Below are 56,346 nucleotides of genomic sequence, written 5' to 3'. Positions count from 1 at the left end.
CCAAACTAAGAAAGTATGTAACTCCCTATAGTGGAGTTAATAAACTTCTTTAGCTACAATATTAGTAATCCACATTTGGAACAAAGGACGAACCAGAGAATTCTTTCCCAAATAATCCACTATTATTTAATAAGTCAATATGACAGATTGACTCAACAAATTATCAATTTCCCTTCCCAAGTTTGCCAACTGCAGTTTCAACAATTAAAGATCCCAGCTAAGCAGACTTGCTGGTTAGCATTCCAATATTAACTAGCTATCTTAGAAAAAGTACCTACCAAGTTCTCATTCACGAGAGAAGCTAACCCATTCCAATAGGACCTTATGAAAATAGTGAGGAAATTGATTCAATTTCCAATTCATTCACCTGGCCTCCCAAACAAACATAGAAACAACTAACCCATATACCCAGTATTTATACTCTCCAATTCTCTAACCTACTCACCAAATTTCAGTATCTAATCATTCTATAATCCAAAATTTGATTCAATTTTGAAAGAGATTAGAGGAGAAGAGCTAAACCTGTGGTCTGAGCTTTAATGGTGCGGGGAGTGGCGTCTGGCGACGGTCCGACAACGAGTGATGATGGGCTTGATGCCTTGAAGCCTTGAACAATAAGATGATTAGAATTTAGAAGTATAGTAGAAGACTCGAGTCTCGGGGAGTCAAGAACAGTTGAAGAACTAAAGAAGTTTGAGAGAGAGAGAGTGAGAGACTCACTCCAGCCCGTGCTCTTAAACAATTTTTTTTATAAAAGGTTGGGTTTTTTTTTTGGGATTCAATTTCACCTGGGCTCCAGCCCAGTCAAGCCTAGGCTGGATCCGCCCATGTTCATACATAGAATATATAACAAGGTAAAAATGAACAAGTTGGCGTAACCAGTTTTTGAGTGTTGTGTGACAGGCTGACATACATCATATATAGATCGTGATGATAATTCCTCTAATCAAATGAATAATACACTAAACATGGTGAAGTATGTACTATAATATCTATGTTATCAGAAAATCTTATGTAGGGAGGTACCCTTGGCTAATAAATTGCTCCGCCCCAAAAGTGCATAGGGTGGAAGTATATCCTCATTTCGTCCTTAATAGTCATCCATTGAGGGAGATAGCTGATGGTGTTGACAAGACAGTTGGCTCTTACCAATGACTCCATTGTAAGTGTATGGCTGCTAGTGCCCATTTCATTAATAGAGGATGGAACATGCATAAGAGAGTGCTTGCTTTTTGTGTGACACCAAATCATGAAGGTGTGACTATTGGTCAAATTTTCGAGTCTTGTCTCCTGAATTGGTTAACTGACAATGTTCTATGCATTTCTGTTGAGAATGCATTGGCAAAAAAAATTGTCATCGACTATGTGAGGGATAAATTGTGTAGTTGGGAGACTACACCGATTCTTGGAGGTAGGTTTATGCATGTGAAATGTTTAGCTCACATCATAAACATCATTATGAGATCTGGATTGAAGACCTTGGAGAAGTCTGTTGTTCCAATAAGGAATGCTGTGAGGTATGTAAGGGGTTTTAGTGCAAGAAATGATGAGTTTGGAAAGTGTGACGAGAAGTAGAAAGTTGAATGCAACAAGGTATGCGTCTTGGATGTTCCAACAAGGTGGAATTCCACCTATCTTATGTTGGATAGGGCTTGGGGTTATAGAAAAGTTTTTGCCAGATTGTATTATGATGATATAAGGTTTAAGAACTATTTTGATGAGGATGAACCTAAGGATGAAGATGAGGCACGTATATCGAGTGAGTGTGATGTGGCTATTTCTAGGAAGAAGGTGAAGAGAATTGGACCGCCCACGGCTGAAGATTGGGACAATGCAACTGTTTTTGTAAAGTTTCTAATAGTGTTTTATGAAGCCACTGTGCATATCAGTGCCTCACTAAAACCAACAACTCATAAGACCTTCCAAGATATTGTTACTGTTGAAACTGAGCTTGAAGACCTTTGTTCCTTTGGTGTAGGGGCTGATTTAAGTGAGGCAGACAAAGTTTTATATGAGATGACCACAAAAATGAAGACTAAGTACAACAAGTATTTTGGTAAGTTGGACAACATGAATGCAATTTTTCTTGTTGCTATGGTCTTGGATCCTAGGTACATGTTGAAGTACTTAGAAAAAGTATGTAAAACACAACTGAATTTTGCCTTTTTGGGAGATCAAAAAGAAATCTGATGAAGTGAAGCAACTTATTGTTGAATTATGTGACTTGTATGGTGAGTCCAATAGTGGTACATCAAGGAGATAAAGAGGAGCGTAAGTAGTAGAGTTGAAACAACAACTAAACCCATTAGTGAGAGAAAAGCTGCTATGGAAGAAAATTGGGATAGAGAACTTGAACAAAATAAGAAAGTTGTTGTGGGATATGAAGTGGATAGATATTTTTGGACCCTATTGAGAAAGTTATTAAAAAGCTTGGTGAAGAGGTGGATTGATCGATTTTGGACTGGTGGAAGGTGAATATGAATAAATATTCAAACTGGCAATCACTTGCAATAGATGTACTTGCAGTACAAGTGTCTACAGTTGCAAGTGAGTCAACTTTCAGTACCGGAAAAATGGTGATAGATCCGTACAGATCATCCCTACTGTCTAAAACAGTTGAAAACCTATTTGCCTTCAAAATTGGTTGAAATCTAATGCAATCATGGAGCTGCAATACGTTCCAAAACCAGGGTAAATGGAGACATATGAAGTCCTTGAATCTGGAATAAATTTGATTTTTTTTCTTAACATTTTAAAGTTTACATTTTTTTGTTTAATGCCTTGAAGCTAATATGTATCACCATTCTTCATTTCTTCTCATCTGGTCTATTTTATCTCTGTTTTTTGTGTGCGTATAACATATAAAAGAGGCCCTTAACAAGAGTGCTAATGAGGAGGATTCTAAACCTTTGTAAAAGTATGAACTGAAGATGTTATAAAATTTATTAGCATTGTTCTTTATTTTAAAGTTTTGTGTTGTCATTGATCAATTCTAGTTAGGTAATATGTATTGTAATTATTAATTAGTTAGATATTGTACTTGTACAACATATGGAGCCACATGTGTTTTTGAAATACAATTGTTATTTGTCAGATAATGATAATTTTGTGCAGAATGATAATTTTCTATGCAATGAGTGACTTGATGGCTACATTATTGGAGGGTTTGAAGAGTAGATTGGAGCACTTAATTGCAAGCTTATTTTTATGTTATCTATTGGAACTTGGTTACTTTGTTGGTTTGTAATTTGCGACTATGCTCTTTTGAGTTTGTTGACTTCTTCCATTAGTTCCATGCTTCAATTTTACAATTTGGATTGGATCACTTGATTGGAACCTTATATTAATGTTATATGTTGCAACTTCGTTACTTTGGTGGTTTGTAACTTTGTAATTTGAAACTGTGCTTTCTTTCATGCTTTAGTTTGACTATTGGATCAAATCGCTGCAATTTTCTTGTACTGTCTCAAAATCTGGCTAGTTAAAGCAAGTCTACTTTTGTATCAATTTGATCTGCTCGATCGATTTTTCGGTACAATTATAATACATGCATTAACGTAAAAGGTCTCTAATCAGTTCATATAAGTATTATTTTCTCATAAATACTGGAAGATTGAATTTAGTTTTCTGTGACCTAGTCACTTAGAGATAAAAACTGAAGGCAAAATTGCTGAAATGCACCCTAAATTTGGCTCAAATTGTCAATTTACACCCCGAACTTATAAATGCGAAAATTTGTCTCCTCAATTTGGAAAAAACTGCCGATTTGCACACCCACCGTCAAATTTAACGTTTTCCATCCAATTTGTGGTCACATGTCATTCACATGATGGGTATTTTTATCATTTAATCTTTAATTTCTTTTAATAATAAAAATGCACAAGGAAAAAAAAGATGATGCACGGTTTGGAGACCAATCGTCAATTTCAAAAGAAAGAAAAGAGGAGACCTCATCGTCTTCTTCAGTAGGAGAACCCTAGACCTATTAAGAAATATATTCTTACCCTCCAACATTGATTGAAGCTTCAAACAAAGACCCGAAAATGGATGTGGTGATCCTGAGGGACTCTGGAGATCCCCCACTATATGGTTGGTTATAAATTATCTATTTTGTTGATATGAGTTGTGTTCTAGATTATAAATTTGATATATATGTTTTTTTGAAAAAAAACAAAGAATATCATGGAGTGAATGAGTGAGGAAATATAATTGTACACAAATTGAAAATTCTTGTGCATTTTTATTATTAAAAGAAATTAAAGATTAAATGACAAAAATACCCATCATGTGAATGACATGTGACCACAAATTGGATGTAAAACGTTAAATTTGACGGTGGGTGTGCAAATCGGCAGTTTTTTCTAAGTTGAGGAGGCAAATTTTAGCATTTACAAGTTCGGGGTGTAAATTGACAATTTGAGCCAAATTCAGGGTGTATTTCGGCAATTTAGCCAAAACTGAAAGATATATTGAATTTAGTTTTCTGTGACCTAGTCACTTAGCAAAAAATTATATATATATATATAGTATTTTTTTATGTCAGAATAAAGACTTATGTACGTTCCCAACTTCAATGCATTCATGAATTTAAGTCATTTGTAGAACTAGAAATCGACTATAATGGAGCTAACTTAAAGAAGCTATTAATTTGACCCGTGCAATACACGGAAACATCAATCTTAAAATCGAGATCACGTCAAAGTCAAATTATCAAAGAGTGTGGCTTGCAAAAGAAAGTAGTGAATAACATAATAAAATTGGTAAGTCTCAGTATACTGTATACATGTTGAAGTATTTGACCCCAAACCAGTACATAATAAAATGTATACATGTTGAGCATCACGGTCGGAGCCGGGGAGTGTTTCCTGAAGGCCTTCCCACGACGTACAGGTGCGTTAGTCCGGATCCATGATCGATCGAAAGCTTTGGGATCCACATGCAGGCTAGGTTTCAGTCAACAATTACAAATATATATTGAAAAGCTTAATTTTAACCTAGCTAGCTAGACTTGTTGCTTGCTCTGGTCGTATGGAAAAGAAAAAATGCAATACGTACGTTGGTGAGTACGTATATCCCTAGGATGGCCATGCATGCAAGCTTCAGGGCTAGGAAGGTCATGTTGGCTTGATCGATTGAAAGTGGCCGGCTCTCCCCTGAAATCAATACGAAATTATACGGAACACGCAATTTTGTTGTTTTTACTCCAAATTATTAACTGATAATGCATCCCCAATCAACTTTCAGGTTAGTGAAACCAACGTACGTGCATGTCATAGCAAATTGGCACTATGCAACAGGGCGGATACTGAAAACTACCCCCGAGGCCACTGATACCGTTTGTATTGTTCACAGCTCCATTACAATCTACTTCAAGACAAGTAGACGACTAGACCTCAGTTCCCTACATCACCGCGGCATTTGATGCCATAGCACGCACGGCTCTACCAAAAGAGTTGAACATCGTCTGGCATCAATACTCTTTCCCCGTGTTGTAAATTCCTTTTGTCTCCATAATCACCAAGCTAAGAAGGCTTCTAGCTTGTCTCTCACTGCTATCGTGTTACAGTGAAAAAGAATTAAAGATGGCTGTGTAAATTCAGCACAACTCCATTCGTAGAAGAACAAATATATCATACATAGAGCCAATTAGGGTGAACGGTTCAGGACGGTTCAGAATTCTACTCAAACCAATACCGAACTGATTTTATATTTCGGTATTGGTTCCATACTTCATTTTTCAACCTCGATACCGAACTGATGAAACGATATTGTTCAGTATAATTCAGTACTTTTTCGGTATCAAAATGACAAATCCCAAAAATTGTATATTCACCTGCTGCACTTGCATATACATCATTGAAATTGCAATTCTAGCTTCTAACTTAACATATCACAGTAAATAAATTTTCATACTTGCATAAGTCCCTGCACATATCACAAGAATCATTAGTTCACTATACTACTATGTTCAATCTTGAACTGAATTGGCAACACAACACACACCTAGATCTAACCCCCAAAACAAGTTGGGTGGAGAGACTCCGAGAGATTAAGATGGAGAGGGCCTGCGTCGATTGAGACTTGAGATACAAAGGGTCTGCGTCGATTGATGGAGGCGAAGTAAAGACAACGATGGAGGTGAAATGAAGGCGGTGATGGAGGGAAAAGAGTCAGAACTCAGAAGACGCGAAAGACAAGTCTAACCATTTTCTAACGGTAACAAGTATACACCATTTAATTTCCAACCGTAACCATTTTCCAAAGTCACCAACGGTAACCAATAACCAATCAAGTCCAAAATCTGATAACCAGACTCACCATTTTTCATTGGTACTATAAAGCCAACGATTCCAAGAGACAAGATTCATAGATTCATAGTTTCATAGATCCAACAAGTTATATTAGATTTTCTCTCTTTCATCCCATGTCTTAAATTGTCAAACCGCGTGCAACGACAATTCACATATCTAGATCAGGCTTACTAAGACCATATTGTTTACAACTTCATCTGTGGCAAGTTCAAAACATGTTCATCCAAGTCAACTCAAGTTTCAAAGCTGTGTGGATTATAATGAGGCCAAACTTCTTCGTAACGGTCGAGAAATCTTGTCAGACTCCAGTGCAGGCCGTCATGAATGGTGCCATGGTAGTCTAGAGATTAGAGAATAGAGATCATGGATCCATACTGCACACAAGTGCATCACGAGGTGCCAGCTGATTCCTGTGCTTGCCATCAAGTGATGCCCATGAGTGATTGCAACTTACACCGGATCAGGTAATATTCAGCGGTCGGAATGAGGATAGTTAAGGGTAAAGTCTAAAGAAAAATCCTGCAACCTGCAATCATGGAGAACAATCAATACAGCATACATCATCAGCATACATGAAAAACTTGACAAAACATATATGTTAACGTAGTGATAATACTTGATGTGATACGCTGTATTCCTTATAGATGAGATACGCCGTATTCCTTGTCCCTTTCCTGTCACAAGCGGGACACGTCGTCAAAGTAGAGACCACGGTGGCGTGGTCTTCAACTCTCTGACGCTCAAGTTAGGCTGATGGTAATTTATGCAGAGTAACAGTAGAGGATGTAGTGTACTTACCTTATGAGGTCAAGGGTTTGACCTTTTATTGTTGAGTTGAGGTAGATCATTTACTTATCTTCCGGTGTGGGACGAGGTCCGATTACCGTGTTCTCTGGAGTCATCTTTGAGATGCGCATGAGGGTGCGTCCGTAGTCAGTTTGGGCTGCGGGGAGGCCCATTGCATAGTTAGTGCGCCTGACTCACTGTTAGTATTGAGAGACTGGGCTATTTATTAGCCTTAATGCGCTGATAGTTGTGCTGATTATGACGGGCATAAGCCTATGCCAACAAGTCCCCCCAAGTTCCCAGTGTATGGAGGTAATTTCTTGACTGGGGAGTTAATATTTAAGCATTTCGCCATAATTAGCGGTGGGTCCCACAGACCCTCTCGGAGTCCCCCCACTCCCCGGTTAAGGAATGCCGAGTTGGTGATGGTGTGTCTGTCGTAGCGTAGTTGATTCTTGCGCGTAGGACGTCTTTTATCGCTATCTTTGAGCGTAGTGCGTCCGTCATAGCGTAGTTGATTCTTACACGTAGGACGTCGTTTATCGCTATCTTTGAGCGTAGTGCGTCCGTCATAGCGTAGTTGATTCTTACGCGTAGGACGTCTTATCGCTATCTTTGAGCGTACTACGTCCGTCATAGCGTAGTTAATTCTTACGCGTAGGACGTCTTATCGCTATCTTTGAGCGGAGTGCGTCCGTCGTAGCGTAGTTGATTCTTACGCGTAGGACGTCTTTTATCGCTATCTTTGAGCGGAGTGCGTCCGTCGTAGCGTAGTTGATTCTTACGTGTAAGACGTCTTTTATCGCTATCTTTAAGCGGAGTGCGTCCGTCGTAGCGTAGTTGATTCTTACGTGTAGGACGTCTTATCGCTATCTTTGAGCGTAGTGCGTCCGTCCTAGCGTAGTTGATTCTTACGCGTAGGATGTCTTTTATCGCTATCTTTGAGCGGAGTGCCTTCGTCGTAGCGTAGTTGATTCTTACGCGTAGGACGTCTTATCACTATCTTTGAGCGTAGTGCGTCCGTCATAGCGTAGTTGATTCTTACGCGTAGGACGTCTTTTATCGCTATCTTTGAGCGTAGTGCGTCCGTCATAGCGTAGTTGATTCTTACGCGTAGGACGTCTTATCGCTATCTTTGAGCGTAGCGCGTCCGTCATAGCGTAGTTGATTCTTACGCGTAGGCCGTCTTATCGCTATCTTTGAGCGTAGTGCGTCCGTCATAGCGTAGTTGATTCTTACGCGTAGGGCATCTTTTATCGCTATTTTTGAGAGTAGTGCTGTGGGCTGAGAGCAGCGCAATTCGCGCTGTGGGTAGCACGTGTCGTGCATGCATTTGACGGACGTGCCGTGGACGATTCAATTTCGTGGGAGGTGACGTTATCCGATGGGACAGTTAATGCATGCAGTTAATGCGTGTGTAACCGAAACAATTTCTCGGTAACTCATGCCACGTGGCGAGATCCAGAGCGATGTCTCTTGGGTCGACGGCTAAGATGTGAGTAACGGTTTTCTGTATCTGACGGTTAAGGAGTGCTTTTGAGAAATTGACGGGCGAGATGAGGACTGAGGTTTACTATAAAAGGGTGAAAGGGGTAGGAGGGCTGTCATTATCGACAGTTCCAAGTTTTCGAATTCGAAAAAATTCTCTCGTTCCCTCCTTTGCTCTCGTCTCTTTTTCTTCAAGCTTTGGACGGAAGCTTATCAGAATCTTTGTGTAAATCGGCTTTTTGAGGTATGTTTCTGATCGGAATCTCCTATATGCGTCTTGTGGTTTTGGTTGTTTGATGGTGGCTTTGTGGTTATAGGGTAAATCAGTGGTTTTGGGTTTGGGTTTTTTCCGTCAATATTGGTAGGTTTTGGGTCTGTTTGATCTTTGGATGGGTGTTTTCCAGCTAGGTGGGGTGTTTGTGCGGGCGGTGTTGATGAGTTTTGGCCGCTAGCTGGGTTTGATGTTCTTTGTGTTCTTCGTGTTCGTCATGTTCTTCAAACTTTTTCTTGCGAGGTTCGTAGGATAGATCCAATTAACTTTCTGACTTCTAGTTTTAGGTTGTTCGTCTTTGACTTCGGTGTTGCTTACTGCGGCGTAATGCCTAAGATAAATATATTAACTGACAACGATTCCGCGCCTGCAGATGGAGTTGGTTCGCGTCGTCATCCTCTGTATCGTGGACAAGTGAATTGGAGGCCAACTATTTGAACTTGGTGCGGCGAAGCGGTGGAAACGACTCGAGCTGTGAAGATCGTGCTACTGTCTTTGCAAGGGTGCTAGCGAATTGGGAAACAAGTGAATCGTCAGGCACCATTGAGTCAAGACATGAGGAGGTTGGAGAAAGTGAGGTAGATCTCGCAACGGGCCAAGATCAAGGCGTACGTGAGCATATTGCGAGTGCCTCGGGGACTAGTCCTTCGGGCCCAACACTGAGTTCAGCGCCTGTAAGGCGTTGGCTAGACGGCGGAGTGCAGACGTTAGAGGTAGAGGAACCGCATGGAGTTGACTCCGCCACGGTGGATGGCTACGTGGAGGAGTTCAAGTTGCCTGCCACGATCGTTGCTTAAGCAATTGGGCTTGATGAGTTTGGCTCGATGCTGCCCGATGGGTACGCGCTGGTTAGTCCTTCCGTACTACGGCTTGGGTTAGAGTTGGCGTTGGATCCGCGCCTGCAGTGTCTTGTGGAAGAGTTCGGCTTGGCCTTTGGTCAGGTCAGCTACAACATGTGGCGAGTCCTTCTCGGCCTCTGCTCGCTCTTCCACCTCTCGGGGTGTTGGTTTCCTACTGCGGCAGAGGTACTCCATTTCTTCAAGATAGATTATAACAAGCGGAATAGTAACAGAGGGACTGCACGGTTCGTTAGGCGAGATGAGCGTAGTGAGTTCCAAGTCTTGGAGAACTGGCCCTCCTCGGAAGCTAAATGGAGGAAAAATAGCTTCGTAGTAGAGAGGAGATGGTAATACGGGCGTATTAGCGGGGTAGAGTATCTCCCAGAGAAGCGTATTCCCTCGTGGTTTCAAGCCATTAACTGTAGGTCTTTATGTTTTACTAAATTTTTTCGCTACGGAATAACTGCTTGCTGACGCTCTTTTTTTTTTGTTGCGCAGCAGGAAGGAGGTTGGTGCTGTCGGAGCAGGAAGTCGATCGCGTGAATCGTGTGACATACCTTTGGAGGTGTCAAGGTGAGGACCTAGTCCATGATTTGAAGGTATTGACGAACCCTTATCTTTTGTTCGACCAAGGACTACTCCGTCGCCATCGTAAGTAAAAGCGCTACGCTCTCAGTTTCTATTTTCTTTGTTTATGGCGTACTGATCTGTTGCTTCGTGTACAGGTACGACGCTCTCTGTGAATAGGAACTTCGAGAAGTCGGAGCGTATCTGCTACGCGAGGTTTCTGCAGCAAGAAGATCCCGACGTAACGCCGGACACTGAAGGGCTAGCTGTAACAATGTTGTGATGCGTGATGTCTAAGAAAGTGAATGCATCCGCAAAACGGGTCGAGGATTCCCCGTAGGTCGTGGATCTGTCTGTTCCCTCTCATGCGAGCCTGCCAAACGAGCAAGGGTTGCCGTGTCAGAGCGATGCGGAAGGAGTAGGCCGCATCGATGCCGATCCGCAGTTGGCTAATCCGGCGGAGTCCCAAGAGGCCGGGAGAATGAAGAAGGTGCAGAGGGCGGGCACCTCTTCAAGGAAAGAGAAGTCCTCTGCTGCTCCCGAAGACGTGGAGGATATTATGGTAGAAGCTCCGCCGCCTAAAAGACAGAGGACTACGCAGATGGCGCCTATCATTTTTACAGACTCTCGGGTCTACGAGGATCTGTCAGCGCTGGACCGTAGTCCCTTGAGCCAACTGGGAGCTCCGGAATTAGAGAAGCTGGTCTTGCTCAGTCAGCGTGCCGAGCTTGGAGGACTGCGGCAGCCTGTAGGGTCAGGTCTTGAACTGCGAATCCCGCTTGGTCTTGCTACAACGAGGGCATCAACGATGGTTTTTAACTTGCTCGACGCAGAGCGGGATGCCCTTGAAGCGCAGCGCCATCTTGCTGAAGTGATTAAGTGGGATAGCAATCACGCGACAAGGGTCTTACTTCTGGAAAACGACTTGGCCAATGCTAAGGCCAAGTTAGAGAATGCGGCAAACCTCCAGGAGGATCTTCGGCAAGATTTTGCATGTCGGGAGGTGGCCGAGTCGCTGGCGCAGCAGATGGCATCGAAGAGAGATGCAGTGCAGTCTGCCCTTGTCGAGGCCGAGAGGCTTGTTAGACGGGTGAAGGAGGAAGCAGAGATAGAAAAGGCCCGCGTAGCGGAGGAAGCTGCAGCCAACGCAGTGGCTGTTTTCAAATCATCCGCGGAAATGACCGAGTACCTGGAAGGGTACTACGTCACGGCCGTGGGTGATGTGATAGCGCAGTTCCAGGAGTTGGAAATGCTGGATCCCGCGGACTATGAGGTTCGGCTGGCGGAGAGGGGCTTGGAAGCACCGCCAATGCCGCATGAGGTGACCCCGCCCTTCTCACAGCCTTCTGCTGCTGCGGAGGTCGAAGTGCAGAGGGAAGATGGTAAAAAAATTTCTGACTCTTCTGCTTCTGGTTTATCTTGTGATAATGACAGGTCTAATTCTAATCCGGAGACCCCTTCTCCTACTCCTCCTTCTCAGAGCATCAGGATGCACAACCACCGCAAGGCGAATCGGGGCAAGCGGCGGAGCTAGAGGCTGCGGATACCAGTGATGCAACCTGAGGCATGCCAGCGTATCAAGATGCGAGGGAGGAGTATGATGGGGTGTATAAAGACTTAGCGTAGCTGAAGAGTATCCCTCGTCCCCATAGTGCTTTATCATATGTTTTTCATTTCCTTGTATTTTTTGCATTTTCCCTTTTGTAATGGCCTTTGTGCCGAACTCGCTATCTTTAATGAATAGAAGTCGTTTTTTGGTCCAAGTGATTTCGTTTATGTTATTGTCGTAGCAACGTTATGTGATTGTTGTTGTATACTTTTGGCTACATGCTTAGTACTATCTTTAATTGCCGTAGTATGCTAGTGTACTGGCGTAGTAAAGATCAATGGTTTGAAAAATTCCTCATTTCATTGATAGCCTGGCCGTAGCCGTTTTGTACAAAGATAGCTTTGACAGTGTGCCATAAGTACTTAAAACAGTCCAAGTCCCTGTGTTGCGCTACGCGCGGACCTCTACTTGTAGTAGTACTTAAGCTGTTCCATGTTCCGAGGGTGGGCTAGTCTCTCTCCGTACTTGTCCTCTAGGCAGTACGTGTTTGGTGCCACGACTTCGACGACTTTGTATGGTCCGTCCCATCTCGGGCGTAACCCAGTAACCTTTGTTTGGACCTTTTTTAGGACCCAGTCGCCGAGTTGAAGTGTCCTGCTCTTTACTCTGGAGTTATAGAAACGTGCCACGTGCTGTTTGTTTTGAATGTTGTGACAGTGTGCTGCGATGCATTTCTCTTTCAAGAGATGTTTATCAAGTTGTTATTTTCCGAATTGGTCTCGGGGTCAAACAACGAAACCTGTTGTGTTGGCTGGATTACTTCGATGGGAAGGACTGCTTCCGTACCGTACATTAGGCAGAAACGAGTCTCGCCCGTGGCTTCTATTGGTGTGGTACGGAATGCCCATAGTACTTCATCGAGTTTCTCGGGCCAAAGCCCTTTGGCTTCATCCAGTTTTTTCCTAAGGAGGCCCTTGATCAACTTGTTGGCGGCTTCCACTTGCCCGTTAGTTTTGGGGTGCGTCACGGATGTGAATTTGAGCTTAGTCCCTGTTGCTCTACACCATGTGATGAGGTGGTCGTTATTGAATTGTGTGCCGTTATCTGTGATGACAGACTCTCGCGTACCGAGGCAGTAGAAGATGTTGCGTTGCAAAAAGTTTTGGACCGTCTCGGTTGTGATGGTAGTCAGGGGCGCAGCCTCGATCCATTTGGAGTGATAATCGATGCACACAATGACCCACTTGAATTGGCATTTCCCGACGGGAAGCGGGCCTATCAGATCCATTGCCCAGAGGCAGTTGATCCACGGGCTGACTATGTAGGATAGCGGTTCGGAGGGTTGGCCTGGTATGGGTCCGTGAATTTGACATTTATGGCAAGATCTGGCGAGGTCTTGTGCGTCGGTGGCTAGTGTGGGCCAATAATATCCCGTTCGCAGTGTTTTACCAGCTAGTACGCGGTTGTCGTAGTGGTTGCCAGAATCGCCATTGTGGATTTCATGCAAGATTTGCCTGCCTTCTTTGGCTGTAACGCATCTCAGACCGGCGCTCAACAGACCTTGGCGGTAGAGCGTGCTGTTCCGCAAATAGTATCTCACCGCGCGTCTCTTTAGTTGCCTTGCCGCATCCTTGTCTTCGGGTAGCTTGCCGTTACGCTTGAATGCTATGATTTCATCCATCCATGAGGCTTGGTCGCGCTCTATCTGGCATATCTGCTGTAAAGTCTGGGAGATGGAGGGATGGTGGAGAATTTCTACCCTATCTTTATGGCATTGGTGTGGTTGCGCCGTGGCGAGTCTTGCTAAGGAGTCCGCCCTTGCGTTACTGGCCCTCGGTATTTGAGTGATGTGGTAGAATTCAAATCGTTTCAACAACGTTGTGGCGTATGCCAGGTAAGCTGCTAATTGCTCATCTTTGGCAGTGAAGGACCCGGTGATTTGATTGACTACGAGCTGAGAGTCGCTAAATATGTTGATACTAGTGGCACCAGTGCTGAGGGCCAACTGTAGTCCTGCAATCAATGCCTCATACTCCGCTACATTGTTGGAGGCAACAAACTTGAATTTGAGAGCATACTCGAGGTCGAGTCCCCCCGGTCCGCTCAAGATGATTCCTGCTCCGCTAGATTAGGCGCAGCTGGAACCGTCTATATGTAAGTTCCACGGAGAAACTAAGGTGGGGGTTAGGTCATCGTTTGGGACTTCTTCCGCCGTATCACGGGGAATCATTTCTGCAATAAAATCAGCTACAGCTTATCCCTTTATGGCGAGTCGTGGCTTGTATTCGATGTCGAATTCTTTCAGTTCAATAGCCCACTTGCTGAGTCGCCCGGAGTGTTCTAGATTCTGTAGTACTTGTTTGAGAAGCTGGTTTGTAAGTACGTGGATGCTGTGAGCTTGGAAGTAGTGGTGCAGTCGTCTAGCTGCTACGATGAGCGCAGAGGCTAACTGTTCTAATGTTGGATATCTTGTTTCTGGACCGTTCATAGCCCTGCCTACGTAGAAGACTGGCAATTCTTTAGTTCCATCGCGGCGAACTAAGGCACTGCTGACCGTGGTTGTAGATACTGCGAGGTAGAGGTACAGAGGTTCTCCTGGCTGTGGGGTCGACATTAATAGTACTGCAGCGAGGTAGTCTTTTAATCCCTGAAAGGCTTCTTGGCAATCGGGTCCATTCGATCAGTTTGCTCTTAGAGCGCCTTAACAATTTGAAGAATGGCTCACACTTGTCGGTCAGTCTCGAGATGAATCGAGATAATGCCACGAGTCTGCCTTTAAGGGCTTCTACATCCTTCTTAAGTACCGGCTGCGCCATATCCAGGATGGCTTGTATTTTTTCCGGGTTTGCCTCTATGCCACGTTGACTGACGATGTAGCCCAGGAACTTGTTGTTACGCCGAAAAAACATTTTTCCGGGTTCAATCGCATCTTGTATTTTTTGAGCACATTGAAGATGGTTCAGAGATTGGCTACCTTGTCTTCGGCCTTTATACTGTTGGCCAACATGTCATCGACGTATACCTCAATTTTCCGACCGATGTGATGGTCAAACATTTGTGTGACGCAACGCACATACGTAGCACCTACATTCTTTAACCCGAAGGGCATGACGTTATAACAGTACAAGTGTCTGTCAGTAACGAAGGTCGTAGCTTCCTGATCTACCGGGTTCATGCGTATCTGATTGTACCCGGAGTAGGCGTTCATCATGCTTAACAACTAATGACCTGTCGTTGCATCGATTAGCTGGTCGATTCTAGGTAGGGGGAAACTGTCTTCGGGGCATGCCTTATTTACGTTCTTGTAATCCACACACATTCGCCATTTGCCATTGGTTTTACAGACCATGACACAGTTTAAAATGCACTCAGGGTACTGGACTTCCCGGACGAACTTCATGCCTTTCAATTTGTCAACCTCGTGGTGTATTGCCATGCTTTTTTCGTCGTCGAAGCTTCAACGCTTTTGTTTAATTAGGTGTGCGGAAGGTTTGAAGTGCAGCTCATGAATGATGATGTCGGGCGAAATGCCGGGCATGTCCTCGTAGGACCATGCAAAGACTTCCATGTTGTCACTCAAGAAGCTTATTAAGTCCCTCTCAACTGTGGGACTAAGAGTTGTGCCGAATTTGATCTTGCGCTTCGGGTGGTGCGGGAACAGTGTGATGCTTTTCAAGGAAGATTCGGGATTCGCTGGTGTTTTGGCTTCGTATGGCGTAGCCTTTTGCTTGTTCTTACTTTTCGATGTTTCGCCGTCTCGTGCGTCGACAACCTTGTCGGTGAAATTCTTTGCGGCATGTACTGCCAAGATTTCGTGTCGGTTGCGCGTGCGTCTAATCGTGCGTGTTTGGCAATCTTTTTCTACGGATTGTGAACCCCGGACCTGTCCTGTTCCGTGCGGAGTTGGGAATTTGATGAGCATCATGTATCCAATGATGAAAGTTCACATCCTGTTGAGTGTAGGCTGACCGATGATCCCGTTGTAGGAACTGTAAGCGTCAACTACGATGAACTCAGCTTCGACGGAAACTGTGCATGGTGTGGTCCCAATGCGTACCGTCATATAGTCCGAGTCTAGAGGTTAGGTTACGTCGCCAGAGAAGCTGATCAACGGTTCGTGGTCCTGCAATAATTCTTGCCACTACGCTCCATCTTCTCGTAGCATCCCTTGAATAAGACGTTGACTGCGGATCCTGTATCGATCATCATCTTCCCCACATCCAACTGTCCACCCAAGACTGCATCAATAAAGAAGGCGTTGTCATTGGGTAAGGAGATGCCAATTTCCTCCTCCTCAGTGAAGGTGATCTGCTTCCAACCTTCCTTCTGTCTCTTGGCCTTTCCTCCTGTGATAGCGTACACTTGCCTTGGGTGGTTACTGCGGCCGAAGCACTTTTTTGCTCGATTTGACATGTTTGTCATTGGGGCTCCTCCCTCTATAACGTTGATGCGGCGCAGGTTCTCTACTACTGCAACCACGTTCTTCTGTGCCCTTTGCTGCGCCGGGCAAACCCCTGTGTCGCCATTAGCTCTTAGTGTGCGGAGTGTTCGGCAATCGTTCGTGTTGTGGCTTCCATTTTCATGAAACTTGTACCACTTACCGGTTTGTGCTTCGGTTTGGGGGCGTAGTGGTCTTGCTGGTTTCCTCAACATCCCCTAATGTTTCTCAAAAACGTCCTCTAGGGTTTCTTCCCTAGGCGGTGTGTGATCACTACGGCGTCCCATCGCCTTAACCTAGTGAGGATCTCTATTGTCACGACGCTCGCCGCCGAGTCTCCAGTTTTTATCCCGGCCTCTGTGACGATCGTGGTTGCGTACGTCACGGTGATTGGCCTGATGCCACTTTCTTTTCCTTCCTTTGCTATGGTCTTCTGTGTCAGGGAAGAGCTCGCGCTGGAAGGGGATGGCGTTTGTGGGTACGTATGTTTGCGGCGCAGTGGTTTTGTCTGACGGTACCGGGGTTCGTTTTTCCCCGTATGTGACGTATTCTGCCTGAGCATACCGTACTGCCTCAGTCATGATGTCATCATATGTGGCGCCGCGCATTCGAGGGTCCATGTTGATATGGAACAGGAAGTTCTCTGACCGCAGTCCCTCCTTCAATGCAGCCAAGGCGAGCGTTTTGTTCAGGTTTCGACATTTGGATGCTGTCGTCTGCTATCGCATGACAAAGGTGCCTAACATCTCCCTGCTTTCTTGCTTTACTTGGAATAGACTGTCAGTTGTGTGTGCGGCCCAGGCCATGAGAATAAACCGATTTCGAAATGCCGTTGTTAACTGTGCAAAAGAATCCATGGATTCGCCGGTTATTCGAAGAACAAATTCATAGCATCTTCGTCAAGCGTCTCGCTAAACAGGTGGCAGAGTGTGGCGTCATCGAATTCTCTATTGGCAGTAACTTTTTTTAAGTTATCGATGTGCCGGAATGGGTCGCCTTCGCCTGTGTACGGCGTAATTTTTGGGCTCTTGGATTGAGAGGGGCGCAGTATTCATTATTCGCGTGGTGAAGGGGCCTGGCCTGGCTGCGAACATTGGTTGTTGCCGCTGATTGGTGTCCCGCTACTCTATTGCAGTTAGTCGTTGCAATATCAGAGGTAGTGTGGGATCCGTGCTGTGAGCAGTCGTGAGGTGGGGTCTAGAGCGGGAGGTGACGCTCGTGCTCCCTTCCTCACGGTTGCGAATACGCCGTGGTGATAGTGGCCGCTTCTTGGCGAGTTCGGAGGGAGTCAAGCTGATGCTCAAGTGAACTTGTTCCCGTCCTTTCGTTTGCGCGCTGCCTTCGCGTTGTGATTCGCCGTGTTGATGACTGCGTTCAGCCCGCTCGAGCTGCATGATAGGAGCACAAAGTGTGACGTTCTTAATGTCTATATGCCCTATTCTTATGCTTTGTTACTTCTTATTTAGTTGTTTTAGGTTCATATTTGTCATATGTATGTTCTAAGTAGAGCTATTCCGAAACTTAGATGAATTGATGATGAAATTGTGCTAAGTGTTAGAAATCCTCATTGAGCTAGGATTCCTTACTCGACTATGATTCTACTTTCCTATTTTCATTCTTTCCTATTCTTTAATCGACGATTTCTTTTCAGGAAAGACAAATCATATTTGGAAAGGAAGAAGAGTTGCCGAGATGCATTCCTAGTTGAACAAGGAAATCATATCCGAGTTGAAGAAGGAGAAGAGGAGGCCGGCCTAGCTACTCCTAGTTGGACCAAGATTGTTGCCGTGCAGCCCTTAAGTGATCTCCCTATTGGATTTGGTTTCCTACATCAAGTTGGATATGGAGTACATAAATCAAATCCATAACAAAGAGGATTTCAGTTTCCCAATTGGTTTCTATCTCCTTATGGGACGGCAAGAAGGCTTCCTAAACCCCTATATATAGAGGCTCGGCCTCTCCATTCAGAGGATCATCAGCCCTACACACAAACACAAGCCATAGCTCTGCCAAATTCATCCTTCACCGTCCCAAGAAATCCTAAAACCGATTCCATCATTCCCCACCAATCAATAGCCTTCAAACACGCTTGTGAAGAAGGTTTCATCCATAGAAGTCTCAGCTACACTTGTGGATTGCTTGATTTATAAAGTGTAACCATGATTCACTCTTGTTTAAATTCGGTTTTGGTTTTGTTCTTGTTCTTGGATGAAGCTTGCGATTTGTGTAGTGTAATCTTGTTTCAATTTTGTCTATGAAATAGCTACTTGATTCAATTTGTATAAAGGATTCGAAAATTATATTTTAGTTTTATGAAATTTCTGTTTTGGTTTCTGCCGTGTATTGTTCTTGAACAATTTCGATTTCTAAGTGTTATGACTATGCTTGTAGCATGATATTTAGGTTGTTGGATTAAAGACTTATGCTAAGAACATGTTTATTCTTTCCTATGTGATTTTCGAATTGCATGGTTGTTCGTTAAGTAGGTGACATACTTGATGAATTCAATGTGCATGGCTTTGGAATTACATGATGAAGATGAACATGTTAGATTTTGATTAAGGCTGCTTGGTATTGATCGAATGTGTTAAGTGTCTATGTGTTTAGGTTACTGCTTAGAACCCTAAATGCATGATCCATCCTTGGTTGTTCAATATATAGTCTCGGCATGATTCTAAAAGAAGTCATGAAACTTGTTTCAATTCCCTTTATGTGAGTTGTTTTGGTGATTGTTTATGTGTTGGTTGGTTGATCACATGTATATATTAGTTTAGGTTTTATTTACTGTTTTTATGACTCAATCCGAAATCTATATCAAACCTTAAAACATTTATGAATTCGTGTTAATTGATGTGATCCTAAGCCCTGGATGGATCCCCGGTTTGTGAACGATACCCTCTTGCTTTATACTACTTACGATGCTTACAGGGTTAAATATTGATGTCGAGTAATCGAGCAATCATACTGCATGCGCATCCTGTCGAGCTCCGCTTGCAGAGCTGCTGCCTTCTCACGCTCACGTGCTTCGCGCTGCAGGCACTCGGCTAGGTCTTTGGCGGTGCTTTCGATTCTTGCGGTGGTCGCCGGATCCGGAGTCGCGTTAGTGCTGACGACCGTTCCAGGTGTAGGGGTGAGGATGATAGGGTCGTTGGCGGAAGGTAGGGGATGGTTGAGGCTAAGGTCTGTGATGTCTTCGATATGACTGTTTGCCGGAGTGGAGGGGGAGAGATTGATGGTACTCATGTCGAACTGTAGTTGCTTTACTAAGTGCTGCATGTGATTTTTGGTAACTTTTTGTCGCGGTTTCCCACAGACGGCGCCAATGTTAACGTAGTGATAATACTTGATGTGATACGCTGTATTCCTTGTAGATGAGATACGCCGTACTCCTTGTCTCTTTCCTATCACAAGCGGCACACGTCGTCAAAGTAGAGACCACGGTGGCGTGGTCTTCAACTCTCCGACGCTCAAGTTAGGCTGATGGTAATTTATGCAGAGTAACAGTAGAGGATGTAGTGTACTTACCTTATGAGGTCAAGGGTTTGACCTTTTATTGTTGAGTTGAGGTAGATCATTTACTTATCTTCCGGTGTGGGACGAGGTCCGATTAACGTGTTCTTTGGAGTCTTCTTTGAGATGCGCGTGAGGGCGCGTCCGTAGTCAGTTTGGGTCGTGAGGAGGCCCATTGCATAGCTAGTGCGCCTGACTCACTGTTAGTATTGAGAGACTGGGCTATTTATTAGCTTTAATGCGCTGATAGTTGTGCTGATTATGGCGGGCATAAGTCTATGCCAACAATATATGATAATTAAATCAATATGGGCGATTTCAAGTACTCCCATTAACTTCTAATAAGTTGCTCTTGAATCTCCTTAAACTTCAATGCAAGAAGGATTTTACTGTTTAGCTAATATATCAAAACTTACTTGGGAGTCGTCTTACTGCAGTCCATCACAACATATTAGTGATTATCAGACTAATTTATGAACCATAATAGTGGTATCCAGATTATTACAAAAACACTAACATAGATTACCATGGCCATAAACCTCAACCATAACAGTAAGATATAAAGCATCACAAGTTTTGGATAGTGGGAAGGGAGAGCGAGAGGTATATGAGATTGAGACTGAATAAATCGGAAGACAGTTGGTCACTGCATTTCTAAATCAATTAGTAAAGGTTAGTAAAGCTTTTTAAAATAATTTAGAGAAAATTAGAGTTAAACACAATAAAAAAGCACCACTTGAAATTTAACCCCACACTTATTTTCTCTTTCATTCTATACCAAAAATCCTTTATTATTATTAATTTTTTTTGTACAAGTCTAATTTACCATTTTAACATATAAAAAGCTATATTAAATAATTTTTCAAATCTTAGGTTTTCACGTCAATTTTGAATGTGAAGCACATCAATTTCATCCATAATTATTTCATTGTATTTAATTTTCATATTGCTAACATCAATGTGTGTGTATGTTGCAACTTCTTATTCTTCTTCTATCAATTCCATTTTGCAAAATTTTACACAATTCTTATTTTTTCAAGGAATATGAGCTAGCTAGCTAAGTCATATGAAGATTATATGAGAAACTCATATAATGTACTAAAAGATCTTGATTCATGAGTAAGTGTTTCTTATCGTGAGGTACATATCTTGTTCTTGTTTAATTATATTTTTTTTACTTCATGTTAGATATATTGTCACATTAATCTATTGTAAGAGGTATTATACAATTTTCTAGACAAAAATCATATGTATATATGATCATGCTTATCAACCCTTTCCACACCGAAAATAGCCGCAATACCCTCCTGCATGAGCATATGAACATTCTTGCTAAAATAAATAGCACTCTTCTCAAGATTAACTTGTTGACCCGAAGCACCCTCATACTCATGCAGAAGCTTCTGAACCTCCTCCACTTCAGATCAACCATCACGAAAAAACACGAATGAATCATCAGCAAAGAAGAGGTGTGTGATGCTTGGGGCCCGCAGACAAACTTTCACCCCCAAAAGCTTCCCATCCCTCTCAGTCTGAAGGATGCATCTCGATAGAACCTCTGAACACAAAAGAAAAAGGTAGGGAGAGATCGAGTCTCCTTGCCTTATCCCTCTTTTGGGAATCACATTACCTCTCGGCTCCCCATTAATAATGAAAGAGTACGAAACTGAAGTCACACAATTCATAATCCATTGAACCCATTGTCCATGAAACCCAATCTGAGCATCACTTCCTCCAAAAAACCCCATTTTAAGGGATGCATTCCCTTAAGAGCCCTCCAAATATCATCTTTCTCAAACGGACGGAGCAACCAAGCATTGTCGCTATCAGAAATACCCCTCTCCAATCCCTCTAAAATATTACCATGATACCCCCACACTAGCCGAGGAGAACAATGATCGAAAATAATTAAGCACAATACCACAAATACCCTCCTCTGAAGTACACCACTCCCCAGTCGAATTAAAAAGCCAAAAAATAGGAGTCTTTTTCTTTCTGTTTTTCACTCTTTGATGGAAGAACTTGGAATTGACATCCCCATCTTTTAACCAGAAGATTTTGGCACGCTGTCTCCAAACGGCTTGCTCCTTCTGTAACATCTCATGCAAGCTTGCTTGAAGAGCAACTCTCTCTCCTGAACACGGCACCAAAAGAGACCCAGCATAAAAAATAGCTAGTTGACTTTGAATTTTCTCAATCTCTCTCTTCAAGCTCCCAAGAGCCGTGCCACTCCAAGACTCCAAAGCAACCCTTGTCACCTCTAGCTTTTTTGCTAAACTTTCACTGGGGTCCACCACACTCACAGACTCCCACGCAACTTGGACCACCTCTCTACACTCTTCCTCCATTAACCAGCATTCTTCAAATCTAAAGCGTTTTTTCTTTCTTTTCTTCCTATTTTTTTTTCTTCCTAACCTCGAGAATAATAGGGAGATGATTAGAGGCATTCGGGTCCAAATGTCGAACTCTAGATGCAGGGAACATATCCTTCCAACTCTGAGAACAAGTAAACCTGTTTAGTCGGACTTTGACCAACACCCCTCCCTTGTTGCCACTCCATGTAAACCGAGACCCAACGAAATTAATATCTTGCAAACCACAAAAGTCCAAGGCAACTTTCATAGCCTCCATCACTCGTAACGACCTAGAAACTCCACCCTCCTTATCAACATTACTACAAATATCATTAAAATCACCACCAATCACCCAAGGAAGATTACCATGCAAACTTAAGGTACGAAGCAGATTTCATGTAATCATACGCTCCTCAGCCTTCGGTCTGCCATACAACCCAGTAAACCGCCATCTATCAGAGTCATCCATAGCTCCCAAAACGACATCAATGTGGTTCTCAGAGAAAGATTGAAGCTCAATCTTAACGTCATCATTCCAAAGCAAACACAAAGACCACGTCTCCTACTCAACCCCTTACCTTTCTTTTTTTTAACAAACTTACAGTCCACATAAAACATATTCGTCCAACCTACCTCCCGTTTAACTCCTTCCAATTCCGTCGTAGAACATCTAGTTTCACTTAAAAATAACACTGGGAAGAGTGAGGGAAACCATCCCTTTAAGCCCAGTAACTGTCCAAGAGATCCCAATCCCCTGGCAGTTCCAGCATAAAACATTCATGACTCGTGATGGGTCGAACTATACCCATCACGAAAGACTGCACTGAGGCAAGTCCATCAGATTCTGGCATTAACAGGGTTAACGCCCCTCCTTAACATAACCTTTCCTCCTCAAACCCCCAAACACAAAACCTTCGTGGTCTTCTGGACTGAAGCTCATTTTATGGGCCGAGGCCCAACCTTGGGCTTATTTCCCTTCTCTTGTTTTTTCTGCCCACTTAAATCCACTTGTTGCTGTACTTTATGAGACACACGGTCAACATTACTGGGACCCAAAGCTAAAGAGTCCAAACCCTCCGGCCCAACATCCACTACACTCTGCTCACCACGGCCCACAACAGCAGGGTCCACCATTCATTCATTATGAGAGGGCAAATTCAAATCAAAGGTCTGAGATGACCCTGCTCCTTGAATCCCGCTCTTTCCAACATGACTCTCCAAACTAAACACATAGGGAAAAATGAGCTCTCTCTCAAAACATGGGAAGCACAAATTTTTTTCCTTAATTGGCACCGAAACCCCTAGATTCTCAGCCTCAACAATTAATGCACAATCTGCACTCATTGCCAGATCCCCAATCTTCGCCACCATCCCCTCCATACCCTTAAGTCCCAGATCAAGCAACTTTTGCTCAATAATTTAAATATAGTTGCCACAATACAAATTCATTTGGAAATAAGAACGTAACAATATATAATATAGCAACTTATATATATGTATCGTATTTACCATTCTATACACATACACAACCCACAATATTATATACATATCATAGTTTGATCTTTTTTTTTTTGAAAACGTAAATATGAGTCACCACCAAGGGTAGACTCATTATAGTGAGATTTACTCACCTTATATTCCTGAGCGTAATTACCACGACACCGAGAGCAATTCTCTCACTCGTTTTGTCGGTCACCTAATTACATAATAAAGTGGTTAGAAACGTTACGTAAAACCTCAGATGCCGAATCAGTACAACTGTTTACCGTTAAGCAAATAACGGTTTTTACGTAATACTGTTCATGTACTACTGTACACCGAATCACTATTCATTATGATTACCGTTCACGTAATTACAATTCATATATTTACTATTCAGAGATTACTTTTACATGCCGTCCTACCTGGATAACCTAGCCCCTACAGCCCTCATCTCCTCCCACGGGCCGCCACAGACGGCGACACACGCCACTCCACCACCTCTGGCCAAACTCAACAAAACAACAAACATCCAACATGAAAAGTGAAGAGCATGAGGAGGAGATCACAACCGTACCTTTAGCTCGTCCAAAGCCGGCCGGAAACCGCCGCAATCGCCGCCGCAAGGTCTTAGATCGAGGAGAGGAGATCGGAGTTGAAGCGGCTCGATTCAAGCCTCACCACTGGTGGAATCGTGCCTAGGGGGAGAGGGAAGACTCGTCGACGTGGCCCCGAGCTACTACGTCGCTGGCGATGTCGAGTTTGACGGAGCCGACGCTGTGCTTCATCGGGCACGACTGGAGCTCCGCCCGGGGTGAGTCACGCTCGGGGTGAATCAGTATAACTGTTTACTGTTCAGCAAATAACGGTTTTTATGTAATATTGTTCACCGAATCACTGTTCATTATGATTACGGTTCACGTAATTACTATTCACCGATTTACTATTCAGAAATTACTTTTACAAGTTACCGTTCAGAAATTTCTTTTACAATTTACTACTCATAAACTACTTTTACAATATACTGCTCAGAAATTACTTTTACAAAATTACTCTATAGAAATTATTGTAATCGCCGCCGCAAGTTCTTAGATCAAGGAGAGGAGATCGGAGTTGAAGCGACTCGATTCAAGCCTCACCACTGGTGGAATCGTGTTTAGGGGGAGAGGGAAGACTCGTTGACGTGGTCCCGAGCTCCTGCGACGCCTATACTTCATCGAGCGCGACTGGATCTCCGCCCGGGGTGTCGCCGTCACCACCGGTCGACGCGTCGTGGCCATGTGGTTCCAATGACACCGGCGGTGTCATGCACGGTGGCCGGTGGAGGGAGATCGCCGAAGAGAGGACATGCGACGAGAGAGAGAATTGGGGGAGAAGAGAGAGGCTGCGGGGTGAGAGAGAGGGAGTTTCCTGTTTTAGAAACTAGGGTTCCCAAAAAAAAACTCCTTTTATACATTTTCCAAAATCGGAAACCAACTTTCGTCGATAATAACTTCCACATACGAACTCGTATCGAATAGCTCTTCAACTTCTGTGAAGGAAATATTCAGAAATAAGCGATGGAATAAAAGTCGACTCTCGAGTCGCAGAAAACGTAACATTTTTAAATTTATATTTCCGAAGTCGGTTTCATTTCGTTTGACATCGACGAGAACACAAAAAACACGTTTTTATTCACATTCCAAGTTAGATAACTTACAAGAATTATACGAAGCGAACCCGAAAAATCAGGGTATTACATTCTACCCCCTTAAAGGAATTTCGTCCCGAAATTCAAGTGCTCTTCTCAACAAACAACTGCGGATATCTTGTCTTCATATTCGACTCTAGCTCCCAAGAGGCATCGCCCTCATCTTGGTGACTCCACAACACTTTAACTAACTTCATCTCTTTCCTACGAAGCTTCTTTGTGGATCTATCCAGAATACGAACCGGCTCAATAACAAAGGTGGCATTGTCCCTCACTTCTATGGAGCTGTGATCAATCACATATGACTCATCTGGTACATACTTCCTTAGTACGGAAATGTGGAAGACGTTGTGAACACCAGACATGCTCAGAGGTAAGGCTAGTCGATAAGCCAAATCTCCTACCTTCTCAAGAATCTCAAAGGGCCCAACATACCTCGGAGCTAACTTTCATTTCTTGCCAAATCTCACAACGCCTTTCATAGGAGAGACTTTTAGGAATACATGATCGCCAATCTCGAACTCGACATGTCTCCTCTTCAAGTCTGCATAGCTCTTCTGTCTACTCTGTGCTGTTCGGATCCTATCTCGAATAATCGAGATCTTCTCTGAGGTTTCCTGAACCACCTCAGACCCATTAGTGCTTCGTCACCAACTTCGGTCCAACAGATTGGTGATCTACATGGTCTACTGTAAAGGGCCTCATAAGGTGCCATGTCGATGTTAGAATGATAACTATTATTGTAGGCAAACTCAATCAGCCTCAGGTGGTCCTCCCAACTTCCTTTAAAATCAAGAATACAAGTTCTCAACATATCCTCAATCACCTGATTCAGCATTTCTGTCTATCCATCAGTTTGAGGGTGAAATGTTGTACTCATATCCAAGGTAGTACCCAAAGCCTTCTGTAAACCACACCTGAACTTCGAAGTGAAACGTACATCTCAGTCAGAAACAATAGAAACATGAGCTCCATGAAGTCTCACTATCTCATCCACATACAGTTTCCCTAGGACATCCACTGAGTACTCCATTGATACTGGAAGAAAGTGTGTTGACTTCGTCAATCGATCAACAATCACTCATATTGTATTGTGACCTTTCTTGGACCTAGATAGTCCTGTCACAAAGTCCATAGAAATTTGTTCCCACTTCCAAAGAGGAATAGTCAATGGCTTCAACATGCCAGCAGGTCGCTGATGTTCTGCCTTCACTTGCTGACAAGTAAGGCACTTTGATACGAATTCTGCCACTTCTTTCTTCATCTCATTCCACCATAATTGCCTACAGAGGTTTTTATACATCTTGGTGCTCCATGGATCCACTATATAACGAGATCAGTGTGTTGCACGAAGGACATCCTCCTTGAGATTAGTACAATCTGGGACACACAATCTTGTCCCAAACCTCAAACCTACATCGGATCCAACTCTCCACTACTCGGATGGACATTCATCAAGCGAATCTACCACGAGATCTGCCAACTTAGCTCGTTAAAATCTATCTTTTGCCTGACCCTGAATGATCCTTGAGAGTAATGTAGGCTGCACTAAGACACTACCAAGAATGACCCTTGGTTCTCTTCCTGATTGTACAAGATCAAACTCAAATGCAGTTTTGAGCAAAATCAATTCTTGAACCATAAGAGAAGCTATCATACCCCTCGGTTTCTTGCTCAAGGCATCGGCAACCATGTTTGCTTTTCCAGGGTGATACTCCAAGGTGAAGTCATAATCCTTAAGGAGTTCCATCCATCTCCTTTGCCTCATATTCAATTCCTTCTGTGAGAACAGATATTTCTCACCATACAAGTAATGCCTCCAAATCTTGAAGGCAAAAACAACTGCAGGGAGCTATAAATCGTGAGTGGGGTAGTTCTTCTCATGGACCTTTAACTATCTAGAGCCATAAGCAACCACACCTCCATGCTGCATCAACACACACCCTAAGCCTTGGTGCCAAGCATCACTATAAATGACATAACCACCCTCATTAGTGGGAATTGTCAACACTGGAGCCGTAGTCAATCTAATCTTTAGTTTGTTAAAGGCCTCCTCACATGTTTATGTCCACACAAACTGAACATCATTGTTGGTCAACTTGGTCAAAGACGATGCAATACTAGAAAACCATTCAATGAACCTCCGGTAGTAACCTGCCAAACCAAGGAAACTACGAATCTCTGTAGGGGTCTTTGAACGACTCCAACTCTTCACTGCCTCTACCTTTGATGGGTCCACTAATACACCGATATTTGAGACTACATGACCATAGAACTTAACTTCTTCCTTCCAAAACTCACACTTCTCAAGCTTGGCATACAATTTGCTTCCTTTAGAGTTTGCAGCACCGTTCTCAGATGTACCACATGCTCCTCTTGGAACTTGGAGTATATCAGGATGTCATCCCCTAACACTACTACAAACTCATCCAAGTACGGGCTAAATATTTGGTTCATCAAACTCATAAAGACAGTAGGTGCATTCGTTAGACCAAAGGGCATCACAACAAACTCATAGTGTCCATACTTGGTCCTGAAAGCCGTCTTTGAGATATCTTCTTCCTTCACCCTGAGTTGATGGTAACCGGATCTCAGATCGATCTTAGAGAATACCATAGCCACTTTAAGCTGATTGAACATGTCATCAATCCTAGGCAAAGAATCTATTCTTGATTGTCACCTTATTCAATTTCCTGTAGTCCACACACAACCGCAGAGAACTATATATCTTTTTTACGAATAACACTGGCGCACCCCAAGGTGAGGCACTAGGTCTAATGAACCCTTGGTTCAAAAGTTCATCTATATGCACCTTCAATTGTTTAAACTCGTTCTGCCCCATCCTATAAGATTCCTTCGACACCGATGTTGTACCGGGTACAACATCTATGCAGAAATAAACAACTCTCCGAGGAGGTAAACCTGGTATCTCCTGAAACACCTCACTATACTTGGATACTACAACAATGTCTGCAATAGTTACTTCCTGATCCACAGTCTCTACATGTGCCAAGACTCCTGCTCTCATGGCATTATCCGACTTGAGGCAACGATAACGAAAAATTGGTTCTCTGAGACTATGGAAAAACACTATCATGTCAAAGCAATCGATCACTGCATGTTGTGGCCTCACTCAACCAATCAATTCCTAAGATCATATCATATCATATTTGTGGTCCGGAATCACTATCAAAGAAGCAGAGAATTCTCTACCTCCGATCACAATAGGACAAGTCTTACAGATTGTCTCCAGTTCGAGAGACACTCCAAGAGGTGAACTGACACATAAAGAGTTTCCAAGAGCTGTAGGAATCAAACCTAACATCTCCACTACCGAACTAGCAATAAAAGTATGCGATGCTCCTGTGTCAAACATTACTCTAGCAAGATAGTTAACAATAGATAAGGTACCTTCCACACCTATGTCTCGCTGACCAACCGTAAACACTCTAGCTTGGCCCGCAGGTAACTGCCTCTGCTGATGTTCTTGTCTACCCTGTTGAGGACGGATGCAATCTCTAGCCATATGTCCCACTTGCCCACACCTAAAACAACCCGCCTTCCTCGGTTTCGGACAAGTTGTAGCACAGTGACCCATCTAGCCGCAAACGAAAGACTTTACTGATGCCAACTGCCTGACAGGTGCGGTCCTAAGAGATGGAGATATCGCCTTAGCTGAATTCTGGTAATAGCTCCTCGGCCTCTTCCAAGATCCACTTTTCGGTCCTACAGACCCACTGCCTGAACTGATTGCCTTGCCTTTTCCTCGAGTATCCATGGTTTCCATATCTCCTCCTCGAGTCTTATTCGCCTATTCCAAATTCAGGGCACTCTCATACATCAGCTCCTTAGTAGACAGACAAAGCGCTGATATGATGGTCTTGTACTCTTGCTTAAGTCCCCATAGTAACTTCTGAGCCAAGGAGGTCGCACCCATGGGCCTAACAAACCGATACAACTGTGCAAAACGGGCCTCATACTCCCTGACGGTCATATCTCCTTGCACCAGATAAGGGAGCTCAAGTTCCAGTTCCTCCTGTATTGTAGATGGAAAGTATTTTTCTTGAAAGAGTGCCACAAAACCCTCCCAAGTCAGAGTGGACACATCCACAATCCGTCTTATACTCTTCCACCAATCCATAAACATCATTCTTTAAGAAGAATGTGGCTTTCATCCTATTCTCAATCTCCAAGCACATCACCATCTCGAAGTAGGTTTCCATACTCTCGATCCAATGATCCGCCACCATATGATTCAGACCCTCATGAAATGATGGCGCTGACAAACTACTAATATCCTTGATCAGCTTCAGCACACGACCATCATCTCTAACGACGGCCTCGGGATCAACCTGCGGTGCCACCTCCTCATAGAGATTCTCCACATTGCGGACCCGGCTTCCACCCCTTACTCGGCCTCTGGCTGTTGCCCGTTCTCGGCCTTGCGCACGGCCCTTCTCTAAATTAATCACCTTGAAATATTTAAACACTTAGTCAATACATGTAAAATTTTGAACCCAATTAAAATAGATCCAACATATAATAGCCAAGATATTTAAAGGCAAGATGAATCATCGAAGTGTTATCACAACACTACTATTTAGAGGACCAAGCTTTAAGGTGTGGCTCCTAACAATCTTGCGTATCCAGTGACATATCAATACAAAAGAGCATGTGATGGGAATCCTCTGCAGTTGCGCCATCGCTCCTGGATGATATTGATAAATCACCAAATACGCAACCTACGCTCTGATACCAACTGTCACAATCCTGAAATTTCGAATGATAAAAATTCGAAATCGAAGCCATGAAAAAATCTAAAACAATCTCAAATGCATTGAAATTATCTTATAGTCACAGTGTAATGAAACTAAGTTCAAGTACGACTCAGTCGATTTGATTATTACAAAACCAGTTTATAATTCAAGTATTATAACAAATGGAAATGTAAAATCCTCTCAAACCAAGCCCTCCGATTCTGCTAATCCGCACCTGCAGAACTATCTCATACACCATCGAATAGGTGCACCGGGATTGTAAACACAAACCCGGTAAGCTTTACAGCTCGTATGAGTAAACCAATAGTATAACGCACCGCATACTAAAGAAAATACGAATGACATTTCAAAATAAATGTACTTGTAAAACATTGGACAGCCCATCTGATTGTCCAATAACATCTGAAAATATAATACTCATGACACATTGGGCAACCCATATGTTTACCCAATCACAATTAAAATACGGGTACTCATGAGACCCAGGTATACATCGGTTACCCCTCATGCAGTTGCCAACAGATAATGGGAACCCATCTGTTACCCAAAATCACACAAAAATATGGGTACTCATGAGACCCATGTAACCCATCTGTTACCCCTCATGCAGTACACCGGTAGACAGACTAGAGCTCCGACCACTGCCAACACATCTCAAGACCAGAAAATATTTTAACAAGACTCAACGTTAAAACCTCGTACAATATAACAATCGACACATGTTTATTGTACTACAATCAAGCAAACTTTGCCCAACAATATAAATATAGTTGCCACAATACAAATTCATTTGGAAATAAGAACGTAACAATATATAATATAGCAACTCACATATATATATATATATATATATATCAATTTACCATTTTATACACATACACAACCCACTATATTATATACATATCATAGTTCGATTTTTTTTTTTTTGAAAACGTAAATGAGTCACCATCAAGGGTAGACTCATCATAGTGAGATTTATTCACCTTATTTTCCTGAGCGTAATTACCACGACACCGAGAGAAATTCCCTCACTCGTTTTGTCGGTCACCTAATTAAATAATAAAGCGGTTAGAAATGTTATGTAAAACCTCAGATGCCGAATCAGTACAATTGCTTACTGTTCAGCAAATAATGGTTTTTACGTAATTACTGTTAATGTAAGATTGTACACTAAATCACTCTTCACATAATTACTATTCACCGAATCACTGCTCATCATAATTACCGTTCACGTATTTACTATTCACCAATTAACTATTTAGAGATTACTTTTACAATTTACCGTTCAGAAATTACCTTTTATAATTTACTGATCAGAAACTACTTTTACAAGTTACTGCTCATAAATTATTTTTATAAATTTACTGTTCAGAAATTATTGTTTACGCGCCGCCGCACGTGGCGGCGCGTGGGGCTCACGCGCTGACCAAACCGGCGCGCGTGACCTCAGATGCAGCCCCAAAAACCCGCAACTCCACTTCCTACGCCGTCGTACCTGGATAACCTAGCCCCTACAGCCCTCACCTTCTCCCACACGGCGACACGCGCCACTCCACCACCTCCGACAAAAACTCAACAAAACAACAAACATCCAACATGAAAAGTGAAGAGCATGAGGAAGAGATCGCAACCGTACCTTCAGCTCTTCCAAAGCCGGCCGGAAACCGCCGCAAGGTCTCGGATCGAGGAGATGAGATCGGAGCTGAAGCGGCTCGATTCAAGCCTCACCAGGAATTGTGCCTAGGGGGAGAGGGAAGACTCATCGACGTGGTCCCGAGCTCCTACGTCGCCGGCGACGTTGAGTTCGACGGAGCCGACGCTGTGCTTCATTGGGCACGACTGGAGCTCTGCCCGGGGTTAGTCCCCGTCACCACCAGTAAGAGGAGAGGCGACGAGAGATAATCGGGGGAGAGGAGAGAGGTTGCGGGATGAGAGAGAGAGAGAGAGAGAGAGAGAGATAGAGTTTCTTGTTTTGGAAACTAGGGTCCCCAAAAAAACCTCCTTTTATACATTTTCCAAAATCGGAATCCAACTTCCGTCGATAATAATTTCCACATACGACATCCGATTAAGGTTACGAACTCATATCGAAGAGCTCTTCAACTTCCGTGAAGGAAATGTTCGGGGATGAGCGATAGAATAAAAGTCGACTCTCGAGTCACAGAAAACGTAACGTTTTTAAATTTAAATTTCCGAAGTCGGTTTCATTTCGTTTGATATCGACGAGAACACGAAAAACACGTTTTTATTCTAATTCCAAGTTTGATAACTTACAAGAATTATACGAAACGAACCCGAAAATTCGGGGTATTACAGCTCCGTCGTAGTTAAATCTTGAATATAAACCACAACCACACCATGGTGGCTTATTGAACAAGCAATTTTTATAACTGTGACCTAGTGACTCATCAAACAGCAATATTGCAATAACAATACCCTTTTGATTCCAAAACTCTTGAAGTTATAAATGTGTGACATACTAAAACAAAGCTTTTCAAACTAATAATTGACAGAACCCAAAAGCACCGACATAGAGTAAAAGTAACCAACAGAAGGAATCAAAAGAAATTGAAGGAGACTTTTAAGTTGATCGAATTCGAACAGCACAGACCTGGACAACTCGAATGCAGAGAAAATTGAGCAAGGGCACTAAAGTCGTCTTTCGTTGGCCAGAAAGAGGTTGAAAGTACTACCTATCCAGGCATAATTTAGGACGTAGCAAAATACCCATTAAATTGGAAGTCCTTCCTCTGAAAGTTAGCAAATGGTGCATTGAGCAACTACATATATCTAATTCTTATTCCATCATCATCGTCCTCACCCAAAGTGTGTACAGTAATGTCCAGCCTTTTGATTTCGTTCAATAAGATTCTCAATACAACATATATCTCTTCACACTGAGGGTGTGAATGATCTTCAGCTTTGAATGCATGCACTTCATTATTTGGTTCTATCCAACTCCAACTAGGGACTTTCCTAACACCCCTTTCCCTCATAAGCTTCTTTACACTAGCTTAGCATCCGACCTTTTAAGATGTCCATACATGTCAGAAAGAAGAATATATGTGCCGTGCTCTTCGGGCTCTAGCACTAGAAGATAGTCTGCTACTTGACTTGCTAATTCAATATTGCCACAAGCCCTGCAGGCAGCCAATAAAGTCTTCCCCACCATTGCGTCCGGTTCAAATGGCATTTCTTCAATCATCGCTTTTACCATATCTAGACGCACAGACGCCCGTAGAGATCTACTGCACAAGCATAATGCTCCATTCGTGGTGCAATTCCATATTTAGAATTCTTGGACTTTAGAATGTTGCATCCTTGTTCAACCAAACCTACAAGCAGTTAACAGAGCCACGATTGTTATGTGATCAAGTATCATCTGGGAAAAGAGGTCTAGGGCAACATATCCCTGCCCATTTTGTGCATGTCCAAAAATGATTGAATTCCAAGTGATAGAGCTGTCTTATGGTCTCATCAAATGATACTTAGCATCATCAATGATGCCGCACTTAGAATACATAGTGATCAAAGAACTGGCTACAAACTCATTGGCTTCAAGCCCGGATTTAATTGTCAAGGCATGAGCCTGCTGACCCAGGTTCAGGGTTCCTAAATCAGAACAAGACCGAAGAATGGCAGAGAAGGCATAATGATCAACGTCCACCTCACTATATCTCATATCCCCAAATAATCTCAAGGCATCCACATTCTACGCATTCTGTGAAAACCCAGTCAAAATGGAGTTCCAAGGAACACGGTCCTTAATACCATGGATTTAAAAATCTCTAGTGCTTCTCCATGGAACTGTTACTTGACTTGAGATACATAGCAACCAACGCATTAGAGATTGGTCCACATTTTTCCAGTCCCCTTTTTATGACCAGCCCGTGAAATGATCTCCATGATTCTTTTGCATCTCTTTGATAGAGCGTTTTGTTAGAACGTCTATAAAATACCCTGAAAAACATCATCGTTAGTATAGAATAAGTAGGGATTGTTTAGTCCGGTGAATCAAAAGGGCCTCAAAACTTATCATGTTATTGGGGGATTTGATTTGGATTCTAAAACTACAACTTAAAATAAATCCTAAATTACTTATATACAATTGATCTACCACTCATCACATAACCAAAACACGAATTCTACTCAAGAAACATGTATGACACGCATAGAACAACATATAGGCAGCAAGTATTTTCGATTCTTTATAAGTCCATTTCAATTCCAATTCTAATAAGAGTCCGAAGCGGTTCATCTAATCGTTAAGACTTCTTAATTATTTAGAATCAACGAAGCGTTCAATCCTAAACATATGCTAAAAAGAGTTCAACATAACGAAGCGTTCTAGTTAAACAACAAAGTAGCACATAAGCACATTAAGTCGAATTGGAGACATGTAAGCACGCATGGCGTCACTCATCTTGATTAAGCATGCAAATTCTTAGAACTATCACAACCGTAAACAAGTATCAATAATTGAAACACGAAGCGCATACTCAATTAAACAACACTTTGGTGAATGAAATCGCAACCCTAGGAGAACCATGTCATTGGCTTCCTCAAGCATTGATTTAAATGTACAAATTCATGGAATAAATCAAAATAAAACCTAAATTAATTTCGAAAATCCTACTTCCCTAATTCATAACACACGGCATACATACATCTTTCATGAGTTTATACAATCAAAACATAAAACCAAATAAGTCTGAATTTATGCTCTTCATATATAAAACTGAAAATAACATCCAAGTAATCATACAATGAATTCGAAAATTTCAGAAAACCAAAAGATAAATTACAAGCCATGGATGAATCACACATTAGAAACCTTGAAGGATGAAACAAGGATGATTTCAATTTGGAAGAGGAGGAAGATGAGCACGGTTTGGTGGTGATGGATGAAGGTTTGTGGCTTGAATTTTCTGGATGTGTTTGGGCATAATTTCGGCTTGTTTGTGAAAGAATGGAGATGATGAATTGTGAGGGAGGCTGTGCCTTTTATAGAGGAAGGAGGAGAGGAGAGGCTACTAGGGTTTTGATGAGCCGGTCCATGTATGCACGGTGTTAGGGTTTCTCATCAATGAATGCATCGAATGGCTGCTCTTGTTTTCCTTGTAGAACAAGCTCTTATCTCCTTATTTTTCTAGGGTTACACAGCTAGATGGGCTGGTCCACGTATGAATTGGATAGCACGGCATTGGACTGCTCTTTCTTCTTGGATATGGGCTGAAAACGTGAGTAGCTTCATCTTCAAGCTCCTTGCTTCACACGGATTCCATGTTTTCCTCTAGCTTCTTTCACAAGCCTTGTCGTGCCTTATCTTCTTCCTATCCCACACGGCATGGAACTCTTATAAATCCTCAAGAGTCTTGCACGGCTGGACTCCTCTTTTTATTCCTTGAATTATCTCTTCAAATCTGAAAATAAAAACCAAAATTAATAAGAAGAGATAATGCATTTCGAAATTCATGTCTTGATCTAGACATTTGTTGTCTTAAAAAGACACATGTAATAGATGAGCTCAACTAGATTAGGAAAGTTTCTAATTTGCAAAAAGGAAACTTACTAGAACAAGTAAGTTACTAGCACAAGAAATGTCATTTAGGAAAGTTTCGTAATAAGAGTTTGAGTTCAAGTAGGACTTTCCAAAATGGTACGTTTCCTAGTCTAACAAGGATTCCTAATGCAAACAAGACTCTCAAGATATCGCCACTGCGACCAAAACGTAGAAAGATGAAGACTCTTAATCCAACTAGGTTTCCTAGTCCTATAAGGATTTCTACTCAAACTAGGACTCTAGACCAATTCTTTGTTTTTAACTCGTTTAAGCATAAATACACATGCACAACCGTCCTAGACTCCTATTGTGACTCAATGAATCGATATTACAACAATAAGGGCTAGCAAAGTACAAATGGAGGTAAAAATATATTAAGAACGTAGCACAAAGTGCTCTTATCAACTACCCCACATTGGCTTTTGCTAGTCCCTTAGCAAAACAAAACAAACCTACACAAAACACTATTTCCCCTAAATGATTGTCTCAGAATCTCAAACCACATAGCTTTCAAGTTAAGCATTTGAATGTAAGCACATAAATTCCAAGTTTCATAAACATGCTTCATAGTATGAATAAGTAAGAAATGAGACAATAGACACATAACATGTTTAGTCAATTCAATCCTCCTCACAAGGCATACTCTCTTCTTTTCACTCAGATTCATGGTTATAATTCACACACAAATATATGCAAGAGAAATGATAATAAAGCATCAAATAGTTTGCATATTTAAACAAATGAAAGCACTTTGTGAATAACAAAAGGAAAACCTCATTTAACAACTAAGTGCACAAATGGACCAAAACCATATGCTCAACTCTTGTGATCATCTCCACAAACCAAGATTTGCTCATTTTAAGAATAATTAGGATCATTTGATACAGTCAATGTTTAGGCTTAGCTAAAGGCATGGAATATCAAAGAATCACAAAGGTAATCCTATAGACTGAGCAGAGTAAACACCATTCTTATGACACCACACCATCAAGGGCCAAATATCACAAGTTCGGTCCAATCATCATTTTAACCACAAAGTGAACATGGACAAAGGTCAAATAAACATTTTTAGACCTTCAATTACAACTCCACTCCAAATCACAAATGGAAGACAACATATTTTCTTTTCTTTTCTTGTATTGCCGAATTCTATACACATTTTTTTTCTTTTTCAATCATTTTTTTTTCGGCATGCTTAAAAGCTCTTTGTTCATACTTTTTTTTTCATGTCTTCCACCCCACACTTATTTCAAACATCATCACATAAGCGTCTCAACAAAAGTTCTGCCAAGTCTATAGGACAAGGTAGAGGTAACTATACTAAGCATGGAGATAATATAGATGATTAACAAAAAGCTCAATGTAGACTCAAATGAGGTTCAACTAAGGGGTCCCAAACATGGCACATATAGAGATACATGGTTGTTTGGCTAAAGTGGTGGTATTCCTAGAAATGATCCATAAATCCCTTTCAAAATCAGAGCATTTTATGACTTAAAAAGTTTCAACAATCACAAAAGATGAGTTATAGTAAATTCTAGAGTCCATTAAAAGCTATGGCACAGTCATTGAATATGCAAAGAATAATGAGGTTCATATAACAACCACGAAATTTCATATTATCACTCAAGAAGAAAGCATATATAGGCTCAAAAACTTACAGGTTGTTATGGACTTAAACTAACCAAACATGTATGTCATATTACATTCAATCAAAATCTCACATGTTCATACCAAATCCACATTATCAATGAAACTTACAATTCAATTCTTATGGAATGCAAAACCATCATCTATGCATTTAGAGACATAATCATCCTAGACTTTAGGGGCATCCTAAGACTCAAAACAACACATTTTTTTTCGATTTTCAAACATTTTTTTCGATTTTGTTTTCTTTTTTCGTTTATATCATGAAATCAAAGCAAAAATCAGCAAACAATGATCATGCAACCCTACCCCACACATAGAAAATTACATTGTCCTCAATGTAAGCTCAATAATTAGAATGTAATTCATAAGTATAGACTAAGATCACACATCAAACACATATACAATTCAACCATAAGAGTGAAGGGTTAAGAAAATGCAATTTCTCGTAGATGACTCCTCCACAGGTACAGTTGAAATGGGTTGCCTCCCATGTAGCGCTTGAGTTTTAAAGTCTCACAGCCTAGACTCTCTCATGCTCATACTTCTTTTGGCGCATCTCTAACACTTGTCTCCTCATACGTGTGCTCCTCGAAAGGTTCATAGTAGGGCTTAAGTTGATGCCCATTCACCTTGAACGTCTGACTTTTTTTGTCACTTTTAATTTCAATAGCACCATGAGCAAACACATTAGTAACAACAAATGGACCAACCCAACGAGAACGTAATTTGCCAGGAAAAAGTTTAAGTCTAGAATGGAATAAAAGAACTTTTTGACCAACTACAAACTCTTTCCCACGAATCATCTTGTCATGATAAGCTCTCGTTTTCTCCTTATAAATCCATGCAGCATCATAGGCGTCATTTCGTATATCCTCAAGCTCATTGAGCTGCAATTTCCTATGAAGACCGGCTGCATCCTTGTCCATATTGAATGTCTTCACCGCCCACCATGCTCTGTGCTCTAACTCCACTGGAAGGTGACATGCCTTCCCATACACCAATCTGAATGGTAACATCCCAATAGGCGTCTTGTACGCAGTCCTATAGGCCCATAATGCATCGTCCAATCGATCACTCTAATCCTTTCTTGTTGGACCTACAGTTTTCTCCAGAATTCCATTGATCTCTCTGTTGGACACTTCTGCCATGCCACTTGTTTGAGGATGATATGGTGTCGAAACCTTGTGGGTTACTCCATACTTCTTGAGCAATGCCTCAATTGTCTAGTTGCAGAGTTGAGAACCTCCATCACTAATCAAAACTCTTGGTACTCCAAACCTGCAAAATATGTTAGTTCTCAAGAAACCTGCAACCACTTTCTAATCATTAGTCCTGGTGGCCTTTGCTTCCACTCACTTCGACACATAATCAACAGCTAACAAGATATAGAAGAAACCTCTAGATGAAGGAAATGGACCCATGAAATCAATGCCCCATACATCAAAAATTTCGACAATTATGATAGGGGATAAAGGCATTTGATCTCTCTTACCAATATTACCTGTCCGTTGACACCTATCACAAGAAACACAAAACAAGTATGCATCCTTGAAAATAGTAGGCCAATAGAAACCACATTCCAACACCTTCAAAGTTGTTCTAAGAGGCCCAAAATGATCTCCACATGCCTCACTATGACAGAAGTTAAGAATCGACCTATGTTCATTCTCTGGGACACATCTCCTAATGACTTGATCACTACATTGTTTCCATAAATACGGTTCATCCCAAATATAGTATCTAGCTATTTTCTTCAATTTAGCATTATTAGCATGCGAAAGTGTACGAGGAAAGTCCTTAGTAACTAAATAATTGACAATATCGGCATACCAAGGCACACTTACCTCCATCCCAAAGAGTTGCTCATCTAGGAAAGTCTCACGTAGTGGCTCTCTTTCCTCATCTCGCACGATCCTACTCAAATGATCAGCCACCACATTCTCACTTCCCTTCTTGTCTCGAATCTCAAGGTCAAACTCTTGAATCAACAGTATCCACCGGATGAATCTGGGCTTAGCATCCTTCTTTGTCATCAAATATCTTAAGGCTGCATGATCAGAATACATAACAACTTTAGAATGCAAAAGATATGATCGAAATTTCTCCAAAGCAAAGATTACAGCCAAAAGTTATTTTTCCGTAGTCGAATAATTCATCTGGGCCTCGTTGAGAGTCCAGGACGCATAGTAGATCACTACGGGCTTCTTTTCTCTTCTTTGGCCCAACACCGCCCCACCTGCAAAATCTGAAGCATCACACATCAATTCAAAGGGCAAGTTCCAATCCGGAGGACAAATGATGGGTGCACTAGTCAACAACTCCTTCAACTTCACAAACGCTTTCTCACATGCATCATCCCATATGAACGGCACATCTTTCTGCAATAGGGTACACATAGGTCTCGTCACCATGGAAAAATCCTTGATGAATCTCCTATAAAATCCTGCATGACCAAGGAAAGAACGAACCTCTCTCACAGTTGTGGGAAAGGGTAAGTGATGCACAATATCAACCTTAACCTTGTCTACCTCAATACCCTTAGCAGATACAATATGTGCTAAAACTATCCCTTGATTAACCATGAAATGGCATTTTTCCCAATTAAGCAAAAGGTTAGTTTCTACACACCTTTTCAAGATTAACTCTAAATTATCTAAACATGCAACAAAGTCTTTTCCATATACACTAAAATCATCCATAAAGACCTCAATGATATTTTCGATAAAGTCAGAGAAAATAGCAAGCATACATCGCTGAAACGTACCTGGTGCGTTGCACAACCCAAATGGCATGCGTCGATAGGCAAAAGTGTCAAATGGACATGTAAATGTCGTCTTCTCCTGATCTTCCGGATGAATGCATATCTGCTTGTAGCCACTATACCCATCTAGAAAACAAAATAACTCGTGCCTGGCTAATCTTTCCAACATCTGGTTCATGAACGGGAAAGGCATGTGATCATTGCGTGTTGTAGCATTCAGCTTCCTATAATCAATGCACATCCTATGACCAGTCACCAATCTCTGGGGTACTAACTCATTTGCCTCATTTTTCACAACAGTCACCCCACTCTTCTTAGGCACAACTTGCACTGGTGATATCCATCGACTGTCCGAGATAGGATAGATCACTCCACAATCAAGCAACTTGATCACCTCATCTTTCACGATTTTCATCATTGGTGGGTGCAATCTCCTCTGAGAATCACGTGTAGGCTTGGCGCCATCCTCTAGTAGTATCCTATGAACACAACTTGTAGGGCTTATTCCCTTGATATCCGCCAAAATCCATCCAATAGCGGTCTTGTTTCTCTTATGCACATCAATCAATCTAGCTTCCTACTGCTCACTCAGCGTTGATGACACAATAACTGGTAGAGTATCATCATTTCCAAGGTACACATATTTCAAATGATCTGGAAGCTGCTTCAAATCAAACTTTGGGGCCTGAACCACAGATGGTAACAATTTGTTAGTGGAAATGAGAATTGACAAGAAAGAGGGATACCTTTTGTATGGTTGAGCTTCAAGCTCATTGACAATCTCGAAAATCTCGGGCTCAAGATCAGCCCACTCCTCTCTTGGGACACAGTCGCCATGCTTGTCAAATCAGGTCCCTTGCTCCATAGCTAATTGCTATGCTTCCAACGTTTCTGACATAACTTGTGCAATAGAATCAATAACATCAATAGAAGAGCACGAGTTAAGATCAGAAACTGGGTATTTCATAGCCTCAAAAACATTGAAGCTGATAACTTCTCCATCGAATTCCATTGATAAACTCCCATTTGATACATCGATACAAGTCCTAGCAGTCCTCATGAACGGTCTCCCCAAAAGCAATGGAGTTGTCTCCAAGGGCGATACCTCCATGTCTAGCACATAAAAATCTGCAGGAAAAATCAAGTGACTGACCTGCACAAGGACATCCTCAACATACCCCTTAGGGTACTTGTTAGATCGATCAGCTAATTGAATTATCACGTTATCATTGTTTAAAGGTCCTAATCCTAGTGATTGATAAACATTATATGGCATAAAATTTATTGAAGCACCTAGATCAAGCATAATATTTTCAAATAACGTGTTACCAATTTTGCATGGGACAGAGAAACTTCTCGGGTCCTTCATATTAGGGGGTAGCTTCCTTTGGATGACAACTGAAACTGTCTCATTCATCATCACTACCTTCTCCTCCTTAGTCTTTCTTCTTGAAGTGCAAAGCTCCTTTAGAAATTTCGCATACTTGGGAATTTGCTTGATGCACTCCAACAATGGAAGGTTAACTTCCACCTTCCTAAAGACTTCTAACACCTCCTCATCTGATTTATCCTTCTTGCTCTTTGCAAATCTATAAGGGAAAGGTACCCATGAAATGGGATTAGTCTTAACTAAATCACTTGAGTTAGCAATCATATCTTTGGGTGCATCATGGGACGGTACCATCTCCTTCTTGGAGGTAGCTGGATCTTTCTCCAAGTCCTTGTTCAAGGAAATTTCGTCACTTTCACTCTCAAGGGCTACATCATGGGTCGTTTGGGCCTTCTTTGCAATACTAGGTCTCTCTTTAAGCTCAAGCCCACTCCTGTCATGATAGCTTGGGCTTGCTCATTTCTTGGGTTGGGTATGACACCACTAGCCAGCTTCCCTTGCTCAGAAAATCGGCCCATGAAGTCCACTACCTGGCCCATATGCGTTTTCAGCTCTGCAATGTCCTTGTTATTTGCTTGTTGACCCACCACCAAAGTTTGAGTAACAGTGTTCAACTGACTTTGCCCAGCAGCTAAAGATTTCAACAATTCATCATAATTAGGAGCAGCAACCACGTTTGGAGGTGGAACATTGAGTAGTGGAACTTGTGGTCTAAACAAACCAGCCGGACAAGGCCCAAACTGCATAGCATTCTGATGTGGCCTTAGTACATTCTCATTGTTGGACCACCAAAAGTTAGGATGATCACGTAGGCCAGGATTATAGGTGTTTGAATATGGGTTGTACCTCTGACCTCCTTGATAACCAAGGGCATTGACTTCCTCATACCCTCCACTAGATGCAACTTGAAGACACTGATCAGTAGGGTGCCCCTTCGTACATATTCCAAAAACTTGAGCTCCACTAGTCTTCATGAAATGGCTCATCATCTTGGACAACTTGTCTACCTTGTCCTCTAGAGTAGAGTTCGAACTGGAGTGAGTCTCATCCACCTGCCGTGTAGCACTTGCAGATATCCCAAACTGTTGGTTATTCATTTGTCTCTTCTCCAAAAGATATTTTGCCATTACGTTGCTCTTGTCCAAGAACGATCTACCAGCAGCTGAATCAAAGAACTCTCTTTCCATTTGTAGAAGGCCTTCATAAAAGTATTGAAGAAAAAAACCTTCCCTTATTCCATGATGCTATAAGAGACCTGAATCTCTCATAGTAGTTGTAAAACGACTCATCTGGCCCTTGCTTTATACCAGTGATCTGCTTCCTTATATGAGTAACTCTTGAAGATGGGAAATATTTGGATAGAAATTCGTTCTCCATGGTAGTCCAAGAAGTGATCCTACCAGCTAGCACCTCAAATAATCATTTATGAGCACGGTCCTCCAATGAGTAAGGAAAAGCTCTCATCTTCACAATCTGAATGTCTGCTCCTCTTGGGCACATAGTCTCGCAGTTAAACTGGAACAGGGTGAGATGTTGATTAGGATCCTCACCAGAAAGACCATGAAACTTGGGCAAATGGTGCAGAAATCCACTCTTCAAAAAAAGTCACTAGTCTTGCCCTCCTCTGGGACAAGATATGCAATGTTAGAGGACTATCTCCCACCAACTGCTCCTTCAACTTGACCATTTTGTTCTCTAACTGATGCCATTACTTCTTCTTGAACTTCAGGTTTTGGATCAGGTAGATTAAAATTCAACTGGGCCAATGGAAATAGGCTTGTCAACAATTCCAACTCCGGATCCTCAAAGAACAAAGGATTAAGCCCACGACAACTTGATGCACTTGGAAATAGCGAAATGGACCCAAACTCTTTCTCTTCGTGAAATGAATCTGATTCACTGGAAATATTATCAAACTGGGATGAAGGCTGAATTCTTTTCAGGCGCGCACTAATCTCTTCGGACCAACCACTAATCTTGGACATTCATTAGCCTGAAAAGAACACATATATTAGTATCTTTACAAGATATGAAATACAAGTATAAGTAAATATAAACTTCAATTTTCACTTTCTTTTTACAAAATTTATTTCCTCTTCTTTCTTTCTTTTACAAAATTTTGTTTCTTTCTCTTTATTTCTACTATGTTTCGTAATGTACAAGTGTAGGAGTATAACTAAGTTTAATTGATATTATTCACACACAATCCTAACTTTTAACGTACGTGGAGCAGAGGAGCTAACTGTGTAATGGACTGAAACAGCCCAAGGTAAGGGTCTTGCTTTATCCGATATACCATAAAAATTAGAATATCATTTCTTTTGAAACTATATACATCTAAGTTATTTTCTAAGTTATAAAGCGAAGTGGACGTGCGGCCTAAGTACGTCGTCTAGACACAAATTCATTCCTTTGTTTCAGAAGGCTGGATAGCTAGAATCAGAGATAGTCACAAGGCAGGACTCATTTGTTGGACACCACGGGGGCCACAACCTCAAAATGATGCTTTCCCAATCGACTCCATCACCGAGATGTATGTCAGTCTATGGGCATCTGAGATCCAATTTTGTAAACCTTGAACCAGGGTAATGAAAATAGCATAGCCCCTTACTCAGCTCGGAATAACTTTGTGTGTTAGACTGGCTCCAAAGTGTTAATAAAAGCCGCCCTCAATCCCAAGTGACTTTTGCAAGGTACAAATGGAGGGTTAAGGCTAATATTATCAAAATGAACTTTACATATTCCGTTCACCTTATAACTTACAATAAACTAAGCATAAATAAACATTTAGCTTCCTAAAAAATAAAATAAAATAAAATAAAAATATAAAAATTCACTATGTGTAACAAGTTTCCTATAGGCATACTAATACAACAATATAACAAATAACAACTTAACATACAAAGAAAAAAATATTTTTTTTTTGTCTGAATTTCGAATTACTGTTCATTTACGGTTACTATTCACAGAAACATATAAACCAATATACACTTATACAATTCGCAATATAACACAATAGTAACACTTCAAAGCATTGAGAATTAATCAATTCCCCGGCAACGGCGCCAAAATGATAGAGCGTTTTGTTAGAACGTCTATAAAATACCCTGAAAAACATCATCGTTAGTATAAAATAAGTAGAGTTCGTTCAGTCGGGAAATCAAAAGGGCCTCAAAACTTATCATGTTATTGGGGGATTTGATTTGGATTCTAAAACTACAACTTAAAATAAATCCTAAATTACTTATATACAATTGATCTACCACTCATCAAATAACCAAAACACGAATTCTACTCAAGAAACATGTATGACACGCATAGAACAACATATAGACAGCAAGTATTTTCGATTCTTTATAAGTCCATTTCAATTCCAATTATAATTAGAGTCTGAAGCGGTTCATCTAATCGTTAAAGACTTCTTAATTATTTAGAATCAACGAAGCGTTCAATCCTAAACATATGCTAAAAAGAGTTCAACATAACGAAGCGTTCGAATTGGAGACATGTAAGTAAGCATGGCGTCACTCATCTTGATTGAGCATGCAAATTCCTAGAACTATCACAACCCTAAACAAGTATCAATAATTGAAACACGAAGCGCGTACTCAATTAAACAACACGTTGGTAAATGAAATCGCAACCCTAGGAGAACCATGGCCTTGGCTTCCCAAGCATTGATTTAGATGTACAAGTTCATGGAATAAATCAAAATAAAACCTAAATTAATTTCGAAAATCCTACTGCCCTAATTCATAACACACGGCATACATACATCTTTCATGAGTTTATACAATCAAAACATAAAACCAAATAAGTCTGAATTTATGCTCTTCATATATAAAACCGAAAATAACATCCAAGTAATCATACAATGAATTCGAAAATTTCTGAAAACCCAAAGATCAATTACAAGCCATGGATGAATCACACATTAGAAACCTTGAAGGATGAAGCAAGGATGATTTCGATTTGGAAGAGGAGGAAGATGAGCACGGTTTGGTGGTGATGGATGAAGATTTGTGGCTTGAATTTTCTAGATGTGTTTGGGCAGAATTTCGGCTTGTTTGTGAAAGAATGGAGATGATGAATTGTGAGGGAGGCCGTGCCTTTTATAGAGGAAGGAGGAGAGGAGAGGCTGCTAGGGTTTTGATGAGCCGGTCCATGTATGCACGGTGTTAGGGGCCGCACTTGTAAGGCCGCAAGCAACCTCGTCCAAGGTCATGAGTCATGCCTATGGCCGGTTGCTTGCATGCTAGTGGCAGTATTGTAATTTATATTTTCTGTAATTTCCTTTATTAAGTTGGCTCATGGTGGGAAGGTTCCATGTTTCCCCCTGCCAAGTCTAGTTTTGCAAAATATGCTATTATAGGGAGGGGTTCCTAGGCGGCGACGGTTGGCCTACGGAACTAGTATAGGTAAGCACATGTACTTGCGCCTCCCTTAACGTCTTACCATCAATAAAGAGAGGAATTATTCAATCATCTGTGCCCCGTGAGATCATTTCTTGTTGCCTACTCGATCATTCACTTGTTCATGAGATTGTCCCTTACAATTATATAAATTGTGTTCTTGCTTGTTGCTAGCCCTATATTAATATCGTGTGGTTTCATTGTCCCTTGCAAGGTATTCATTTGGCTAACTTGCTTCTCATTCAACGATTAGCAAGTGCCGCACGGTCCTACTTGTGCTTTGCAAAGTCGGCCCGTGACAGTTGGTATCAGAGCCGGCTTGGCTCAAGGCTCTTGCGATGACGGGAAGAATGACCAACCAACAACGATTCGATTTTTATGATCAGCAACTCGGTGAACTTGCGGGAGTCCCGGATAGATTGATTGACATTACCTCCATGCTGGACCGTGTCGACCTAGAAAGGTTGGTGACACGGGTGGAGAACCTTGAGGGGTTAAGGGACCGAGTTGCGGCCCTAGAAAATGGTGAAGCTCCCAGGGGAGGAGCAAGAGAAGGTTTTGAAGAGTTGGAAGCACGGGTTACGGCCCTAGAGATGGAAACGCCCAAGAGAAGGGCAAGATATGAGGAATAGCAAGGCGCTGCCTCACTGGAACAATTGGGGGCGATGAGTGATGCCCTCGACACTTTACGTGTGACGATGGACACTATGGCGGATGACGTCCGAGCCACCATCGATGCATTCAAAAACGAGCTGATGGAGATGAACACTAAGCTCAATCTAACCATCCGTGTGATGGACAACCAACCTGTGACGGACTACAGGAAGGTCAAGATACCGGAACCTCAAGCTTATGGAGGGCCAAGAGATGCCAAGGAGCTTGAGAATTTCCTCTTTGATATGGAGCATTATTTCCGAGCCGTAAAAGCTGACTCGGAAGAGGTGAAGTTAAACATGGCAACAATGTATTTGTCAGGGGATGCCAAATTATGGTGGAGAACAAAATACAATGATATTCAGAGGAAGGTTTGCTCCATCGAAACATGGGAAGACCTCAAGAAGGAACTTAAAACTTAATTCCTTCCAGAGAACGTGGATTACATTGCAAGAAGGCAATTGAGGGAGTTGAAACACACCAACAACATTAGAGAGTTTGTGAACAAATTCTCCATGATCATGCTTGATCTCCCAGACATGTCCGAGAAAGATCGGTTGTTCTATTTCCTCGAGGGATTAAAGCCATGGGCTAGAACGGAGCTTCAAAGACAAAGGGTCCAAGATTTGGCCTCCGCTTAAGCGGCAGCTGAAAGATTAACTGACTACACATTCGAAGAAAACTCTGCAAGAAGAAACTCATCTTTTGCGAATGTGAACGTCAATCGAAGCGTGAGACCAGGACAAAGCAAAAGTGGGGGAGGGGAGTCAAGATTTTCAAATTCTGGAGGAACAGATAAAAGATTTAGCAATGTGAGAGACACAGCTTCCTCCAAGCCAGCAGTCTCAACAGGGGTGTTTACTCCACGCCCATTTAACTCTGCTGGCTTCACCCCAAGACCCTTATCATGCTTCTTATGTAGGGGACCTCATAGAGTAAATGAGTGTCCTCACAAGACTGCTTTGTCAGCTCTACAAGCCCAGATTTCAGCAAAGGAGAATGAGGATCGACAAGAGGAGGTAGAAGAACATAGCCACATGGGGGCATTGAAATTCCTGAATGCGGTTGAAAGGCAGCCCTCTGTGACAAAGAAGCTCTTACCCAAGGGCCTAATGTTCGTAGAGGGAAGCATAAATGGGAAGGTCGCCAAGAGTGTGATGATAGACACTGGCGCTACCCACAACTTTATATCGGAAATGGAAGCACGAAGGCTGGGGTTGGAGTACGAGAAAGACATGGGCCATATGAAAGCAGTTAACTCCTCACCCTCACCCACTGTAGGGTTGTCAAAAGGGGTGCGCCTGAAGTTGGGTAATTGGGAAGGAAAGACAGATTTGGTGGTTGTGCAGATGGACGATTTCGACGTTATATTGGGGATGGAATTCATGCTGGAAAACAAAGCCATTCCCATTCCTAATGCTCAAAACCTGTTAGTAATGGGGGAGAGACCCTGTGTTGTGCCGGCCAAGGTGGTGTCACCAAGTGAGCCTCGCCTTCTGTCGGCCCTCCAACTTAAGAAGGGCGTGAAGCGCCAAGAACCGACATATGTTGTCGTCCCCCTGATAAAAGATGGGAGTGGGAATGAGATAGTACCAAAGGAGATCATGGGAATCTTAGAGAGCTACAAAGATGTGATGCCATCGGAGTTACCTAAAGAGTTGCCACCCAGGAGGAATGTAGATCATGAGATCGAGTTACTCCCAGGGGCTAAAGCGCCTGCGAGGGCACCATATAGGATGGCTCCTCCAGAGTTGGCGGAATTGAGGAAGCAGCTTGGGGATCTATTGGAGGCAGGCTTCATTCAGCCTTCTAAGTCACCATTTGGCGCCCCGGTACTATTCCAGAAGAAACATGATGGGACTTTGCGATTGTGTGTAGACTACCGAGCTCTCAACAAGGTCACCGTGAGGAACAAGTACCCTATACCCCTGATTAATGACTTGTTCGACCAACTCAGTGGTGCCAAGTACTTCACAAAGCTAGACCTTCGCTCGGGGTACCATCAAGTCCGCATCGCAAAAGGGGATGAGTACAAGACAGCATGTGTCACCCGATACGGAGCCTTTGAATTTCTGGTAATGCCGTTCGGATTGACTAATGCACCTGTTACCTTCTGCACATTGATGAACCAAGTCCTCAGTGACCTGTTGGATAGATTTGTGGTGGTGTATCTGGACGATATTGTGATTTATAGTTCCACTTTGAAAGAGCATGTGGAACACTTGAGGGTGGTGTTTCAACGGTTGCGAGACAACAAGTTGTATGTGAAGCGAGAAAAGTGCTCCTTCGCGCAAGATACTATAAAGTTCTTGGGTCATATCATAGAGAGGGGAAGAATTAGGATGGATATGGAGAAAGTAAGGGCCATTGAAGAGTGGCAGAGTCCCAAGAATGTGAAGGAATTGCGCTCTTTCCTTGGACTAGCCAATTACTACCGGCGGTTCATTGAGAAGTACTCTGAAAAGACAACTCCCTTAACCGAACTGTTGAAGAAGGGAGTGGTGTGGAATTGGGGCGAAGGCTGCGAGAAGGCCTTCCAAAACTTAAAGCAAGCTGTTATGAAAGATCATGTTCTTACCCTGCCAGATTTAAACAAGCCATTTGAAATGCAGACAGATGCGTCTGACTTCGCTCTAGGCGGGGTCTTATTGCAACAAGGACACCCTGTGGCATACGAGAGCCACAAGCTCTCAACAGTAGAGAGAAGATACACAGCGCATGAGAAAGAGATGTTGGTTGTGATTCATTGTTTGAGAACTTGGCGACACTATCTACTGGGGTCGAAGTTTGTAGTGAAGACCGATAACTCCGCGGTTAGTCACTTCCTAACACACCCAAAGTTGACACCAAAGCAAGCCCGTTGGCAAGAATTTCTCGCAGAGTTCGACTTCCAATTTGAGTACAAAGCGGGCAGCACGAACCAAGTTGCAGATGCCCTCAGTCGCAAGGCCGACCTTGCTGCCCTTCGGATGTTGGCTACTATGTCTGGCAGTGTGGTAGCCACAAATGTTAAGGAAAGGGTCAAGGAGAACTTAGAGAAAGATCATGTGGCTCAAGCTCTGGTCAAGCTAGTGAAAGAAGGGAAAAGCCGTAGATTTTGGATGGAAAATGGTCTATTGATGACCAAAGGAGGGAGGATGTATGTTCCCCGAGCCGATGGATTACAAAGGATGTTAATGAGAGAATGCCATGACACTCTATGGGCAGGCAACCCGGGGTGGCAAAGAACCCACGCACTACTCAAGCAGGGCTATTACTGGCCCCAAATGCGAGATGATGTGATGGAGAACACAAGAACTTGTCTAACATGCCAACAAGACAAAGTGGAGCGACAGAAGACTCCGGGATTGCTGGAACCACTATCAGTACCAAGCCATCCATGGGAGAGTGTCTCCCTGGACTTCATTACCAATTTGCCTAAGGTGGGAGAGTTATCTGGCATCCTAGTGGTGGTGGACAGGTTCTCAAAATATGCAACCTTTGTACCAACTCCAAAACATTGCTCTGCCGAAGACACAGCGGCCCTTTTCTTCAAGCATGTGGTGAAGTACTGGGGAGTACCACACAATGTTGTCAGCGATAGAGACACCAGATTCACAGGGTCATTCTGGGTGGAGTTATTTAAGCTGCTTGGGTCCGAACTCAACATCTCTTCGAGTTACCACCCCCAAACGGATGGACAGACTGAGAGATTTAACTCCATGCTGGAGGAGTATTTGAGGCACTTTGTCCATGCCAATCAGAAGAACTGGGTAGAGCTACTCGATGTGGCACAATTTTGTTTCAATTCAAAGAAGAGCTCCGCCACCAACAAGAGTCCCTTTGAAGTAGTCAATGGCCAACAACCACTCTTACCTCACACAGTGCAGGAGGTGTATAGAGGCAAGAATCCTCGTGCCTTCAACTTCACCAAAGAATGGAAAGCCAATGCCGAGATTGCTCAAGCTTACTTGGAGAAGGCGGCTGGGAGAATGAAGAAGTGGGCAGATCAAGGCCGTAAACCCCGGGAGTTCCAAGAGGGGGACATGGTCCTTGTCAAGTTGCTGCCCGAACAACTCAGATTTCTTCGCTCTAAAGATAGGCGGTTGTTTCGAAAATATGAAGGCCCGCTTCCTGTGATTTCGAAGGTGGGGAAGTGTTCATACAAGATCGACATACCCCCGTGGATGAAAGTTCACCCGGTATTCCATGTTAGCAACCTCAAGCCGCACCTGCCAGACCTTGAAGATCAAGCCCGAAACCATCCTGTTCGTGAGCATGTGGAGATCAGATCAACCAAGCTGAAGGAGGTGGAGGAGATTCTAGCAGAAAGAGTTGTGAGCACATTTAAGAGTCCAGGGCGTAACCAAGCAGTTCAAGAGCGTCCGCGCCAGCAGTACTTGGTGAAGTGGAAGGGGTTTGGAGATGAAGAAGTCAGCTGGGAGAATGTCGAAGCACTAAAGAAGTTCAAGCAGAAGATTGAAGACTTCAAGTCCAAGGCAGTCGTCGAGAGCGCCGACAGCTTTAGTGGGGGAGGATGTTAGGGGCCGCACTTGTAAGGCCGCAAGCAACCTTGTCCAAGGTCATGAGTCATGCCTATGGCCGGTTGCTTGCATGCTAGTGGCAGTATTGTAATTTATATTTTCTGTAATTTCCTTTATTAAGTTGGCTCATGGTGGGAAGGTTCCATGTTTCCCCCTGTCAAGTCTAGTTTTGCAAAATATGCTATTATAGGGAGGGGTTCCTAGGCGGCGACGGTTGGCCTACGGAACTAGTATAGGTAAGCACATGTACTTGCGCCTCCCTTAACGTCTTACCATCAATAAAGAGAGGAATTATTCAATCATCTGTGCCCCGTGAGATCATTTCTTGTTGCCTACTCGATCATTCACTTGTTCATGAGATTGTCCCTTACAATTATATAAATTGTGTTCTTGCTTGTTGCTAGCCCTATATTAATATCGTGTGGTTTCATTGTCCCTTGCAAGGTATTCATTTGGCTAACTTGCTTCTCATTCAACGATTAGCAAGTGCCGCACGGTCCTACTTGTGCTTTGCAAAGTCGGCCCGTGACACACGGCTAGGATACCTCATCAATGAATGCATCGAATGGCTGCCCTTGTTTTCCTTGTAGAACAAGCTCTTATCTCCTTGTTTTTCTAGGGTTACACGGCTGGATGGGCTGGTCCATGTATGAATTAGATAGCACGGCATTGGACTGCTTTTTCTTCTTGGATATGGGCTGAAAATGTGAGTAGCTTCATCTTCAAGCTCCTTGCTTCACACAGATTCCATGTTTTCCTCTACCTTCCTTCACAAGCCTTGTCGTGTGTCACGGGCCGACTTACTACGCAGCGGAATATGACCCGTGCGGCGCCAAGGTTACTCTTAACCAAGGCCAGCCTAACTCAACATCCATTCCTGATGCCAACTTTCTTTTTCTTACTTGTGCGCCTCCCATGTCATTCCGATCTTTCTCTCTTACATTATTTACTTCTGAGGTTCCACCAACGAAAGCTACTCACACATGAGTCTCACAACTTGTGACTTACCGATCACTTCCTTGTGTCATGGTGCTCCCATGTCACTCGCCCAACCGATAGGCTTCAATGCCATCCACATATCGATCGCTTCCTCGTGTCATGGTACTCCCACGATACTCGCCCAACCGATAGGCTTCAATGCCAGCCCTTTACCGATCGCTTCCTCGTGTCATAGTACTCCCATGACACTCGCCTAACCGATAGGCTTCCATGCCAACCCCTTACTAACAAGCGTGCACCTTGCACCTCGTAGCAGGCGGCATGACAGTAGGCCGAGACCGTGATGGTCCTCGCTTCCTTCTATTTGACCGTCCATTGGAAGCTTGCGCACGTTACTTGCCTCATGAGCATCCATCATTGTGCTCACTCGGCATATAGGCATCCTTTGTCCACACTTCACCCGTGGGGATAATCATATGGGCAACTCGGCCCCAAGGTGTTGTCTTTGTTGGGCGAGGCTCGCCTCCACGGCTTGCCTCCCACATATCATCCCAACATCGCATCCAACTTGTCAGCATACTCTTTCATAGGCCACATGCCCGCATCTGCCCACTATAGGCTTCCTTCTTTCTAGCACGGTGTAGCCTGTCCGTGCTTGCTGACAACTCATTCCTTTGGGCAAGGTCGAACCCCTAACCTATGCCGGCGTCGCTTTACTCCGTGGCCATTGCGCACCACGGGGTTCCGACACATCTTCCTTAAGCCCACGCATTCGCCCATGCCGCTGGCATAACGATCGCCCACGTACGAACCTCGCCACCCGCATGGACCCGCAATTTTGGCCTACCGGCCAATACTATCCATGAGACTTCCTGACTCATGGAAACGCATGCCACCACTCTTTGGTGACATCCGCCCGGCCCCTAGGTTCCCCAAGGTCCCCCAGGAGTGACTCGCTTAGTGCCCCATAAGGCCGGCACCGAGGGTGGTGGAGAGTCAGACACCAGGTACCCCCCTATAGAGCATATTGGAGAAAACTAGACTTGGTAGGAGGAAACATCAAATATCCGAGGAGGGGAAACTTCCATAATTAATTCATACAAGCTCATAAAATTATGCTGTCAAGTGCGTTCAACTCTTTTCGATGTCCCGGACATTTTTCGTGTTCAGACTTTTCCCAAATTCCGAGCCTAAGTGCTTCGAACCTAGACGTTCGTCTTAATTACGAAACTGCCACCTAGACATGCCACTGACAGCCAATCACCTTGCAAACAGCCTGCATGCTTGTCGCTCGACACCATTTCTTCGGCATAGCGCCTAGGAAGTGTCACGATGGCACAGCCATTTGTGCAGCTCATGACACCCTTCCCCACTTACAATGTCAATGCCCTTCATTGACATACACGCCTGCACTAACCTTGAGTGCAGCGCGTGACACCGTGCCTTATCTTCTTCCTATCCTACACGGCATGGAACTCCTATAAATCCTCAAGAGTCTTGCACGGCTGGACTCCTCTTTTTATTCCTTAAATTATATCTGCAAATCTGACAATAAAAACCGAAATTAATAAGAAGAGATAATGCATTTCGAAATTCATATATTAATCTAGACATTTGTTGTCTTAAAAAGACACATGTAATAGATGAACTCAACTAGATTAGGAAAGTTTCTAATTTGCAAAAAAGAAACTTACTAGAACAAGTAAGTTACTAGAACAAAAAAGTTCATTTAGGAAAGTTTCGTAATAAGAGTTTGAGTTCAAGTAGGACTTTCCAAAATGGTACGTTTCCAAGTCTAACAAGGATTCCTAATGCAAACAGGACTCTCAAGATATCGCCATTGCGACCAAAACATAGAAAGATGAAGACTCCTAATCCAACTAGGTTTCCTAGTCCTATAAGGATTCCTACTCAAACTAGGACTCTAGACCAATTCTTCGTTTTTAACTCGTTTAAGCACAAATACACATCTATAACCGTCATAGACTCCTATTGTGACTCAATGACTCGATATTACAACAATAAGGGCTAAGCAAAGTACAAATAGAGGTAAAAACATATTAAGAACGTAGCACAAAGTGCTCCTATCACTCTTCAGAATATATTCTAATGATGCTAGTATAACTGTAGATATCTGGTACAAATCCAAGCCTCTGCATCTCCAAGAAGAGCTTGCAAGCAAGTTGTTTTTCTTGTGAAGCAAGTACGCTGCTAGCATGGAGTTCCATGTCACCAAATCTCTTTTACCAAAAGTACCATCAAAAACTTTTTCCGCCTCTTCTATTGACCCACATTCTGCATATGAAGTTATTGTGGCATTGCAGACCGTGTTTTCACCAAGTCCATGTTTGATAATCCTACAATGCACCTGCCCCAACGACTTGTAAAACTCAGCATCATCAAGCAATGTCAAAACGGGAGCACCTGTTCCGTCCTCCAGCTGCACACCCTCCTGCTCCATACACTTTAACAGCCGGAATGCCGTAAGGCGATCACCAGCTTGCACGTACCCTGCAATCAGCGCATTCCACTACACAGAGTTGTGCTGCGGCAGAGAGTCGAACACCACAAACGCATCCCCAACTCTCCCACAATTGCAAACATGTCCGAAAGAACCTCCCATAGTACACATTACTCTCGTACCCAACCTTAACCACGACGCAATGCAGTTGCTGCCCGATATCATACTGAAGCGCGCAAGCGACGCCCTTGAGTAAACTTCCGAATGTGTACCCACGAGACCAAACCCGCATCTCCTCATGGTCCTCGCCACCTCCCACGCTGCCTCCAGCTCGCCGCAGTTGACGTGTCCGGCGATAACGGTGTTCCAAGAGACAGTGTCCCTCTGTGGCATTTCGTCGAATATTGGTGGGCAAGGCACATATGTTGGGATTTTGCATAGCAGTTGAGAACATTGTTGACAATGTACACGTTTGCTAGGGATCCTGACTTGATTTCCCGGCAGTGGGTCATAGAGACACTGCGCAAGCTGCCGAGAAGGGAATGGAGTGGCCTCATTCATCAAGTAAAAACAGATTACAGGGAGTTAGGTAGTTGAAGATGTTTCGAGATTGAAGAAGGAGAAAGTAGAAGACAAGGAACGATGAGTGATTGAAAATGTTTCTAGGCCATTGCAATTGATGATACCAACTCGTGACATTTAAAATTATATACATTAACAGTTCTTGTTTGACTGATTTGGTTGATTCATTGAATTAATCAGTTTGTTATTTTGACCATCACTAATTTCAGTGAGATTTTGCGGAAATAATTTATTTGTAGAGTCGTAAGAGATGAATGGTAGAGATATGAATATAACACAAAAATCTAACTCTAGTTTTGTCGTTATCAATATAATTACTCCATTAGTTTTCTACTATGGTAATTTTTTCCTCATATCAACTAAGCTGCATGTACTCAATATTAAAGAGAAAATGACAGTAACACCAATTGCTTTATTTTCCCTTTTCACCTTCAAAAGAAGTTGCATTTCCTATAACTTATTTTCCTCCATCTCTTGGGTTCCTATCAATTGTAAGTTGTAACCATGTCTTCTTACTTCAACACTCAATTTCCCACAATTCATAGCTTCACAAACTAGGAAAGTCTCGATCTAGGGTTTTTGTCTACATCTAAATCGTCGCGGGTTACGCACCCGGATACAGGTTTCATTCCACAAATGAATAACTTGTGGCTACTATCTCACCCAAAGAGCCATGCATGTTAGGGGACGAAATACTAGTCAGATGTCAATTGTTATATACGAGTATTCTCAATTTTACAGTAAAGAATCATGGGTTGGTTGGGACAATAACGGTGGTTAAAATGTCAAAAATGTAAAGCCTCTTAATAAGTTCACCAAATGCATGAACTTAATTAAACCCTAACAGTGTGTTTGGATACTATAATTGAAGTTTCCATAGAATTTATAAAATCAAGGGAATTAGATTTCAATATATTTGAATTCTATTAATCGAGAATTTCATTGTTTGAATTACATAATATAAAATTTTAAAAAGGGTTTGAACCAAATGAATAAAAATGGCCCAAAACTTTCCCATTTCAAAACTTTATCCCAATTCAACAAATTCTATGCTAAAGACTACATACCATCACACCCAACATCACAAATTCTCTCTCTCTCTCTCTCTCTCTCTCAACCCCGACCACGACGCTGACACTGACTTTGATGACGGGATGACTATTGCAGCTATCTCTCTCTCTCCTCCACTTCCTCCTATTTCGATCTCTCTCTAAACCACGATGTCGTTATCAAAGGTCTGCCTCCACCTCTACCTCGATAAAGATGATAACGACACCATTGCCTCTACTGCCACCGCTACTTCGATGAAGACAACATTACGTGTGTAATGTTGCCGGATCTAACTCGC

At 42.6% G+C, this 56,346-nt stretch overlaps 1 pseudogene; it reads right to left on the bottom strand.

Moving 5' to 3' along the window:
• Positions 1-32,840: 32,840 nt before the first annotated feature.
• On the bottom strand, positions 32,841-54,973 carry LOC126787246 (putative pentatricopeptide repeat-containing protein At3g25970; annotated as a pseudogene).
• Between the last annotated feature and the right edge of the window lie 1,373 nt (positions 54,974-56,346).

This window comes from Argentina anserina, chromosome 3 (assembly GCF_933775445.1).
Source record: "Argentina anserina chromosome 3, drPotAnse1.1, whole genome shotgun sequence".
Lineage (NCBI taxonomy): Eukaryota > Viridiplantae > Streptophyta > Magnoliopsida > Rosales > Rosaceae > Argentina > Argentina anserina.
The sequence above is the reverse complement of the archived record's forward strand: the minus strand, read 5'-3'. Positions and strand labels throughout refer to the sequence as shown.